The following is a 60,948-nucleotide window of genomic DNA, read 5'->3' on the forward strand; positions in this document are numbered from 1 at the left end:
AACTTTTGATTGAGTGAAGATACAGCTTTTATATTTCACAGATACATTCACTATGAAAGGTCTCTCTAATGTCCATGAACTATAATTTTGACCCCATGGCCTTGACTTCTATGTCTTTCAAGAAATTAAACATTGGTAATAACATTTGAAGGATAGAAGAAAGATACAGCATAAAGTTGTCTAAAATTTGGACCCACTTTTCATAACTTTTATCAAAACACAATTACTGTTTACTGAGAGAATGTTAGGAGTGATCTGCCCTTAGATTTAAATTTCAATAAATAGAAATTTACAGTATATTACTCAATTTATAATCAAGTCAAGTATTCTTGACATTTTAAAAGAACAAGATAAATTAATTGAAGATGTTATTTACATGTATCTTCTCCTTGGAAGTAAATAGCTATGATTTCTGTTCACTGTTACTGTATTGTGTTTGAACATTTTTCCTCGGGGTAAATGCCATGTACCATATATTGAAAATTAAATAGATAAACTTATTATTTACACCTTTATTCAATATAATTTTCTCAAAATCCAAAAAAAAAAACAAAAACATTTTGCACTTGTGTAGAGAGGATGTATGTATGCTCTGTTATTGTACATGTAATAGTTTTCATGTTCCATTTGGTTCCATTAGTCATTGTTTAATATAAACTAAAGTCTTGTATTATCTAAATCTAAATACTTATATTGTTTATTACAGAACCAAAGCCAGAGTTTTACATTTAGTCATGACATTCAGCAAATGAATGGGTATCTCAAGAAAATTGGAGAGAGTTTTCAGAAGATGAGGGATACCAGTGGGACTCCTACACTAAGTCAGCTAAATCATACTACATGTACAACAATATAACGACCAAAATGACTGCTGTTATTTTCCCAAAGAACATCAAAGAAATAGTGAAGAGTCTTATAGTATGTGAAGAAAATTCAAGTCTTGCCCAGTATTATACCTGAGGGAAGTTTTGACAACTTATCCTAAAGTGATCCATGGCCATGCATATCAAACTTCAGAAACATGACTCCACTCTGCACTACTTCCAATATGCTTCAAATCATTTTTTAAAAGCTTATAATAATGTACATTCTTAAATAAAATATGCATGTAATAAGTGTATAAAACTAATAAAAGTAATCTCATTGAATGTACAATTTCATCCTTTGTCACACATTATCAGTTGCAATTGTTGAATTTTATATAATTGACAGAAAAATTAAAGAAATCTATGTCAAAACTGACTATTATTATAGAGCTACAGCTTTAGGTCTATGATAAGAGTGAAAAACCACAAATTAAGTATTGTACACCTATGATTATTGTGTAATAATTCATCTTCATTTAAGTATGCCAGTGATCTACTTTTCCTGCTAGTGGCTCCTGAGTATTTCACAGAAAATATCTCAATTAATCACACTATGACCAATATTTGCACCCCCCCTCCCCCCCCCCCTCCCCCCCGCCCCATTAATTTTGCCGATATATAGAATACTCTAAAAACATAGCTACTGTATGCTTTTGTCCCCTCAGTAAATGACCATTTGACCTTTTTTTTTTTTGCTTTGAAGAATTTTTGGGTAATTTTCACTGAGAATGTATGGCTGTGCCCCCCCCCCCCTCCCAACCACTGAAATTGCTTCCTACAGGCCTGTAATCAATTTGAAAACATGAATGATAAGAACTCTAATTATTTATAGCCTCATTTTACTTTTCTTGTCCACATTCTACTGGTATTAAAATTATATGAGCTCAATAATCAAATTATTGAGACATGTTGACTGTGAATGGTTTGTGTTCATGTATATTTTTGAAATTCTTCATTGCATGTCATTCAATTACTAACATTTGAAAAAAAAACCGAGATCTTTAATACACATAATAATTGCAAAATGGTGTTTTAAAACACATAGAAAATTTACTTTATGAATGACATATTCCAAGAAATAAAAGTATTGATACAAAAAAAGTAAAAAAAAAAAATTAGCTCGAATTTCCTCTGCTCATCACATCTTTCGTATTTTCTTCAAAAAATAAATATCATCTAATTTTAAAATTGATTTTGAGTTATCACTTGGTTATTTTGTCCATTTTGACCATTTTTGATTAAACATTTTGTACTTCAGAGCATTCCGTGTCTGTAATCTGAAATCCTGACTAAATGTCATCCTTCAATATCCTGAAAATATGAATAAGCATACTATTCTTCAGTTTACTTTGAATCTTGACCTTAGCTTTACGTTTTGATAGAATCAATAAGTTAACTGTTCATCGACTCTTTTTGTTTTTAAGCTAAATTTGTAACAAATACGTTTATTGATACCTGAAGAAGATAGAATTTGAGTCATTGAACATGGTATTAACCCCCCCCCCCCCCCCCCGTCTTTTTCTCATAAAAAGGGGGGGGGGGGTCAAATTGAAATATCTGTGTTTCACTTTTATATCTTCACTACCTACATTTCATTTTAAAAATGGATAAGTAGCATGATTGATATACACTTCAGTGTTGTTAAAATTCAGCCACAAATGTGATTTTGTACCGATAAAAAACGTGAAATGAAAAATATATTCCAAGGAATGGTTGCCATGGTAACCCCTTCTATGTTGCTATCCTCTCCTAAAATGATACATTTTTATTCATTTCTATCATTAAATTCTATCTGAAGATTGTTTTACATAAAAATGTCCTCAAAAGAGAAAAACAAACTCTACAAAATATACCATCTTCAATGTATAACAGAGATTTCCCAATCTGTATTTGAGGAAATTCGGGATTAGGGTACATTTTCATTTTGATATTTCTTGAGTTAACTAAAATACACATGTTGGAAATCTAAATGAAATGACAAACCATAGTATAGATATTCTGAATAAACAAGAAGTTTTAAAAACCTATCTTGGAATTTAAAGATAAATATAATTGAAATAGAGGGTAAAATGGGTTTTTCTGCATTTTGAAAAAAGGACGAAATTTGATATTTTTAGCCTCCTATCAGCTTGAAACAATTCAGACTAAAGATTTAAATCCTAATTATTTTAATTATATAAGAATTCTTAAAATAAATTATATAATTGAAAGTGTTCATATTTTTCGTGTGTAAAGAAAATATAGGGGTTAAAAATGATATATTTCACGAAATAGAACCTGTCAAAATGACCATATTTCCATTAGTTCCGGTTGCCATGGCAACGGACATCCCGAAACATAAACTAAGGTGGTTTTCTCAGTTAGACACCTGAGTACACTCTATAAACAAAAAATTACGTATTTCGGTGACATTCGTTTTAACGGCTCCCTTGGATTCTTTGGTTTTTACAGAGAATGACTCTTAAATCATATGTTACATAATTAGGGGCCAGGAGGGGCCAGAATGCTAAATCTGAGACGCTATATATCTCAAAAGTGTGAAATATATTGATATGCAATACTGAACAAAAGATGTTCAAAGTAATGTTCTGAACAATATGCAACTTTTTATTTTTTGCTTAACGTCCCCATTAAGGAGTTAAAGGGCCGGCCCCTAAATGCTTCTTTTGCAAATATCTGGGAAACGAAAAAGAATTTCTGAATAGTTGTTGAACAAAAAATGTTCAAAATCATAAGAGCTTTAAAGTGATGTGAAGAAAAAAGGACTGGCCCCTCAAAATAGGGGCTGAGAGGGGCCGATAGTCTTTGATGAATAACTCTGTAATGCTCAATATTTTGTAATTCATTACTGAAGCAAACATGTTTATCTCAACAATTTACAACTATATATTATAATGTTCACATCATATGTTACATAATTAGGGGCCACAAGGGGCCAGAATGACAAATCTGTGGCACTCTATATCCCGAAATTGGGAAATATTTTGATAAGCAGTGTTGAATAAAAGATGTTCAAAATAAGGTTTTAAACAATATGTAACCTTTTCGTTTTTGCTAAACGCCCCATTAAGGAGTTGAAGGGCCAGCCCCTAAATATTTCTTTTGCATACATCTCGGAAGCGAAAAAGAATTTCAGAATACTTGTTGAACAAAAATGTTCAAAATCATGAGAGCTTTAAGGTGATATCAAGGAAAAGGGTCTGACCCCTTAAATGAGGGGCCGAGAGCGACCGAAAGTATACAATCAATAACTCTTTAATGATCAATTTCTTGTGATATATTACTGAAGCGAAATAGTTCATGAGGTTGATGTCATATATTGCGCAATAAGGGGTCTTTAGGGGGCCAGATTGCATAATCTTTAGCTCAATATATCGAAAAGGAAGAATATTTTGATAAACAGTATTGAACAAAAGACGTTCAAAATAATATTCTGAACAATATGCACTCTTTCAATTTTTGCTAGACGTCCCCATTTAGGACTTGAAGGGCTGGCCCTTAATATTTCTTTTGCATATATCCCGAAAACAAAAAAAGAATTTCTGAATAATTGTTGAACAAAAAGTGTTCAAAATCATGAGAGCTTTAAGATGATATCAAGAAAAAGCTGACCTCTCACATTAGGGGCCAAGAAGGGCCAAAAGTCTTTAATCTATAACCCTTTAATGATCAATATTTTGTTAAACATTATTAAAGCAAAATTGTTTGTCTTAACAATTTATTCATATCATTATATTTGAACAAAAATCTCAGTCAACTTCTTATCTCATCTTCTCAACAATCGGACAGAAGACCCACTCGTTGCTCGCAACGAGATCTCATCTTATTATTATTATTATTATTCTTTTTTTCTACTTTCTTCTCCGGTACTTTTTTGTCCGGGAGTGTTCTCATAGAACCACTCATCCGATTGACATGAAACCTTTTTAGGGTTAATAGGCATGTTGTGTAGGTGTTCGGAACAAAGGTCATTTTGCGCGCATATGCATGCACGTGCGCGCGCGTGCAATGAGTGAAATGACTGATATACTTGATGAAGCGGTAACTTTTATATTTCTTGATGAATTGCTTTGAAACTCAAAATATAAAGATATATTAGTAGTCTAGACAAGATAACATGGTCAAATTAGCATGAACTCACGCGCATGCACGTGCGCTCTTCTCTGATTGGCTGATACAAAAATCTCAATAATTTCCTTGTTTTTTGACAAAATACTTTGAAATTTAGAATATAAGTATATATTATAAGGTGCTACAACATGTTATATAGGAAATTTCTTGAAAACACGCGCATGCAGGTGTGCTGCAATCTGATTTATTGAAACTTTAAATGTCTATAACTCCCTTCAAGTTGGTTTTCAACAAAACAGGATGAAATTTACATGGATAGGCACATAGAGCTCCTACATTATGATACTATCAAAATTGAATGCAAGGCCATGCATGCGCGTATGCTGAATTTTGATTGGCTAATACTTAAAGGGTTACAGCTCTCTTATTTTTCAATGAAATTCTTTAATATTTAAAACGAATGTATGTATTGTGAGACACTATAAGATAATTAATATGAAAAATGTAGAAAACATGTGCAAGCACATGCGCTGAAATTTGATTGGCTAATACCCATATGGCTATATCGGAGTAGTTTTCCAATGAAATACCCTTAAAAATAAAGTGTCCATCTATATTACAAAAGTATTGTCTAATTTATTGAAGCTTGTAGGGAATGGGGCATCATAAGGGATTGGGGAGCCGCTTGGGGAACATCCGTAACGGTTCTCGTTACAATTAGCACTAGTTTAACTTGTTTTCAGTTGATTTTCAGGGGTTTATTGTCCAGTTGTAAACTGGTAGAATTCTGAATTGTTTACAAACTTGGTCGCAGGTCAAGCCCGATTGTAAAAGTTCGATAGATTAGGGATGTTTGGAGTTAATTGTGTTATTTCATGGACAATGATTAGTCTATTTCCATTTAGAAATGCATTTGGTGATAGTTTAAAATCAGAATAATGTTTTGTATGTTGTAATTAGATTTTTCTATGGACTTTGCTACTTACGGGAAATGTCATGAGAGATTCTCCAACATCTTCCGACATTTCCAATGTTTTCCAACTTGTACATCATGTTTTTAATTTTTTTTTAAAAAAGAAGAGATTCAAGGAATTTTTGCTCTTCTGCTATGATCATTTATTTAGAGATTCTGGGTTTTTGTGGTAAGAAGTAAGCATAGGTTTGGCCTTCTTGAATTCAGACTTAAAAATACAATGTATCTAATTTTATTGAAGAAGAGCCAGGGATACTTCCAGCTCATTTTAGGAACTTCTGGAATATTTGTGGAAGTTCTGGCCAATTTTAGTGACATTACATGTATTAACATTTGCTGTTTGTTAGAATTTTTAGTAAATTGGTGATAAATTTGAAAATTAAATAAATTAAATTATTTGAAAATCTTTTAATTTATACATTTAGCTGAGGATTTCTAAATTTTGCTATTGTTTTATAATGGAATTCAGATTTGGGAATTTTCAGGAATTTTACTAGTGATTAGGAAATTTAATTATTAGGAAATTATTGGTTTTTAATTTTCATCCAGTAGGTCTAAGAGAAATTTTGAGAATTATTAATTTAAACTTTGAAGTTTTACTTTTCCAACATAAGCATTGTGGGAGAAGTTGGTTATATATACAGACAGTGACTATATACAGACAGACTGATACAGAGTTTAGATTTGTTATTGCTTGTTTCATTTCATTTAATTATATTAAATTGTATTTTGTCTTATTTCAAGATTTACAAGGGTTTCTAAGTTGAAGATTTCCAGCTAAGCTGGGAATGTGGGATATTAGTAAAGATTAAGTTAGAAGATTCTGGGTACCTAGAGAGAATTTTATTGACTGAGAGATTTAATTCATTTATTAATAAATTTAGAGTAACTTAGAGAGTTTGAGTTAATAATAGGAGGTATAGGTTGTAGACAGTGGAGATTGATTGAGTTGAGCAGTCTAAAGGTTATTGATTATAAAGGGAAATAATTTAGAATTTAACACTGTGTCAATTAAAGGGAGGTGATTAAGTGTTAAATTGTCAAGTAAGTATTAAATTTGAAACCATTATGCCACACAAGCCCTTCTTGGCTCAGATGAGTCTGAGAGAGTATAGACCTATTACAACAGGATCACATTGCTTTCATTTCTTTCCTTACTCGGGAATTTGTGAAAACCTGCTAGTTTTTCACTAGCCCATAAATTTCTAAATCTGCAGAGACCATTTTTACTAACTTAATTATAATCCACAGGCATCAATCAGGATAGTGAGTTTTTGTGAAGAATATTACTCCAGTTCAAAACTATACTTCATGATCCTAAAAATATTGGGAAGTGGTGTTTAATTTGGATAATTTTAATGATGAAGACTCCCAGGAATAAACATATCGAAAGTCATGCCATCTAAATGAAGATCATATTTTATTATGAGCTGAAGTGGAAACCTTCATCAAAATTAATAGAGGAAAGATTTATAAGGCTTATATATTAAAGCTTACAATACCTAATAAAATGGTTTATATGGCATATATAGCACAGACTGCTTATAAGTTTAGATACTACAATGTAATTATAGTAAGGAAGTAAGTAATCATTTATTATAATAGTGACATTGTGCATTATAAACATTGTAAGTTATATATTGAAATCAAAATAAACATTGAACTAAACTGCACCCGGTCCATTGGACCTATATAAGCATGCAGATAAATCACTTTGTCCATTAAATTATGTAGAGATTTGTTTCTACGGATAAAAGCTGTTTATATAAATTTGGCTGATTTTATCTGGTAATTTTGATTTAACGAATTGAACAAATAATGAGTATTATTATTTTGATGTCAGACCAGTATATAATCTATACTGTTTGGTGATCTGGTTTGTGGTCCAAAGTGTTAAAAAGTGGTATAGATGGTAAATGTCTAAGATTTATAAAAAAATATGTACAGTGGTATTAAATCGAAGATATATATTTATCAAAATATCTCTGAATTTTTCATGTGTAACCTTGGGGTAAGATAAGGGGAGAATTTATCCCCATTTCTTTTTACTTTATATATTAACAATTTAGAAAACTATTTATTGCAGAATGATACCAAATTCTATGTATTATTTTCCAAATCACTCAAAAGGATCAAGATTATGACATACTGCTTTTAAATATACATGTCAAAATGAATAGGAAAATCTAGATTATATCAACTGAAACAATGTGATTTCATTGAATTATCATTATTAAATTGGAAAGATGTATACTCTAAATATAGTGTAAAATTTAGAACTATAAATGGAATCACACAAAAAGAGTAAAATAATGTGTGTGGAAGGGGGCTTAATTACAATATTGTTGAATGCAGTGTATAATGCAGATCTGTTGATTCAGATGAAGATCGGTTGGTAAGGACACTCAGTATACACTGTACCTATTGTTCTCCTGAGCAGGTGTGAAACTGTAAAACCTTGCAATTCACATAGAATATACAAGAAATATACAGATCTCCTTATGTTCTCCATAGGATAGGTGTGAAAATTAAAATCCCTTGCAATGTACAATGAGGAAAATATGTTGGGATGGGGTTGACAGTCATTTTAAATCAGCTTTTGGTCTAAATTTTTTCCCCCAGTTATTCATTTGTAACTATTGAAATAAAACTTTTGAAGAAAAAAAATCCAAAATAGTTCTGTATGAATTTCCCATTTTGACTCTGAATTTCTTTTCAATCCAAACATTCTGGGATATATGTGAACCCCATTTCCCCATTATGGCAACCTTAATTTAGGAAACAAGAGAACATATATTAAGATTTTTTTAAAATTTAATTAATATATAAATTTATCCAGTAAAAGTTTTATTTTTCATTCAATGAGTAGTAAATCTTCTCAGTCATTTTAAAAATAAAATTTTTTCAATCATTTGATAAAGCACATCCCCCCCCCCCCCAATGATGTTAAAATATTTACCTGTATTTATAAAAATTAAAGGTTTTAACAGCTGATGGAAATATTTCTATAAAATATCTGTAAAATATAGCTTTTATCAAGTGGAAATACTAGTATTTCTATCAATATTCAAATATATATCTAAGAAATCAGCTCGCATTCCTGTTTTCAATTGAGTGTATGTGTAAGTGTTAAATTTCCTGTAAATAGCTTTATTTATCAAAGGTCTCAATGACTATTATCGTTCACATTAATTTGATTAAAGAATGTCTGACATTAAACAAGGTTCTATCAATGTTAATCTATATTTACTAATTCATATTTGTTTATATTTTTACAAAAATTTTGTTTTTGCTTTAACAAAGATTCTATAAAAGATGTAATAACAAAATGACAAACTGTAAAAAATATTAAGATTCTTAGAATTTAACTGTCATCATGATGAAGATCAATCTCACAACTGATGGGCCGCTGATTTTCTTTTAACATATCATTTTGTTTGCGGACTGCATGTGCAGCTAGAGTATTCAAAATTGCAGTAAACTGATCATAATTGCAAGAAGTTTTAAATTGGCACCGTAACATGACAGATTATACATATAATCATAATGTCAATTTGTTTTGGATTAACAATTTCTTTCCGTTATTTTCTTTTCATAGAAGAATCATGACAATGTTGTCATAAATTCAGGTAATTTTATTGCTATATCATGTATATAGGTTTAACTGCAATCTGATTCATATCACAGAAAACAAGATTTCAAAGATGCTGACATATTTTCATCTGTCTATATATCGATCTGTTTATAAGAGATGCTCGTGAGCTGTTCATTACAAACGGGTACCCCTGGCCCACTTCCATCCACTCAATATACGTGTTGTGTCTTAATTAAATTTCTAATTTACGGTACATATTTTTTTTTTAAACCTTATTAACATGTTTTATGATAAATAGCTTGAAGTCAGTTTAAATGTATTTATTAAATTACTTTATTCTTTCTTTCACTTGGAATAAAAAAAATGACATCGATAGTATAATACATAATTATATTTATTGATCATACAGCATTTTTGATAAGGTTACTTTGATGACTACGTTTCTTAAAACTTGCATTTTTAAAAAGCACTTTATCACTTTTTAAGTTTTAATGACCTAGCCAGATCACATTTTCACATTTCTCTACAAATTATGCACCAACTGACAAAAAATTTCTTGTTTCTAGTTCTCTAATCTAGATCAGCCCAAAAAAGGGTTTGGACAAATTTGGTCATATCATTTACATTTATAAATTAAAGTCACCAGTGACTTCAGGTAGGGTGCAACACACCCTCTACTAAAGATGCATTTGTCAATCAAGTAGGATAATTCTATAAGCCAAATAATTTTCCAGTTATGAGCCTGACAGGTTTTTCTATATTTGGCCATATCATCTTATAAAATTAAAGTTTAATTAAATTTAATTAAAGTTTACAGTGACCTAATTTTAAAAATTAAAAAAAAATGTAAAAAGAAGAAAAATTGTCCAATCAACATGGAAATACTAGGTGCACATCTTCATGTAGTACGTGAATAAGGAGTGTATAAATTTTCAGACAAATCTATGTAGTACTTAGTCTGGACCAGATCATATCTGTTTACATACACTCTGACGGACATGCTGATATCAATTCTAATATAATTCCTAAACTTCATGTTCCTTAGCAGGGGGTATAATTATTACATGTACAGACTTTGATCATGTACATATATATACGGCTCAGATATGGCAAAAATTAATAAACAAAAGTTTTGCATGAGTGAATTATACTTCAAGAGCATGGTTGTACAAAATGAATTTTAAAGTTTAATTATCAAATTTCTGATTCTATAAAGTCTAAATAATAATATTTATTTCTTCATGAACCCCCCCCCCCCCCAAATAGTATTAGAAATTATGGAAGTTTTAAAACCATCACATTAATTTTGTTGTTTAAAATTAAGATATTTTTTAATACATGTACAATAATTAATTCCCAAACTTGTAAAAGATAATGGGGAGATTATCAAGACCAGCTTGAAATCTAAAACAAAGCAATTTTATGAAAATTTATATCCTACACCTAAACAAAGAACTAAATAAAATAGACAGAAATTCTGGGTTCAATTTCAAAGATTATATTCACAAACTTTAAGTTATCTAGAGGGCAATCTTAGCTGCAGAACTGTAGCATTATATATGCATGGTTTTACATTTTATTTTTTGATCATAATGCTACAGATCCCACAATGCAAATAATCATGAATAATATGGTGCAATTTATGGTGCAAGATTTTCTGCACATGGTTGGGGAGAATTTCTCTACTTTCCAGCATTTGTCAATCAACTACCTTTTACTCCCTAATTCTGGACAATTTTTTAACCAGACTGAATATATTTTATCCACCTCCTGACCCTTTACAATCGTCTCTACAGACCAATAAACTCGCTTGTTTTGAATAATCTAGCTGCCATATCCGACAAAAATTCAAAACAAATACTAAAGTTAATTGGTCTGTAGTGACATGCAACTATAAATGGTTAGAAGGTGGATAAAATATACAGTTTGCATTAAAAATATGTTGCACCGTAAATTGCACCATCTTTGCACCATCTATAGCGTTATGGTCAAAGACTAATACAAGTGTATAAACGGGAAACCATAACGCTACAGTTCTGCAGCTAGGGGAATCTAGTCTTTATAGAAAGTAAAATTATATATTAAAAGTGGCTTCTATAACTTAACTAAATGAAGGCCAATAAGACACCTGGTACTCAGATGGCTTAATTTAATTTTCTGGAGATCGAGTTTTTAAAGATTTTAATTTCTGAAACATCTCGGAATATTTGTTATCAGGCCCATTAGTATATACATGTAATGTATCCATATGTATGAAAATGATAGTGTGTCAATCACACAGAGGCCCTCGTGTGCGCAGTGGTTAGAGCGTCTGCTCTAAAGAGTCACGGAGTAAGGTGCTGCCATCCCTACGTCGTGAGTTCGAATCCACTGAGGAATTGGAGACCTGTCCTTAGGATGAGACCAAATAAACCGAGGTCCTGTGTCACAATAGGAATTGGCACAAAAGAGATCCCTCACTGCTCAATAGCCCTGAGTGCCGAGTATAGGTATAAATTTGCAGCCCTCCACTGGCAAGTGGTGGCTTTTCCATACAAGTGAAAAATTCTCAAGAAGGGTGTTAAAAAAAACAAAACAACAACAAACATACATACACAGAGGCATGATTGGAATAATCACTATTTTACCTATAGGATACAGACCTATAGACAATAAATTGGCATCTAATTATTTTTTTAATATTATACATAAAATAGCTTGTAGTACCGTTGCAAATATTTGGATAAACTTATCAGTCCTGATAAAACTGGTTTCATCTATAAGTTTTAGGTTAACAAAGGTAAAACACACGATTAACTTATGACATATTATGCAGTATACTGAAGAGAAAGTCTCAGATGCTTGGTCTTTTCCTATTGTTTGATTTTGAGGTACGGGTAACTTTCAATACTGCTTAATAGAATTTTATACCAAATTTAAGAATTAGTTTCCATGAAGTTTGGACCCAATATCCATAAATGGGTTAATTACATTATTTTATCATATAATTTCTTTGGCTATGGATAAAGGTGGCCATCTCTCATGATCACCCTTTAATATCCAAAGAAGAAAAAGACAAGGTCTTTCTTTATCACCTTATAATTTCCTATTCTGTGCAAAACTTTTAGCTGGATGTAAATACAAATATTAAAGAGAAGTTCAGCCTAATCTAAAACCTTGTACCCATTTCTTAGGGCTTGTATCCTGCCGGACCCATGTGTACCCCGAGTAACCTGTGTACCCCTTAGCATTAGCTCTGTCCCTGAAATTTTAAATCAAGAACTTTTGGCCTCTTGGTCCTTGAATCCATTTCTTTAAGTGTTGTAACATGTTGTACCCAAGTGTACCCTTTGTAACCCCTGTACCCTGTCCTTAAGCTCTCTTGTGTGATATTTTAACTTAGAAAAAACTAGACAACTAAACCCTTGTATCCCTTTATAATAGTGTTGTAACCATCTGTACCCAAGTGTACCCTTTGTAACCCCTGTACCCTGTGCTTCAGCTCTCTTATGTGATATTTTAACTTAGAAAATCTTGGCTTCTAAACCCTTGTATCCCTTTATAATAGTGTTGTAACCAGCTGTACCCAAGTGTACCCTCTGTAACCCCTGTACCCTGTGCTTCAGCTCTCTTGTTTGATTTTTTAACTTAGAAAAAAACTAGACTTCTAAACCCTTGTATCCCTTTATAATAGTGTTGTAACCATCTGTACCCAAGTGTACCCTTTGTAACCCCTGTACCCTGTGCTTCAGCTCTCTTGTTTGATTTTTTAACTTAGAAAAAAAACTAGACTTCTAAACCCTTGTATCCCTTTATAATAGTGTTGTAACCAGCTGTACCCAAGTGTACACTTTGTAACCCCTGTACCCTGTGCTTCAGCTCACTTGTTTGATTTTTTAACTTAGAAAAAAACTAGACTTCTAAACCCTTGTATCCCTTTATAATAGTGTTGTAACCATCTGTACCCAAGTGTACCCTCTGTAACCCCTGTACCCTGTGCTTCAGCTCTCTTGTTTGATTTTTTAACTTAGAAAAAAACTAGACTTCTAAACCCTTGTATCCCTTTATAATAGTGTTGTAACCATCTGTACCCAAGTGTACCCTCTGTAACCCCTGTACCCTGTGCTTCAGCTCTCTTGTTTGATTTTTTAACTTAGAAAAAAAACTAGACTTCTAAGCCCTTGTATCCCTTTATAATGGTGTTGTAACCAGCTGTACCCAAGTGTACCCTCTGTAACCCCTGTACCCTGTGCTTCAGCTCTCTTGTTTGATTTTTTAACTTAGAAAAAAACTAGACTTCTAAGCCCTTGTATCCCTTTATAATGGTGTTGTAACCATCTGTACCCAAGTGTACCCTCTGTAACCCCTGTACCCTGTGCTTCAGCTCTCTTGTGTGATATTTTAACTTAGAAAATCTTGGCTTCAGAACCCTTGTATCCCTTTATAATAGTGTTGTAACCATCTGTACCCAAGTGTACCCTCTGTAACCCCTGTACCCTGTGCTTCAGCTCTCTTGTTTGATTTTTTAACTTAGAAAAAAACTAGACTTCTAAACCCTTGTATCCCTTTATAATAGTGTTGTAACCATCTGTACCCAAGTGTACCCTCTGTAACCCCTGTACCCTGTGCTTCAGCTCTCTTGTTTGATTTTTTAACTTAGAAAAAAAACTAGACTTCTAAGCCCTTGTATCCCTTTATAATGGTGTTGTAGCCAGCTGTACCCAAGTGTACCCTCTGTAACCCCTGTACCCTGTGCTTCAGCTCTCTTGTTTGATTTTTTAACTTAGAAAAAAACTAGACTTCTAAGCCCTTGTATCCCTTTATAATGGTGTTGTAACCATCTGTACCCAAGTGTACCCTCTGTAACCCCTGTACCCTGTGCTTCAGCTCTCTTGTGTGATATTTTAACTTAGAAAATCTTGGCTTCAGAACCCTTGTATCCCTTTATAATAGTGTTGTAACCATCTGTACCCAAGTGTACCCTCTGTAACCCCTGTACCCTGTGCTTCAGCTCTCTTGTTTGATTTTTTAACTTAGAAAAAAACTAGACTTCTAAACCCTTGTATCCCTTTATAATGGTGTTGTAACCATCTGTACCCAAGTGTACCCTCTGTAACCCCTGTACCCTGTGCTTCAGCTCTCTTGTTTGATTTTTTAACTAGATTTCTAAACCCTTGTATCCCTTTATAATAGTGTTGTAACCATCTGTACCCAAGTGTACCCTCTGTAACCCCTGTACCCTGTGCTTCAGCTCTCTTGTTTGATTTTTTAACTTAGAAAAAAACTAGACTTCTAAGCCCTTGTATCCCTTTATAATGGTGTTGTAACCAGCTGTACCCAAGTGTACCCTTTGTAACCCCTGTACCCTGTGCTTCAGCTCTCTTGTTTGATTTTTCAACTTAGAAAATCTTGGCTTCAGAACCCCTGTATCCCTTTATAATAGTGTTGTAACCATCTGTACCCAAGTGTACCCTCTGTAACCCCTGTACCCTGTGCTTCGGCTCTCTTGTTTGATTTTTTAACTTAGAAAAAAACTAGACTTCTAAGCCCTTGTATCCCTTTATAATAGTGTTGTAACCAGCTGTACCCAAGTGTACCCTTTGTAACCCCTGTACCCTGTGCTTCAGCTCTCTTGTTTGATTTTTCAACTTAGAAAATCTTGGCTTCAGAACCCCTGTATCCCTTTATAATAGTGTTGTAACCATCTGTACCCAAGTGTACCCTCTGTAACCCCTGTACCCTGTGCTTCAGCTCTCTTGTTTGATTTTTTAACTTAGAAAAAAACTAGACTTCTAAACCCTTGTATCCCTTTATAATAGTGTTGTAACCAACTGTATCCAAGTGTACCCTTTGTAACCCGTGTACCCTCTGCTTCAGCTTTGTTTTTATAATTTAGTTTACAAAAGCACTACAGAATATCTACTTTCATTTTCAGTAGGAATATATAGCGTACCCTTTTTGTAACCTTTTGTCCATACATTTCATAAGGATGTACCCTAGGGTACAAAAGTATCACCTAAAAACGCAGTACCAATTTCTTGCCATATCTACTCTGCATAGGAGATTGCCGATGATCTTTGATCCTTTTTAAACTTTAACCTAACCATTTGCATTTTGGTTTATTTTACCCCAATCTATACTTAAACTTGTACTTACCGACTGTCATAGGTCCTGTCAACTTCATGAAATATAATCCAATTAAAACACAAAATGAATTAATTTCCACTGATATACATGTAACACTGCACCATGTCACATGGCATGTGCAATCTAAAAATGATAATGGTAAAACTAGTACTAGTACTGGTAGGGTGACGCAAGCCCAATGTGATGTAGAAATTTTCAAAAAGGTGTTCACATACATGTACAGTACAAGAACAAATTTTAAATTATCATAACAAACGATGTTTTAACATAACTTTGCCATCTAGGCCTATTTCCAAAAACAGGCAAATTGTGTGTGTGTGTATTTGGGGGGGGGGGGACACATATAAATTGATTGGGTATGGCTTTTCAAGGAGGTTTTTGCCTAATCAAATACTAAAAAAAGTTTGCACATTTTGATAAATTCATCAAAAACGCTTTGTACTAAAATAATATTATTTGTTGTCGAGAAGATAAATTTAATTTAAAAAGTTCCAATTATGGGCCAAAATTTTATATCCCCCCCCCCCTTTTTATTAAAACCTAATTTACAACATTAATTAAATTCTGATATTTCAGACTGGTAATGAATTAAGTATATGAAATGCGTATAAGAGGTTCATGGGTCACATGGTCACCTGTAGGGCTGTGTATTGAGCAAAATATTTCGATACGATACGATACGATATTTTATAAAGCGATATGCGATATATTGGATTGTTTATCAAGTCTATCAAAAATGTCTTGTAAATGACATTTTATGCATAAATTTGATAAAAACTGGGTGAGTCTAATATAACATGTTAAAATAGAGCTGTCTATGTATTTTGTAATTGTTATTTAAGATGTGCTCTCTCCTTAATGTTTATTTCATTATTGACCAGTTTTAATTCAAAACAGTTAAAAATAATCTTTGGTAACTGAAATTCCCAACTTTTTCACAAAATTATTAGAAAAACTGCCTGCCCGATACGTATTGGAAATTATTTTTTCGATACGATACATTCCTGAATATCGATACGTATTGAATATTCGATATATTGGTACAGCCCTAGTCACCTGATCATTTTATGCTCGATTTGACGAATACATGTACTGTGTAAATTATAGAATTATTTGGACTTTTTCCTTGGTAAGCCCAATATGAAGGAGTGTGCATTTAGAGGCAAACACCTTAGTGCGGGTATTACTGTCTCATGACAGCATCTAGTTTTTGATTTATAAACAAGTTATTAAAAGAGTAAATTTATAAAAATAAATAAATAAATAAACATTTGAAAATATTGGGAATTGTGACTTATTTCTTATTTGTTTTGTTTGTGTTTTCCTGGCCGAATAATAAAAAGCAATACAGATGTACATGTATAAAATGCTGTCAACACCTGAGGTTTCAATCGCCTTTGGGCATGATTAGCAGAAAGTCAATGCATGTTATTTTGTATGGGAATCGGCCTTGTTCTATAATTATAAGATTTATTTAAAGCTAGTTCTGATAGAAAATAAATAACTCAAGTTTAATTTTCTATAAAAATAAATAAATATGGAAACCAATATCAATCACAGTAAATTAAGAAATTGATTTATTTTGGTGAAAAATTAATATACCACATAACTGTGTTTAAATATCCATGTTATTAGTAGGTGTGAACGTCTTCTTTGTTCAATATTTATTATTTGTTTCTATACACCTAGCGTTATTTTTTAAAAGTTCAGAAATAACTGTCGCATGAGAATTGTAAATATTTGTTGACACTGCTCAGAAAGAAATGCATTATCAATTTCAACTGCCTTTTATAGTTACATTGTTTATTGGTAATCTCATTTCTGAGTAAGCTCCGCCCATTAAATTAATTAACCCCGCCCACTGGGACTGCTGGGACTGCTTTCTGGGACTGCTGGGACCGCTGTGGGGACTGCTCTGGGACCGCTGTGGGACTGCTCTGGGACTGCTTTAGCAGTCCCAGAGCAGTCCCAGAAAGCAGTCCCCGGGACTGCTCTGGGACTGCTTTGTGTCAGGTTGGGTCTGGTTGGTACTGTACATGCTGAATGACGTAATATGCATATAAAGTATCCAAGCTGCCAAAACTTTACCACATTATGAACCATTAATAATCCTAACTTGAAGAATTATCAAGACACTGGAATACAAATGTATTAATTTTGTATAGATCACAGCTGGACATAATAATAGCTATAGTTACACTTCGGACTAAAGCATGTTTACATTTTTAAATTTTGGGACATTTGCTTTCGTAAATTGGCAAAACTGTAGGAACATTTACATATTAGCGGACATTTCCGGTTTTTTTTCATTAGGAAGGTTATTTTAAGCAGAAACTAAAACAGTCAGTACATTCAATCTATTCTGGGGCCCTAACCCAACTCTTGATGAAGATAAAAGCAGAAACGTAACTACAGTAACTTCATTCAATCTATCTGGGGTCGTAAACCTTGATGGAGATAAAGGCAGAAACTACGGCCACTTCATTCAATCTACCTTGGGGTACTAACCTTAACCATCGATGGAGATAAAAGCAGAAACTACAGTAACGTAATGCTTTCCTGGGGTCTTAATCCTAACCCTTGACGGAGGTAAACGCAGAAAATACAGTTACTTCGTAGGGTTCTAACCCCTGATGTAGTTAAAAGCAGACACTAATTTAGTTACTATTTTTAATCTCTTATCAGTCTTATGGAGTCCTCCTGAAATAAAAGTTTGGATATTGTTTTACCGATAAAAATATTCAAGCTTGTTAACCTTGTTAACCGATGTAAATCATTTACGGTACCAATTTTGATGCACCAGATGCGCATTTCGACAAATTATGTCTCTTCAATGATGCTCATGCCGAAACGTTGGAAATCAGAAATATTTAAATCAAAAAAAAAAAAAAAAAAAAAAAAAAAACATTTAAAGAGCTTAAAAAGAGGGATGCAAAAGACTGGAGCCAAATACGTCAAAGGATTAGAGCTATGCATGAGGGAGATAATCCTTAATTTTGAAATAAATTCCTAAATTTTACCACAGCAATAAAATATATATCCGTACTTTCAAGCTAGTACCGAAATACAGTAAAACTTGTCTAATCCGGACACCTCCGGTTCCGAAAAAGTTTGCCGGATTAGACAACATTCCGGATTAGACATTTTAAACAAAAGAATTTACTGAAAAGGACTTAAAATTTACATCGTATTAGACAAGATTATGGATTGTACAACTCCGGATTAGACAAGTTTCACTGCACTTAGCTACTGGGCTGTAGAGACCCTCGGGGACAAACAGTCCTCCAGCAGAGGCCTCGACCCAGGGGTCATAATGTAAATCATATACGGTACCGATTCTGATTCACCAGATGCGCATTTCGACAAATTATGTCTCTTCAGTGATACTGATGCTGAAACTTTGAAATCCCAAATATTTAAATAAAAATAATCTGTCAGTTGGCAATCAAATCTTCGAGAAAAAAGGTCAGGAAATTCTTCACAAGACTTATTAGACTTACTGACTTCATTTCTAGGACCGTTTTAGTTGTTTCAGTTGAAAGCAATTACTAATACCTAGATGAATAGACCGAATAAAATTGTATAATAGGAGTGCTTGATTTCACTCACGGGAATCCATAACAAGGACGACTTATTTGGTTATCCAAATTGACTATAGCGCCTCCATAGTGATTCCAATACATTTCAATGTAATCCTGATTAAGGCCTTTCCCGTCACGCATTTTGTTTTATTGTTCTAATGTTACGCTCAGTAGTTTTAGTCTTAACAATAAAAAAAACATAACAGTCATCGCACACCGCAACTCTGCCCTCTCTCGTTTGAAATATCATCCTTCAGCAAGTTAGCTTTTGAATGATCATGCTTGAAATACTAAGTTTGTAATAGATTTGTCGACTGTCTTTTCATCTCCAAAAGAACCACGGAGAGATTCTCTAATTTACCCATTATCAGTTGTATTCACATACTATTTACATATTGACAGATTAGTGCAAAATCGGCCTCGGTAAGACTTTAGCAACAAGCAGTATCTACCTTGTTTGACAATATGTCCTCTTATTTTATTATCTTCGATTTATTTCAATTTATTCTAAATATTGTCCATGTATTGTTCGAAAAAAAAGCAAAAAGAAGTTATGCGTCTTTTAGCGTCATGAAATTGGCCGGAGACCATTCATTGCTATCGCTTTTATATCTATATAAAAATATGTTTTGCGGTATTGGTGAATAAAAGCCCAAATTTTAATTACAAATGTACATGTAATTTCCATAATATTACGTAAATGGTAATTCAGATATTGATCATAATACTTAAATATCTTTTTTTCTTAAATAATACTTATTTTCAATAAAGCAATAGATGAGAAATGAAATATACCATGATATGCAAGGCATTCCAAATAGGGGAGAGGGGAAACAAGTTTTAAAGGGAGCGTCCACTCTAGAATTGGAAAGCTGACTATAGAGTGCGATTTCAATGAGGTAAGTCTTAATATTTAGTCAGTTTTCCGGGGGGATTCTTCTCTGGAGTCAGCTTTCCAGGGGGATTTTAAAGGGGAGGGGATCCTACTTTACTAGACCGGTATTCAAATTTTACAAGTTAAAAAAATTTGGTAAAACAGAAAAACAGGTCCTGTGCATATTCTAATGATCATTTCAGGGTCGTAATTTACGAAAGCCGGATAGGCTCATTTTTGACAAGATAAAAAAAAATTAACTCGTTATAACGAGACAGTTATCTCTTTATAACGAGTTTACTTAGTATCTCGTTATCACGAGTTAGTTATCTCGTTATAACGAGTAAGTATCTCGTTATAACGAGATAATTATCTCGTTATAACGAGTAAGTTATTTCGTTATAACGAGTTAGTATCTCGTTATAACAAGTTAGTTATCTCGTTATAGTTATAACGAGATACTAACTCGTTATAACGAGACACTAACTCGTTATGATGAGATACTTACTCGTTATGACGAGTTAATTTTTTTTTTGTCTTGTCAAAAATGAGCCTATCCGGTGTAACGACGAAAAGTGACCCCCGTAGAATATTGACCGGGGGGTCAAATTTCTCCGTAGAAAAATGACCCTCCGGTCAATTTTCAACGGCAAGTAGGGTCATTTTTCGACCGTAGAAAACCCTTCCAGGCCGGTAATTCTACAACTCTACACACGTTGAAAAATGACCCCCATAGAAATCTGACCTCCTACTTTTTCACTATATTTTATAATTAAACCTTTAGAAATGAGGTGTGAAATGCGTTAATCCGATGATGGGGAGGGTCGGTGAAGGCCTAGAGTCTCCTGATTTTTTTCTTTCAAATGTATATTGGAGGAGGAGCAAAGTACCTTCCCCTCCTTAACGCCACTTCTCAAAACTAGCATGATATACTATGTATATGGTATGGTTATTTTTGCTTGCATCCCATATATATAATCCGTTTTGTTTTTTCTTGTTTTTTTTCTCTCACAGGTTTTGTTCCACAAATGACATGATATGTTTCTGACAACGATATACCTGTATGGAATGGATGTTATCGGAAACTAAAGGACAAGTTTGTGGCCCCATACTTCTAGCTTAAAATTTGTGCCCGCTTTCAACCTGCCCCCACCCCAGCTTTTACATGTATCAGTTTCTGGATACACCATTGCATTGAAACAAAAAACTTATTGTATTATTATTTTTAGACAAGGAAAAATTAGAGAAAGCACGGCATATGAATCGTCCAATAGCGTCCAATATGGAAATGCTATCATTAACTGTAGTTACTGCTTCATTTTTAATATCATATAATATCTTTTCCCCTCTTTTAGGTTCATTTATCCTTATTTATTGCATGAATATTAATACCCCCGCTTCGAAGGAAATGGGGGTATATACCTTGTACCCTGCGAATCTCTCTATTGTGTGTGCGGGTGAGTGTTTGTGTATGTCTGTCCGAAACATTTTTTTTGTTGCAGTTTTCTCTGCAACAAGTCTTCCCAGATGCTTGAAATTTTAATACACTCTTTGGTTCGGCATGCTATACAGTGATATTCATTTTGGTACAAATCTTGTCCGTCTGTCTGTGCGGGTGGGGTATCACTAGAAAGCACTGGCTCATAGATTTGTTGTTTCCCCTGTAATTTGTGTACCTACAATTATTGTCTGTAGAATTATATTATCTCTATTGTAGGGAAAAACGAATGTATCTAAATAACGTTAACTATGAAACACTATATATATATATATTGTTTGTATCAGGATCGCTATATGAAAAACACTGATAGTCTCTAACAAAAAAACCTATAGTTTACAAGGTTAACTTTAGTTTACTGCAGTATCAAAGTTTTTACTATAGTAAATCAAAGTACTTTTTTTAATATATGATTGTGGTATTTTATGTTCTTAAATTTATATGTGCACATTTTTTCTATATTTTAGGGAACTACGAGGGGGTAATCAAAGTTCGTGAACTATCTCGTTATTTACAAAATCACAGTTCAAATCAAAATGAAATTTGGCACACATTTAGTCATAAACATGTTCTATAACTAGCAGATATGTGCTATACGTTTGGACGTCACAATATAAATATGACTCAATATGTAGATGACGTGACAAAAAATGGTTTACTCAGTCGTACTTGATCAACGAACGGCTTAACATTTATCTTAGAAATTCCTTTTCAGTAGCATATAATAATTTGTACACAAATAATGAAGACAAAACGACATGGCAGAAGTTCAATCATTAATTGGATTGATTGTTTTAGTGAAGGAAGAGAGGTGGTAAAAATTATGTTTGTTCTGGTGCCCAGTGAAAGCAAGCTTGGGGAGAGATGTGTCCTTAGTTGAGCAATCTGTAACGAAAGATCGCCAAATTACATTAAGAAAAATAGTTGAATATCTTAACAATAATAAAATTATTGAATCCCTAAAATATCGTTTACCTTAGATTTTAAACATATCATATATCATAAAAAGAAGGCGCCCATACTTTATTCACAATGGATAAACGACGCACCCCAATACAAAAGAGTCGGGTCGTGATGGTCACTATGCTCATTCTGGGAAAAGATATCCTAATCCACCAATCCTATTTGTGACAAATGGGCTATTCTTGTTATAAAAAGTAACTTGCATGGTAAGAAATATAAAACTCGGAAAAAATCTTTTAATTTCTGTGAACAGAACGCTACGGAGCATGTCACATGAACGCCTGGATCACGTGATTCGCGCATGGGCAGATCCATTATAATAAGAAAACGTGAAATAAAATTTCGAAGTTAAAAAATAAGCCGATTATCCAATAAAAAGATACAACTGAAAGATAACTGAAATGCCACTGAAATTTATTTGCCATTCAGTCGACTGAATGATAACTAACAGACCACGGAAAAATCACTGGAAAGGAACTTTTCAGTGACCTTTCAGTGGCCATTCAGTGGGCATTCAGTTACCATTCCGTCGACTGAATGGTGTAATTTCATCCTGTGAGAACGATGGCAGATGTGCATTCAAATCGGAGAGGACCACTTTAAAAAATAATAAACATTAAAATGTGATTTTGTTTCTTTTATGGAAGTATTTCAATTAGTTGCGAACTTTTTGATTACCCCTCTTATTTCTTGTTCATTAACATATCATCCCAAAATTTTACATTACTGATATCAATTTAAGAAAGTTTCAGCTTTGAAATCTCCAAAAAGTTCCAAACAAAGTTTCATAGTTAATCAAATTATTTACTATAGTTAATAATAGTAAACTATAGTAAACTACGAGGGTTGATCGGTAAAATCGTGGACAAATTGTCTAGAGTAAAAAATAATCATCACTACGTTCTAAAATTTTCACTATTTTCTAGTACACTTTTCATCAATATACATAGCAAATTTCAATTAGATATGTGCTCAAAAAAACAAAAAAAAAAAAAATGAGACTTTATATTATGTGGTATCGCCTTACGGCGCACGGATGATAACGTCAAAGTGTATAAAGCAGCGTCACGTTTCTTCTTTGCTAAAAAAAAAAGAAGTTAGGTAAGCCTCACTTAAATTCGGAAATTTCATTGGTGCACATACTTAAGTTCCCCTTTATTCCTCCATAAACGGTAAAGGAACCAATCTCTCACACACATGGAATTTTCTGAAGATTTATAAATAAGTTATGGACAGTACTCTCACTATTATTCAACTAAATAGGCTGTCTTATATCGATGGTCTACAGTGACAGCGTCTCTTGCTATTGCCAGTAGTTGTTTGTTGGTATGTTTCGTTCTACCCGGGGACCCGATCAAAAAGCTTCTGCTTAGAAAACTCCCATTTCACTTGTATGTTAAAGATCTAGTGATATTTTTTTCTTCTTTAGTCATTTAAAGTTTCTTAGGGCGTAATTACTACATCTAAATCAAACGGAACCGCTCCCCGGTGTGCCGTGACGTCACCAAACATCGCCATTTTTCGCTTGTTGCGTTTACCACTTTCCCATTTCAAATGCTCAGGAAACTGCCAAAGTTTAAGGAAATGCCTTAAAAATTTACAAAAGACGACCTAATAGATAGTGGATTAAAAACAGGATAATTTTTACCCCAACCTCATCTATTTAGTACTTTTATTTTGAAATAACACTCATGTATTTTCAAATGAAACCCACGGTTTATTTATCGTGCGCCGTAGGATCGTACCCTGTGTACATTCAAGCATAATAAACACTTTGTTTTTGTCTATATTTTATCCAAAAAATTACGATGCACTTAAATATGATAAATAAACAATTGTTGAAAATTCAGCTTAGTGCGCCCATTATTTTTTGAGAAAAACGCTTTGTTAACGATTTTACCGGACAACACTCGTATAGTTTACTTTAGTAAATTTTTGTTAGGAGTGCCCTTCGATCGAGTGTGATAGAAATACTGGCAATATACTCCCCTTCCTTGATCATTATATAGATACATGTATAAACTACATCACCATGCACATATGCATTATGTAACTCCTTATAAGTAGGATTTTTAATGTAAGAAAAAAAGATTTTTGTTTACTTTTATCCTAAAAACGCTTATATTTTTAAAACCTCGTTACACACAGCAAGATCTCTTAATTTGTGCATAGGAAAGACATGGCCAGATTTTTTTTCTATAGGCTAGCAAATTTAAAGAGTGGGTTACATCCTCGTTACCCACCCCCTCAAAACTTACCACTATAGATACGCTGACACGAATCACGTACTTGAACAATATTTTTTGGCACAGTTCTATGTAGTCTTGCAAACGCAACTTCAATTGTGCTAATATTGCCAATCATACTTAGGGAAAAAATAATATGTAAATTAGGCAGGGAAGCTTTTTCATAATGCAACATTCGGTTTTTTCTATTGGTAAAAATTATTACATGTAACTAGAAAGGGGATATACGTACTACTGTGTATAAACTTGTGTCAATTCTTAGTATACCAAACACCTCTTTTATTAATTTTTTTTTTTTATGTAAAAAGCCTCATTTTGTTTATAGGCTTTGTTGACACTAGCAAACGACAAAAGACATTGGTAAAGATTTTGAGCTAACCATTTGTTGTGTCTCTGAGATCGAATATCAGAGGAATTTTTATTTAGTCCTGTCTGTTATTTTCACACAAATTTAATCTTCCTTATATTTTATTAGAAGTTTATTTTACCAGAAATCAAAGATATATATTAGATCTAAATTTCTTACCAATTGTCAATTTTTTCACGCAGATTTATTTGGGTAGGGTTCGAAAACATTAATCTTTCTTGTAACTTCAGAAAAAAAACCTTGAGACTTTATTTTCATTCTTTTTTTTTTTTTTACATTATTTACCCAGAGTAAAATTTAAAGAGGATCATTACAAGTATACACAGAAACAATGCATTTTTATTCATATGTAAATTTCTCTCTCTGACACCAGCTAAGTAAATAATCTTGTTTTTTTTTTTAATGACGACTCTGGAAACTTTTTTATATAAAATTTGATAAAACAAATCTAAGAACACGTGAATTTTTTCTCTTATAGTCATCGAACAGCATAATAGCCTATAGTTATTTGATTTCCTTTAATGGGATAAACATCTTGTATTATTGATGTACATGTAAGGTATAGTTTAACCTTTTGTTACTTAAACTTTAAAGCTTTTAGGTTGCGTGATTTTACCCCTATGTATTTGCCTAACAAGAATATTCCTACCAAAACCAGTTTTTGTATTAAAAAAAGACACGGGGTCATTATTCTATGGGGTCATTTTTCTACAACCCACACGGAGAAAGATGACCCCCAGGCCATAATTTCTACGAAAAAGGGGGTCATTTTTCTACGTAGAATATTGACCAGGGGGTCAAATTTCTACGTAGAAAAATGACCCCCGGTCAATATTCTACGGGGGTCACTTTTCGTCGTTACACCGGCTTTCGTGGTAATAGGCATGGGAAAGTATTGAAGATTTTTCTCCCTCAGTACATGTATATCGTGCATTTTATATGTATGCTTCTTATGATATCATAGATAACTGCTTCCTTAATAAATATATAACTCGAAAATTTTCATAACTTGTGATCGGATATCTACAAAGGACAAGGTGCGTTTGGCGCAAAATTCGGCCCCGTGTCAAAATTAAATAATATTCCTCAAAACTCTTTGAGAGAGTATATATTTTCATAAAATTATCAATATATGCACGTACAAAGCTTTATTTTTGTTTTATATAAACGTAAAGGTAGCATAGTTTACGATAACGTTGCGATATTTTGACGTTGCTTTATGCGACGTCATGAACAAGAATTCACTGTCATGTTTTAAAATAAATCCAGCTTACATGTATATTTTATTATGCAAGTTAAATAAATCTCATTTTCGTGTTTGTTTGTTTGTTTGTTTGTTTGTTTTTTTTTTTTTTTTTTTTGTTTGTTTGTTTGTTTTGTTTTGTTTTGTTTTTGTTTTTTTTAAACATATTTTATTGACAATATGTCAAAGGGATTGGACATAAGTCCTAAAAACTTAGATAGTCCTCTCCCAAAAATATAGTGCATTTTCATTTTCATAAACGTACATTTCAATGTATTAGTATACATGTGATAGGATATCGTGCTTTCTAAATTATTTTTCATAATTAAAGACAAATCTTTAAATCAGTTGGTACGGTTGGCTTCGAAAATTTTTGAATCATAAGGGAAAAAAAGGGGGTGTACATGTACAGTACATTCTTAGCGGATTTCTCACTTTCCGCGCCTCGCATTGGCACAAGCAAAGTTATTGGCTTTGTTTGTTAACTTGACGAACCGTAATTGCCAAGCTTCGTAAAAAGACTTAAAGACCGTTAGACTTTTTTTTTTGGATTTTGATTGCAGGTGTTCAAGAAAATGATTTTGTGTGTAATGATATGTCAGTATGACTCGCAAGATTTTGGTCTTCCTGCTTATCTGCATTATATTTTAAAAAAAAAACCACACACACACAGTTTACTTCTCCGCAAGTACTTGACATGCTTTTCTGTGGATTGATTTTCATAAGTTTACCTGTGTCTATATTATTATATTTTATTCATTCCAACATCGAAGTTATCAGCTGTTAATATCATTTTTTTTTTTTAAAAAAAATGCAGCTTGTTCCGACATGAATATATTTGGAACTACGGGTTATTGAACAGACAGCATGTTTTAACGATGTTTTATACGTGTTGACATATACATCTTCACAATGTCAAAGTTTTGTGATATCGTTTCTCTTCAAACCTTTTTAAATAGGAAGGATTTCACAAAACCTTGACATTGTGAAGATGTATAGGTTAATGCGTAGATGACCTACATGATACTTGGTCTTTTAACGATGTTTAAGAGACTTTCACATTAATTCATCCCCGTTGTAGACAAGGAGCAAAAGGTACTATCTGGTTCATAGAGGATTTCGCGGAAAAGAAAAAACAAAAACTAGTACTTCACGGTAAAGAAGGATTTTTCTCGGAAAAGCAATGTCGACTCGCGGAAAAATGTAACAGCGCAATTGAGGAATTTTCTGTAATTTTTCCCAGAAAAGGGAGTGAGGTATTCCATACCAACTCAAAAAAAAAAAAGATCGACCCAAAGGAGAAAACCTTATTTAAAAAAAGAAAAGAAAACTAACCCAAACCTGAAAAAACCTATTTTGAAAGGGGGGATGTCACTTTACCTTCCTACATATCTTACAAACTTTACAAAGTTTTCTTGACCCTTCCCCCTTCATATTTTTGGTATTATACTATATAAATTTTATACAAGTGGTGGGTGTTGGGGTGCGGATCCCTTACTACTTCCTCTAAGTAATCGATACCTTTGTGATGACAACCTATACGCTAACGTATGTTTTAAGAAAGCTTTAAACACCAATTAGGAAAAAACATTTTTTAAACTATGAGAAGATTTTATCATATAAATGTGTACATTATGAGCTAATTTAGTTCATTTCAAGGATAAAGTGCCTGCCTTAAATTATTTCCTCAGGAAAATTGTTCAAAGACAATCAGATTTCACTGTTGTTTACTCATATCGGTAATCAATATGTAAATACTGTATTCAATTACTTTGGTCTAATATAATGTTAAGAATACCTCAATTTAATATTGTGAACCTAAGTCAACCCTTGAAAGTAGATGGCCTTTCGTTTATAACAAATAGAAAGCAATATTAATATTATTTTGTAATTCGGGGGAAAGGAAGCAGACAATACAGTTGATACTTTTTTACATGTTTATGGGGGGATCTATTCAATGAGAACTTTGATTACATGAGATATATATAGTTCCTGTATCACATATTGTAGGCGTAGAAATTAAAGCAAAATAGTTCTACATTCAGCCAATTGATAATTAATTAAATGATTATTTTCAAGATGACAAAAATTAAAAAAGTAAATAAAAAAAAAAGCTGTCGTAGGAAAAGTATCATTATGTTCATCGTGGTGATGAAATTTCAAGTTAAACTTTACCATTTACACATGTAGGGGGTAGGTTTAGATTTTTTCGACATGAAACATTTTTTTCCAATTCGAATCAGCATTGAAACTGCGTGCCTGAACGTTACGTGTTGATAAATTGAGAGTATAAACAGGTTAAACAAACAACATGTACACAAGCAAAAAAAAAAAAAATCACAAAGGGGGGGGGGGGGGGGGCACCGTGCCGGTGCTGGATCCGCCTTTGAATACATGTACGTACTAGATAGTAGATTTTGATATCCAGAAAGTCATTATTTCAATAACCAGTAAGCATGGTGAGAGCGACATTTTCTACAAATTCCAGCACCGTCGAAACCATTTCACAATAAATACGATGCTTATACACCGTAAATGCATTTATTAAATAAATCATTTTCTATGTTCTATGACACCCTGTTTATATTTTATTTTAATTTTTCCCTCCAGTTGAAACAATTAACAAAAATAAAATCAGCTATATTTTCTACGATCACTACATTACATGTACGAGCCCCGTTCGAGAATATTTCACTTATGCACAGATATCAGTGGATATATATTTATCATTTCTTAGCAAAGATAAAAATCCGTTTTAGTACACAAGTTAGAATTTAAGTTTTGCATGTGCGCGCAGATAGGCAATACATTTTCGGACATTAATACAGGGGCCCGTTTTACAAAAGAACTTACGACTAAGACCAAAAACTTTAGTTGATTGTAAAATTTTGCAAAATTTTTGATTCTGATTACAATTGCTAGCGTAAAAGTATCTTTCTACATACTTGTTAAAAAGATTAAAACCATTTTCTATTTAATGTAAATTAGAAAGTTATTAGCAGAATTAAATTTTGGTCTAAGTCTTAAGTTCTTTTGTAAAACGGGCCCCAGCTGAAGCATAACAAGCAAACGATGTGATTCTTGACAATCAAAGGGAAACAGTTTTTTATCCTCTGCCATTCGTTCCTTCTATCCTTCTATATTATGTTTCTATATACAATTCATATAGGTCTGTCGATCTACAGTCGTTACAGTAATATTAAGAATATAAATTAAGAGGAGCAATTGGACACGACTCCCCCTCCCCCCATCCGATATCATCACTCAAGTAGTAATTTATACCCCCCCCCCCAAGTTTATTGTTTTCTTCTCTTTCTTTTTTTACATTATGTAAATATTACATCAAACCTTTATTTAATCGCTATTAAGTACATAAAATGCAATATATTACCCTTTTTTGACCATCTCCGACTCGAGAAATGATGTGACCAAAATACATTTATGTGACGTATATGGCTTTACGGGTATTTTTTATGGAAGTCTTCAAAAATGCTAACCGAAGTCATTGATAAAACATTTATGACAATCTAGATTATGTTCGGAACTGATCTACATTGCACATATTTTATACTGAGAGGCGCATTGTTAAATCTATTGTGATATTTTGCCAATTCAGGCCCGTAGGAAGCAATTTCATTTGGGGGGGGGGGGGGCACAGCCAAACATTTTTCAGTTGACAGTTGAGGGGATACGAAAGCCTAGAAGGGTCAAATAAGAAAACTTAAAAAAATATTAAAAAGTCGTAATAACGAGATAAAAAGTCGTTATTACGACTTAAGAAAGTCGTAATAACGAGATAAAAAGTCGTTATTACGAGGTACAAAGTCGTAATTACGACTTTAAAAAGTCGTAATAACGAGATAAAAAGTCGCTATTACGACTTAGGAAAGTCGTAATAACGAGATAAAAAGTCGTAATTACGACTTAAGAAAGTCGTAATAACGAGATAAAAAGTCGTTATTACGACTTAGGAAAGTCGTAATAACGAGATAAAAAGTCGTAATTACGACTTAAGAAAGTCGTAATAACGAGATAAAAAGTCGTTATTACTTAAGAAAGTCCTTATTACGAGATAAAAAGTCGTTATTACCAGATAAAAAGTCGTAATTACGACTTAAGAAAGTCGACTTTTTATCTTGTAATAACGACTTTCTTAAGTTGTAATAACGACTTTCTTAAGTCGTAATAACGACTTTATATCTCGTTATTACGTAGCTGCAGAACTGTAGCGTTATGGTTTTATATATTAGTCTTTGACCATAACGCTACAGATCCCGTTATGCAAATATAGTGCAATTTACGGCGCAAGATTTTCTGCGCTCGGTTGAGGATATATATCTCCACTTTCCAGCATTGATCATTCAGCTACCATTTATTCCCTAATTCTAGACATATTCTTTTACCAACCTGTATATTTTATCCACCTCTTAACCCTTTATAATCGTTTCTACAGACCGATGAACTCGATTGTTTTGAATTTTCTGCCATCCGACAGCCATGTTGACCTACTAACGAGATCTCGCTAAAAGGTCACGTGATATATGAAATATAGCACACACGTGTTGATAACGTAAACAAACCGCGGTTCCTCGATTTTCTATCGATTTCGTACAAAATAAAGATTGACAACATTTCTTTTTGACTTTCTCTTATTTTTTAAACACCATAGAATGATTTCACATAGAAAACACAAGCACTTTCATTTATTTTTCTGGCAAAATATACATTGAAAAGTTCATAACATTAGTAGACTGACACACATTACATTACATGACGTAGGGCGCGTAAAATTGACACAGAGACTGTGACAAGATGGATGCTCTCTGTATCAACTGTGAAAGGCCTTTTGAAAGGAGGGAAAGAGGGTATAAAAGAAAATTAGTAGGCAATCTCCCCATCCCCTTGATAAAACTGAATGATTTATTATCCAAGAAAATTGTGCTGCCTATCACCCCTTCTAAAAAAATACATCTGTGACAGCTGTGCTTCTCTGACTGTGAAAATTTACAAACATTCTCAATCAAAAGTGTCATGTGCACCAAACTCAATAGCATTCCTAAAGAGAAAGTTCAATTTCACGCCAATGAAAAGCCCGAAAAAGAAATGTCTTGAACTTTCTCCTAGGATTAAGCATTTTTGTCCAATTTCCTCCACCCCTATCAAAGCAAAGCCCAAACCTTTTCAGTCAACCAGTGAAACATTCACTTTACGAAAGCATGGTTTTAAAGACATTGTAATTGGCAAGATAAAAGAATCGCGTTACTACCATGTTTTTCAATTATTAATCAAGAAAAGCAAGTGTGCTCACAATGCCTTCATAAAAGTACTGAAGAAGAGTGTCACTAAAGAAGTGAAGAATGCAGTCATCCCTTCCTTCCGAGAACCAACAACCCTCTCCTCCTTATCAGCTTTCAAGTGGGAGACTGCTTTGCAGGAACTACAGACCCAAATGCCAGTACTTACAAGTGTGCTCCAGAGTGCAATGCCATTGAAAAACAAGAAATCAGCTTACATGTATGTTTCAATTTATGCTTAAAAATATCAAATAATGTAATTGAAATAGAATGATTGTAAATTTGATATGTGTATCTATAAGTGCATATTTATCGATAAAAAGATTTGTTAGCTTGCTTAGTATGTGGGTAAAAATCTTTTAACAAGGGCACTGCCCAGTGGAGCATCTCTTTGTGATGAACAAATTTTAAGCTTGTAATATTCAAACACAATTGATTCACCAACACACACACACTAGCAGTGTTATTTACCCTTCACAACTAATTGCACAAGGGAATAAATAAAAATAATGCCAAAAAGCAGGGCACAGACAAGCAGAGCATCGCCTCATGACAGACATTAATTTTAAGTTTATAACACTCAATCATATACACAAATATCCTGTAGTTGCACAATGAGATGACAATAATAATTGAGATGACAATAATCATGAATTAATAAAAAAAAATACAGTTAATACTTGTTTACTTGCACAGTATCCTACATATCCTTCTTGATTTTCAAAATATAATGTATTCCAGAGCAAAGAATGGCAAAGTAGGGTTCCTTGTTCCTAATGTGGGTTTCATTTCTGGAACAATTTTGCACCTTAGAAGTCCAAAGAACAGTTTTCTACAGACCTTAACATCTGTGGAAATGTATCGGTCTGGCTGCAACCAAAAGGTAAAATATACCAGTTTAAAGTTAAAATGAAAATGGATGAAAGTAACTTCATCATATCTTTGGACATATACTAGGTCTTACAACTCAGATGTTCATCAAAGTATGGCATCTACATTAAGGGTTAATGCTAATTAATAATTGTATTGTCTGTATGTCTGTATTTCAGCTGTTTAGATGGTTTCAAAAGTTGGGATGGTGTAAGGGAGTCAAAGGTACACGTGCGGCTGTTGACAAACTGTGCTCTGAATATGATGCCGAAATAATGAAGTGGAAGAATGAAATTCAGGTAATTAAGGAGATATATTTTGAATTATGCTATAAAACTCAAGCGTAAATAAAACATGACATAATAAGTACTTTTTGAGGCAAAAAAGTACATAGTGCTGTTACTGGTAAATATTTATCAAAGTAATTCTTTTATGTGTAAACCCTAGGAGGAATTAGGACGGCCTGTAGATGACCAAGAGGACAGAGCTGCTGTAAAATCTGATGAATCAGATAGATCAGAGGCAGATGACTCTAGTTCCTACATCTCTTCCAGCTCTGATGAACATGATGAGGTCAGCACTGAGGAGGATGAATTGGAAGCAATTCCTCTCCCATCAGATTTAGAGGACTCCAGCTTCCAAAATGATTCAGTTCATCATGAAGATCAAAGTAACTGAAATCATTAATTTATCATGATGTATAAGTATTCAAATTGAGTGAGCTTATTCATGTCATTATTGTTCTACAATATGATAGTTGTGTCATGTACTTTTAAGTAGATCCAGGATACAGTGTATGTTGCGACAATGTTCAAAAACTTAGTGTCAGTCGTCACTTCTTGCGACAAGACAATAAGATGATGTTGTGGGCCCTTTGCTTTGCTGTAAAAAACAGAATATCTTTCCGAGACCTTGATGAAGATGATGTTTGTTCAGTAAGAGATATAGGCATAGAGGTATATAGCATATTATATAGTCTTTTAACATGACTGGTTTTCGTTAATTATTGTAATTGATAACAGTTAGTATTTTCAATGTCAATTGCTGTTTCAGAATTACCTACCATCTGCCCTTGATTGGCAACATCTAAAGCAAAGGATGGAATATGTGGTCCAAACTATGGTGAAGCGCAACTTTCAACAATTCTGTGAAGTGGAACTCCCTCCACACAGCCATGAATACTCCGACATTGCAGCTAGAAAGTCACAGATTGCAAGTTTACTTTATGTCGTAATGTTAACATAAATTGATCTGTACATGAATGTACTTCTGTGATAATTAAATCATAGTGCATTTCAATATAAATCTTACAGGTAAACCTAGGTGTTATTCAGGAAAACCCCTCCTCTGCCAAAGGAACTCTTGAGATAATGAAGTACCTGCACAAGTATCTTCCAGTTTATCAGGATGCAAAGCCGTATCCTATCCTTTGCCATGGGGACCAACTCAGTGTGGAGAGGATGGTGGATGCCAAACTCTCTATGGCTTTCAGTGAGGATGAGACGGACCAACTGAAGGGCCTCATTCCTCGTCCCCAAGGCTTTCACAAGAGGTGCATTGTACTGCAGGACTCCATGAACTGTCTCTTTAGTGGAAGCACAGTAGGGGACAAAGGATCCTTGTTCCAGATAAAAAACAAGTTTGGGTTTCGAACTGTAAAGAAAAAAATATCGGACTGTATAAATTCATCTGTAGATTTCTTCAACTTTGTGACTGAGGCAAGTGTTTGTCTCATTGTGTGCAACATACTCAATATAGACAACATAGATGAGATATGTCAAACCATTCCTACAGATAAAGTAGCAGTTCAAAATCTGTTTATGAACATTTGTGAACAAGTCATCAACCTGGTTTGGCCTCATATTGACATGCAGTCCATCCAACAGGCAATAAGAGGAGATGACAATCAGCTCGACCAGGAGTCCACCTCAGATTCTGAAGATCCTAGGTTTCTGGATGACACAATCCTCTACTGGAATGATGACTATGACTCCTCCCTTGATGAGACTTTGCCTTACTATGAAGAAAATGAAGATGATGATTTTGGTAACGAATATGAATATTTTGATATCAATTTAAGAATATGTTAGTTTTCCATTTATATGACATTACATGTATATTTTACTTTTACTAGAAGAGGACCTTACAGGGGCAGAACAAGAGAGCCAAGATTCTGTGTTTAATTACAACCGGTGTATGGTTTGGCGGGGTCTCCTTCATATGGTGCAGACATCAGCTGAACGTGAAAATGATGATCACCAACTCATCGAAGACTGGAGACTTGACATGGTCCACTTCTGGAATAATAACCACAACAAGTACCTTATTTTGGGTCATCGGTTATTGGCAGGTAACTCCAAATGCAATCAATGAGATTTTGTACAAATTTTAAAAATATATATCATTTTAGTTATTACCATATACTTCAGGAGTAAGTGGGTGGCTTCCATCCAGAATCGGACACGAAATCATATGGAATAGTACAGCTAATCTTGTTGGTGAACCCGGCCACAACATTGCATTAGACCTGGTAAATGAGTTCCTGAACAATGAATTCAAAGGTGAACACAAACTATTTTTGTTTGAAATATTTTTTTTTTAATTTCATATTTAATACTCAATCCTTGTTAAATGGTATGTGAGATACAAGCATAATATTATAAGCATACATTATTATTAGTAGTATTCTTTTAAATAGAATGTTCAATTGCTGTGCTAAATTATGAAACAATCATTTTACAATAAACAATAAAAAAGCAATTATCAAAAATATTTCATTACTGTGTGTTATTATCAATAGAATGAATTTTACCTATTCAGCCAATCTGAAGAACTGCCATGGACAGTACAGTGAGACACAGGTATCAAGATGCAGCAAAATAGTTGGCAGTGTGGGGAAGGCAATAGAGAATATCTTTCAAGAGGTGATCCAAGACTACATCCCCAAAGCTTCATCCACAGACGGTTCCTCTATGTCTAAAATAAAAAAAGTTTGTGGAGGAGTACAGGTCTGAGGACCTCTTTAAAGATATTAATTGACATAGGCACCATCATGGCTTTGATCATTTTGAGCACAAAATTTGTATTACAAGCCCAGAAAAGCTAAATCACAGACTGAAAAAATATGTTAAAGCACTGGAAAATGAAGAATTGTTGTATGAATAGGAACATGTATATGAGTGTTTGAAAATAAGCTATTTATAACCACTTACTTTGTCATTCATTTGTCATTCCTACACGGACAATCTTGATGGCACAAATAACAGCACTTGCACAAAGAACACTTGCATTGTGTGCACTGTAGTGTGCAAACTGGTTGTAATGTGCCTTTATGGCCAATAAAATGAGATAAGATAGCATGCCGAAAACACTTGGATTCCTTCTTCTCTACTGATCTACACAACTCCTTCATATCATCACTTGTGTGCAAAAGTGATCCCGGTGTAATAAAATATAAGGCTTTTGCTTCCCTTCCATCTCGCCCTGCCCTACCCACCTCCTGCCAATAGTCCATAATAGAATAACAAGCACCCCAATGAATTACAATATCAATATCAGGAATGTTTATGCCCATGCCAAAAGCAATGGTACATATGGCAATCCTGATGACACTGTCTGGTTTAGAAATTTCCTGAAGAATATAGTTCAAGTCTTTGGAATTCATCCCAGCATGATAAAGTGCAATATAGCTGTTTTGCTGAGTTTTCTTTTTCTCATGGAAGGCATGCTCTTTCAAATGACCTAATATGTCTCTGTACAGGCAGCCACCTTTACTTAAACTTCTAAAAGAAATTCAACTTAAAACATACAGTTAATTCAAATGTAAATGGCCTACAGTACATGCATATGCATGTATCTTGAAAATCTTGATCTGAAAATGTGTGTATTATAATCAACAAATAATGCTTTGTATGAATTGTGTTACCTAACATATATCAATGTCTTTCTCGTTTTAATTCCCTTTTCCTTCACCTCCTCAAATAGCCAGTGAAGGTCTTTGAAAATGTCACTGGCTCTTTGACACTCAAGGTATATGTTTGGCCTGTAAAAAACTATTATGTGTTATATTTTCATATTTTATAGACATATATATATATATATATATATATATATATATATATATATATATATATATATATATATATATATATATATATATATATATATATATATAACTCTGATTTAAGGACTAGGGAGACCAGACCATTATATATGGCTTAAGGAGACAATATACAGATTTTTTAAATTTGTTTTTTTCTAAAAAGAAATACCAGATCAAAGATCTATAGAACACCAGTTAGTCGACTCTTGCTTTATTTTTTCATAATAAATGCCTCCTAAAAATATATGAAAAAAATGGTCTCCTTAATATTTTATGTTTCTCTCATATGACTTGAGGAGACCAGTGTATATTTTTTATAAATATAACTTGTGGTTTAAGTAGACCATTTTTCTTTCATAGTAATTTCACTTATTATGCATTAATTAACATATTGTTTCCAACCAGAATAGTTGCGGATGGTCATTAGTCAAGGTCAGCAGAAAGATATTTGTGCTAATGTGACTCAACATGATCAGTACAAAACTTTGAATTAAACTAAAGTCATTGCACAAGTGACTTAAATAGAGAGTAGTTGCCCCAGTGGCGCAGTGGTTAGAGTGTCTGCTCTAGAGTAGCGAAGTAAGGAGTTGATCCTTACGTCGCAGGTTCAAATCCCACTGTGGGATAAAGAGACCGGTCCTTCAGATGAGACCATATAAATCGAGGTCCTGTGTCGCAGTAGGTGCTGGCACGAAAAAAATCCCTCGATGCTCAATGGCCGTAAGTGCCGAGTATAGGACAAAATTTGCAGATCTCCACCGGCATGTGGTGGTGTCTCCATATGAGTGAAAAAATCTTGAGAGGAATGTTAAACAACATACAATCAATCAATATATAGAGAGTATAAGCCCAGAGTAGCTTGTTCTGATATCCACATTTAACTCTCAATGCTGTCGCCCACGTGGTGCAGTGGAAAGAGCCTATGCTCTAGAGTCGAGGAGTTAGTTGATCCTTTTGTCACAAGTTTGAATCCCACTGTGGGACGTAGAAACCGGTCCTTCATACAAACAGAGGTTCAGTGTCGCAGTAGATGCTGGCATGAAAAAGATCCCTCACTGCCCATTGGCTCTGAGTGCCGAGCATAGGTCATTTGCAGCTCTCCATCAGCAAGTGTTGGCATCTCCATATGAGTGAAAAATTCTCCAGAGGGACGTTAAACAACAAACAAACTCTCAATGCCCAAAACAGTTTAACCTAAAAGTGAATGCAGACATAGATTATTCTTTAGACCAAGTATAGTATACTCCATATTGTTTTGTTGAGGACACAAAGTTCACAGTGGACATCAAGTAGTTTTTCCTGCTAATTATACCCAGCTTCTTTCAAACCATATAGTCACTGAGTGCATTCGCTTTCCAACTAATTGATGAAGTTCTGACCTTATGCCTATACTTGTTTAAATTCTTTCTGATTTAAGAATACATTTGACCAGTTGAAACCAAGAGTACATGTACTACATAAAATTTCAAGGTTGTGATTAAGATTCAGTAAAAGTTATGCCCCATCCGGTATAGCAATATGTGGATGCCATGTTCAATGTACATATTTGCTATCATTAAACTTGCAGAGACCATGAATCAAAATAATTCAAATGCTTAAAAATCATTTTATTTTTACTGCTAGTCAAAATACAGTCACTCAAGCATATCCTTTGTTAATTTGAAAAAAAAATGATAGTTTAACATTTATTATTAATACCATACCAAAGCACAAGATAGTGCTCTTCTTACATAATCTCATGATTCATGCTGTGATTTGACATATTTAGATGTTTCTCATTTACAGTTCAATATACATGATATACCAGTACAATGTGACACTAACCTAGTATCAGTTAAATGGATCATTATTATTCTGTTTTTAAGAAGTTTGCAGGGTAAAAAGTGAAATAAAATAAATATGTTGATACATTTATTGATTGCACGTGCTAAAAACTTTTATAAAATATCAAACATTGTATCATAACAGCTTTTACAAATTAATTCAATACATTCAAAGGTACAAAAATCAAATTATTTTCATCCACAGTTTTATCATATTCAGTTGAACAACAGCTACATCTATTATATAAAATGTATGGTAGTTGGCACTGACGGTATATATATCCTGAGCAAAGAAAAAACATACCTAATCAAAGAATACAAAGCTCACTTCTATAAATGTTATCTACTAGTAAGGCAAAGTCTCACTCAACAAACACTTTGGTAATGTATATCACCTGGATCCAAAATCTATGCACGTTGGTCTGGGTTAATAACCCTGAAAATGTATGTTACATCCAGCATCAGAAGCAGGATACACCATCTATGTTTACTGATCACCAAAGAGTATATTGTTACTTTAAATGAACCTTCTCTAAAAAAACTGGTCATTAATCCAGAAAATCTAAGTCAAATCAAGGATTGGTACCCTGAAACATTTACATGTACATACATCATCTTTGCAGGTTTGTTCAACATAGAGTTTATAATTACATGAGAATAGGACTGCTCAAAACACTTAATCTTGTGGAGTCCCCCATGTGGCGCAAAGGATAGAGTTTGTAATCTAGAGTCACGAGTAAGGATTTAATCCTTAAGTCTCAGGTTCAAATCCACTGGGGATGTGGGGACCAGTCCTTCAGATTAGACCATATAAACCGAGGTCCCGCCAAGCAGTTGATTTGGGCACAAAAAATATCCCTTACTGCTCAAGGCCCTGAGTGCAAAGTATAGGTCAAATTTTGCAGCTCTCCACCAGCAAGTAGTGGCATCTCCATATGGATGAAAAATTCTTGAGAGGGATGTTAAACAACAAACGAACAAAAACAAAAAAAACACATGAGGAAAATGTAGATCAGGTCAAGCATCTGAAGTAAATCTGTTAATGTGCTTTAATCCATGCAAGTTTGTCCAGGTAGAGCTTAAGAATGAACCTTGCTCCTTAAATTTTAACTGGGATGACAATGCTAGGTATATAGTAAGAACTCATCTAGACTGTCCAGAAAAGCTAAAAAATATTTAGCAATTTCTTACTTGCATGATTTAAAAAAATCTGCAATCTAACATTATTTCAAAAAAAATTTCAACACATTTTCTAATTTTCAACAAATTCAATGCACTATGAGACGATTTAACATTCCTTAACCACATACACTGTACTTAAAGTGCAATATACATGCATTATACTGTATGTTAAATCTTTACAGTTTTCTTCAAGTACTCTAATAGTATATGAAATATGAAGATTACCAACAGTGATCAAGCTTTTAAGTCCATTGAAACAATACATAATTAGAGCAGAGCAAACACTGACCTCTAAAAACACCAGGTGCAATGGAGGAGAAAGCATTTCCTGCCATGTGCTCCTTGACATGATTGGGCAAATGGAAAAATCCGCAAACAGTTCAGTGTAAACAATTTTGATGAAAAACATTAGTCAACATTCAACTTAATGATCGATTGAATTTGCTATAACAATTAATTTACACGTAAGTGTACACACATGTATGCATACTAGATGAATTATTTCACAATATCCAAAATTGGACAATAATAGTTTCTAATCTAGCTAGACAACAGGAAATTTTCATTATTACTTAAATTACATGAAACTATTGAAGTCTGTGAGCTACAAATTATATCTAAAAATTATACACATTTTAACAAGTGTTTACAGTTTAGTGTATTTATTATATACAAATGATGACTTGGTAATTATGACATACGAGTAAAGTCCACAGATTGACTTCCAGATTTCAGCTCAAAGGCTTGAAGATTTTTAGTGGCTCTTTCATCATTTTTTTTTTTCACTGAATATTTTCATTTTTATTTTCAAGACACTGTTTTTGTTGAGGTCTTTTAGCAGTTTGATGCAATCCAAGAACTCCAAGGGCAATTTAAGAACTCATGAATTTCTTTCTTACCTGGAAAAAATAAAAATTTAAAAGTTTAAAATATATTCAACTTACATGAAGAAAACTAGTGATAATAGACCTTTCAGATGTTCCAAAGCAGCTACATGTATCTAATTAAAAAATATAAAGTTTGAAGTATTTAGAGTCACCTGTGTTCTGAACAAGGGATATGTGTATTTGACAGACAGATGAATGAATAGACTGATCACTATAGAGCACCTTAGTCTTTTTTCAATAATCTTTATATTAATGAAAATCAAATAGGAACTAGAGTGTTTCAAGGAATGTATATGTCACCTGCTAGGTATCGTCATTAAAGAGGTAAATAAATCTAAGAGTGGTCAGCTATTAATTTAATATTAGCATGGAGGTTCATGCATTTGCCTGCAAGGAAAAAAAGGATCCAAAAGTAAAAGACTGGGATAGAATCTGGCAATCAAAGAAAATATGGTTCCCCAGTCCTCAAATGAATAATTTAATTGAAATTATGAGGAATAACTATTTATGATTTTATTAATACACATGTAGGTGCTTCCAACAATCCTCGGAGGAAAGGAATTTCAGACTGTCTTTACTTTAATTGTCACTTTGTCAGTCAACACGATTCATTGTGGAATACTGATCCCAATGTATTTTCATAGTATTTAAATATAAGTTTGTGTGGTAACTGAATTTCATACAGTTTCAAAGTATAGTATCATGAGCTCAAAAACATACATAAATGCTAATTATCAAAACCCTGCCTCTCAAAATTTTGGAGATATAAGGTGTGACAGACGGACAGACAGACACCAGGTAAAGTGATCTCTAAGTGTCGTTCTGCTCTGCAGTTGACACAAAAATGAAAGTTAGTCAATTTTTGACCATGTATATCACTTCAGTGATGAAAGGAATGCTGAAGTGGTAAGTCTACTTGTTTTTCTAGGGGGCGCTGTTGCAACCCTGGAAAAGAAAACAGGACTGGGGCTTGCCCCTAGGGGGCACTTACTGACCGGAAGTAAACAAACAACAGAAATAGCAATACACTAGAAATATGTCCATAGGACATGTATGCCCGCCGAGTGTATAGTAATGCAACATGAAATTTTGTGTTAGTATATGAAGTTTGATGAGAATATCTTGAAAAGTTTCTTTAAAATTGAAATTGAACTCTAAAAAAAATGGATGTAGATGATAAATTCTCACCAAATTATGTATAGATGCATAGCCTTAGATATCAATATTTTAAATGGTTTTAAAACCATGCAAAATGCAAATTGAAGGAAAGTGAGGTCAAGGTCACAGGAAAGGTCAAAAGTTTTTGAAATAGTTGAATAGGTCTTACTAATTATATATGTATCAGCATATTAAGTTTGATAAAAAATATCTTGAATGATTTCTTTAAAGCTGAGCTAGTCACAAGCGTGGCGCCATGGTAAGAGCGTCTGCTCTAGAGTCGCGAAGTAAGGAGTTGATCCTTATGTCGCAGGTTTGAATCCCACTGTGGGACATGGAGACCAGTCCTTCGGATGAGACCTTATAAACCAAGGTCCCGTGTCACAGTAGGTGCTGGCATGAAAAAGACCCCTCACTGCTCAATGGCCATGAGTGCAGAGTATAGGACAGAATTTGCAGCTTTCCACTGGCAAGTGGAGGTGTCTCCATATGAGTGTAAAATTCTCGAGAGGGACTGCAGATTACCTGTAATGATTGACCAAAATCCCTACTAGGCTTTAAACTCTTCATTCTTGACCTGTATTTCGTCAAATAAGATTTTTCCAGTTAATTAAGGTAAAATTACTAATTGTTAAAACTGTAAATATTTTTTTTTTTTTTACCTGAGCCAGACTTTTACTTTTCTTAAAAGTGTCTGTATTTGACTGTTGGTTCCACCTATCTCAAGAAAATGATCTGTAAAAGTAAATGTTAGAAATCATAATCTGTTCTCTATCTACTATAATCATGAGAAAAGGTGTTGAAAATTAACAGATGGAGATAAAATCAGCAGTCATATTAAAGGCTTTTTTCAATAATCAATTTATTAGTGAAAATCATAAAAGTATTAGGCAAAAAGGAAAAATAAATGTTGTCATTAATTAACCTTGCATATCTCTACAATTTTCTGATAAGAAAATTATACCTGATAGATGCAATATAATCATCCTTTGCCTGCCCCTAAATTAAATTATGAAATTTTGATAGATTTTGATCTAGTAAGCAATTATTTAAAAAAAGGTTCTTTTAGAGGTGCCTAGGGTCGAAATTCATAGAAAAAAAAAACTACAAAAAGCGTGAAAACCTATTTCTATCATACTGGTTTATATTTATTACAAATGTCCTCATAGTCAGCATAGCCCAGAACGATAGACCGCAGACTCTCACCATGAACATTTTTAGTGTCCTGGTTCAAAACCATTTGTTGGCACTTTTATATTTTTTCAAACTTTTTACCTGTATAAACACTAAAGAACGAGTGCACTTATGGGCCCCGGTAAAATGTGAAAAAATGAAGGATTAAATTAAGCATAATTTTCCATCTCAGATCATTAATTGATATCTAAACCATAAGATTCAACAAATTTTATCGCTGAAATTCATGAATATACAAAGAGCAAAGCCATATAATGTGGTAGGGGTCAGCCGACATTCATGATTTTCTATAGTAAATCGAGGACGGTCATTCATTTCAAAGCTTTTGTTTATTGTCAGCCTAACATTGTACAAACTTGTGCGATTGACAAAAAATGCATTATACATTTATAAAACTTGTGTGAAAGTAGGAAATTTGTACATGATTAGGCTTGTACTTAAAATATTAAAAATGTATGAAAAGTTCAATGTTTTTCCTATAACAAGCAAGAGCTATTTACCTGTATGACCTATGTTGAACCCACCCGTGGAATAAATTATTTAAAATACTGGTAGTCACGTGAGTTCTACCCAGGTAAACATTCCTCAAAGATTCTCACTGTAAAACATAACCACGTTTTGTATCATTATATCGAAGTCAAGCCGCATAGAGAAGTTTCTATGTATTTGGTTTTAGGAACACAGGATGGTTAGGAGAGTTTAGTGTCGTTAAAATGTCATCATAAATAAAAGTGTCAAACATTTTTAACATTCATGCAAGACAATGGTACTGGTATTGAAAGCCACCTAAATACACTTTTTTTCATTTTAAAATTTAAAGGAACTAATGTTAATACTTATTGTATTATTTCAAATGCAAGCATGCAAATTTCTTAGTTTGATCACTAATGAATACAGGTATCTATATAACTTCATTCGATTTTTTTCTCGGGTAAAATAGCACAAAAACACGCCTGTCAATGATCCACCATCAGATTGTTCAAGTGTCTGATTTAAATGTCTCCTCCCCTTGATTTAAATAAATGAAACTCAAAATAGGTTCGGTACGACTTTTCCGGATTTGGGGTATCTATAGGTATTTAAAAAACTTCATTTGTTTCAAATCCATGCTAATTTAGGTGATGTTTTAATGTGATTTTAATTAGAAATGTCCACTTGTGTTTACTATTACCAAAAGAGAACAATTTGGTAATACATTCTAAAGTAATATGGCACTGAAAAAGGGCCCATTAAGCATTGCTTAAGTGCACTTGTCCTTTGATTTTTTAATACAAGCTTTTGCATTTTACTTAATATATTTTCTTCCTTAAATGCATGTTTGGTGTTGATATAAAAGACATCTATGGAAATGCAGATCATAAATTCTCTTTAACTAAACGCAATCAACCGGAACTAAACCTCATTGTAAGCACACTTTGTTCGAGGACATGAATCATTCACTTTGTGTTACTCGATACTGCAGGTGTCATGAAAAAAAATCATGCCGAGCAATAATTGCTGTGTTTGCCTTTCAAGAATATAATGACGTGTAATAGTACTGTTGTGCCAGTGGGAGATACTGTTCTATGCAGAGAAGATGCAGTTCATTCCTTGGGAAAAATGTGTGCATTGGCGATATGTTATGCTAAAAATGCATGAGGGTTTTCAGATAAGAAAAGAATGTGGTAAGGTCAGTTAAGGTTTTATGTCCCATTGCCATTACTCAGTCAGACATCAAGAATGACCCTCAAACAAAGGATGTATCATTCTGTAAATACTGAGGTAGGATCACATGAACACACAGTTGAGTAGAATGAAATATATCGAGATAACAATCAGTATTCAAGCTCAAAAGCCCATCAAAAAATACAAAATAGGAGCAGAGCAAATACGGACCTCAAAAACATCAGAGGTGGGATCAGGTGCCATGGAGGAGTGAGCATCCCCTGCAGACCAGTCACACCCGCTGTGTGCTCCTTGTCACGACTGGGAAACAATAGAAAAATCCATACACAATTCAGTGTGTAAATAATGGCCTAACAGTAAGTATGAAAAACGTCAGTCAGCATTTTACTTAATGATAAATTGTATTTGCTGACGAGGTCATTGTATCGACCATAGAACTTACAAAATGATGACTTTAAACAAGACTGCTGATATTCTTGTTTCAGCAATTTGTTTGTCAATAACTTACCTCCTTTTAAAAATTGTTCATACATAAAGGATGCTCTTGAGTATCGAATCAACTGAGAGATATAAACCCCATATGCAGGTGATGAAGGTATATTGCTGAGTAAGTAAGGGAAGTTGACGATTGAAAAGTTAAAGCCATCGCGTTTAACATAAAGCTTGGTTGTTAGATTACCATTAATGTAGAACTAAAGCAATACATGAGAAACAAGAAACTACACACATGTGACCTAAAGTCAGTGACCGGAACATATATCGGTAAGCTTTTTCTAAAGACTGAAACCAATATTGGTCCTATAGGTCATCTCATATTTTTCACTAGAAGTGTTCCTTTGATATACTATATTTTACTTAATTTCTATAGACTTACTATATCCTGAAAAAAAAAGGAAAACAGGAACTACCTGTTTAAATGACCCCGACCACCGAGGTTAATGTAAAGTTTGTCCCTGCCTACCTGAAAAACAGACTGCCTCGGGCAGTCAGTAATTTCCAACTCTGGTTATGAGATGCTAAATGTTTAATATTTACAATTAAATGCTTATATTTACATTTTTAAATTCATGATAGATTGAGAAAGTCGATAAAATCATTTCTATATTATGTCTGTATACTGTATAGGGGGAAAATAATTCGCGGTGTTAATATTCGCTATATTTACGGTGTGAATAAATCCGTGAATTCAAGAAACAGTGAATAAGTTTTCAATAACCTACATGTTATATTTGGAAATTTGAGCATAGACTACGATAGGTAAATATATGCAGTGCATTTCAGTAATTACGACTAGTACTTGTCATTCAATTATTTTAATTATCACGCTTGACATTAATTTAGATCACCCAGCAGATAATAACCTGTACTTGTAAAAAAAAAAAACTGTTTTAATAGCCAACGCTACATGTTTCATCAATCAAAACACTAGGGTCATGGGTTTTGAATACCCGTACGTAACTATGTTACGACGTGTATTTGTTACCTGCATTATCATGTTTTTATCAACATTTTGGTTTTAAAAAATCATTCAAATAACTATCGAACTTGCTGATTTATATATAAATCTACCATTGTTCGTGAAGTGAATACATAACGCTGATTAATGCCTTCTAGCTATGCTATGGATTAAACGGATATAGACATTGAAGGGAGGTACATGTAACCTTAGTTATATACCGATTCCGCGAATTCAACAAACCGCGATCGTTTCAGAGGAGAGAAAAACATGAAAATTACAACCCCTGAAATTAATCCCCTATACAGTACTTCAACCGAGAAATTAGTTGAAACTGGTTCCAGAAAAGAAGCTGAAAATGTTCAATAGTTTACAGACAATACTTGACACATGATGACTGAACAAGAACAGATAGCAATAAGGAATTTAAATTACTCAGATGAATTATAACCTGTTCAATCTTAGATCCATCTTTTTTCGAATACGAGGGTTGATCCAAAAGTTCATGGAATTTAATTATTTCTAAAATTTTATTGTGATTTGATGAAAGCAAACAATAGGCATATTTATAATATAGAGTCATTATGCAACAATACTGGAAAATTTCACCATGTTCCAATTACCAATAAGGTCACATGAGCTTTCTGAACACTGATAGTTGTAAAATGCGGGGGAGACTTCGGCGTAACGTCAAGTTAAGTATGTCATGTCATGTTATAGGAGCATCTCACCCTCATGTTCAATTCAACTAAGTAATTCTACAGAATATTCTGCCTTTTTCTCCTTTTTCTCTCTCAAGAAAAGCCTGGGTATCCACCAATCGACTTATCTTTATATTACACTCATATTTCAAAAATACTCCCCATCTTTCCATATGATGTTCCAATTTCAGTAGCAAAGTCAAGCACAGTACGTCAGCGGTCAACATCCATCAACCCTTAATTTGTCTACTAGAAAAACAGACCCTCCAAAAGCAGCCACACCTTTAATCAACCTCCATGGAAGTTCTATTGTTCTTAAATTTCTCACGCCACTGGAAAATCACTTGCTAAATGCATTTTTCTCCAGCCTGTATCAGTAGTATACCCCTTTAAGTCAGAGTGTTCCTAAGATTTTAACAAAACTTATAACTTGACTGAAATGCGACGTTCTCTAACAATTAAAAGATGAACAAGAAATCATCAACTAATAATCTAAATATCAAGTTAAATCAGTAAAACTCTCACAGACAGGTATATTAGTGGTCAAGCAATCGTAATAATGACAAAATTCTCATTTTATTTGCCACTTAGCGCAGGTTTTTTCTTATATCACGTATTAAGAATTAAAATGATAATGAACGAGTAAATGTCTCCCCTGCATTTTAAAACATCCTTTGCTATGGCAACTGCCATAGAGTTACTATCATAAATATTTAAAATATTTTTTTATTAAAAAAATTCAACAAGTGTCTATATTCTTATTTGTAATTTTCAACCACTTTCACTAATAAATAAATAAAATAAGAAGAAATTCCATGAACTTTCGGATCAATCCTCGTACATGTCAGTCATTAAATTTATATAATACACAGTATGCATAAGGGAGACCAAAGGTATTATTACTGCATTAAGGAGACCAACCACTATCCATATGTAAATCAGTATTCAACCACTTTCACTAATAAAAAAATAAAATATGAAGAAATTTCATGAGCATTTGGATCAACCCTCATACATGTCAGTCATTAAATTTACATAATATACAGTATGCATAAGGGAGACCAAATGTATTATTACTGCATTAAGGAGACCAACTACTCTCCACATGTAAATCAGTATTCAACCGCTTTCACTAATAAATAAAAAGAAATATGAAGAAATTAGTGATGAGACATCAGTTAATTTTCATAATCGATCATCGGTTGGAATCGGTTACTGCTTCTGATGCGATTTCACCGATTATAATCGGATTTCTTCATAGTTTTGTATACAAAAAGCAGACTATTACAATAATTTCATTTATTTCTTTAACATGAATATATAAAATACATAATATATTATTTTCTTTGTTGTTTTGCTTCTTTTACACTTTCTAGACCTAAAAATATTTACAGTGGACACCCAACATGGCTGCCTAGCGGCAGAAAACAAACTTCAAAAAGTTGTGGGGGGAATTGATCACTCTATATTTAAGGTTATAAAATGTTGACTAAGTTGCATATTTTATATCTCAAATAAAAGATACAATTAATATTTTTTGAATAAAAAGAATCAGCTGATTGATCACACCAAAGAGCAAACACAGATTTGGCAGAAAAAAAATTCACCCGGGGGTAAATTGAATGGGTCGGTCGGGTTATTACAGGAAACAAAAATAATTTTTTTTAGGCCCTATATATGCATCTTCGATTCTTAATCACCTCTGCTTCGTGCTAGTTGGCTAGTATCAGATGCAGATGCCATTTTCTTTCATTAAGAAGAAATAAATTTTAAACCAGAAATGGATAATTCCTGAATGTATTGTATTAGAAGTATGTTTCCGATGATCGATTATGAAAACTATAATCGATCATCGGAATCGGTAGCATTTTTTTGTCGACAATCGATGTTTTCTGATTATTGGTACAACACTAGAAGAAATTCCATGAACTTTTGGATCAACCCTCGTACATGTCAGTCATTAAATTTATATGATATACAGTATGCATAAGGGAGACAAAATGTATTATTACTGCATTAAGGAGACCAACTACTATCCACATGTAAATCAGTATTCAACCTCTTTCACTAATAAATAAATAAAATATGAAGAAATTCCATGAACTTTTGGATCAACCCTCGTACATGTCAGTCATAAAATTTATATAATATACAGTATGCAAAAGGGAGACCAAATGTATTATTACTGCATTAAGGAGACCAACTACTCTCCACATGTAAATCAGTATTCAAAACTTGAGATTTTAATACCCTAATAATTTACATGTTTAGTTACATGAACTAAATCTATTTACCTTTGTCATAACGCAAGAATTGTTTTACATTCAGCCAACTTTAACATTACACATGCATACAGTGTATGCCATGCATTAGGAAGACCAGATGCATTATTTCAACATTAAAGAAACCAACTACAATGGAACAATTAGACAGTATTCCAAAATGTTCATTCCAATACCATAGTAATTTCCCTTAATTTGTTTGTATTTAGATGACTTAAATCAATTTATCTCAGCCAGAATTGGAACAAAAAAACTAATCATAAAAGTGGCCAAACACATGAACAGACAGATGGACATGATGATTCCTATGCTTATATACACCCAAAGTTGCCAAAGTAGAGCAGATGCAGTGGTTGGAGCGTCTACTCTAGAGTCGCGGAGAAAGAAGCTGATCCTTACATCGTGAGTTTGAATCCCACTGTGAGACATGGAGACCCGTTCTTCAGATGAGACAGAGGTATTAACCGAGGTCCCATGTCGCAGTAGGTGCTGGTACGATAAAGATCCCTCACTGCTCAATGGCCGTAAGTGCTGAGTATAGGACAAAATTTTGCAGCTCTCCACCGACAAGTGATGGCGTCTCCATATGAGTGAAAAATTCTCAAGAGGGACGTTAAACAACAAACACTATACACCCAAAACTTTGTTTGCAGAAGATTTTGTGATACATGCTTTAATAGTATACATATTGTTCATAAGGGAATAAAAATGCTATAATATATCATTAAGGAAAGCAACTGAAATTAAATGTGCACTTCTAATTGAACTAAACAAAATTACCCTTTGTCAGAATGTAGATTTATAAACAGGAAGGCTGTTTTTCTTCATTTTTTCCATGTCAGATTCAGACTGTTCTTGAAAAAATTCTGGCATACACCCTGTAAAAGTGAACAGTGCAGATAATAAAGAGCTTCTAAATAAACTGCATAATATTTAAATGATCCACTTAAAAGGGATAACAAATGCATTTAACTCCATCAAGGAGACCAACTGATATCCATATATATAAATCAGTACATGTATTTTAATTGTGATATTTTAATATCCTAGTAATTTACATGTTTAGTTTCATGAAATAAATCTATTTACCTTTGTCCAATGACCAATGAGCACAAGCACTGATTTTTCCTCTTTTTTCTTAACGGAATCACCAGGGCCAGTCTGCGGTCCATATGATTCTGGCATATGTACACTCTGTAAAATGCATATTTGTACCATGTACAGGCATATGAACAATATTTCTATACTACATACATGCATCATTAAACTTAATAATCTTTTTTTTCCAAAATTCATTATTCATATTGTTTTGCTGTTAGCAAAATTCAACAAAAACTATACCGTATATATACTTGCCTATAAGGTGGTCCACCTATAAGTCAGTTGTATTTTTTGAGGTTATTTTGGAGGGATTTGCTATTGACCCGCTTATAAATCGGTACAACTTTTTGCCAGAATCAATTGACAATTTCAAATCAATGCTCTGATGTTTTAACCTGGTTTCAAAATACTAATCTTTTTATGACTCACCTATAAGCTGGACATAGAGTATATACAGTACCTGCATTATACATGCACTAGGAAGACCAAATGCATTATTGCAATATTAAAGAGACCATTGTGGTAAATGAAATCAATGTATGAATTGTATTCAAAACTGCGGGTGTACTAATTTGTCTGAAGTATATCATGATATAATGTGATACACAAAGACTTTAACAGGATATGTACATATATCCACATGCCTAAATGTAACAACAGGAATTATCGTTCTACAATAATTTATTGAAATTGCCAATATGAATAAACAAAAGCAAACTTTGTTTCAATTGTATGAACTTTAAGTTTTCTTTTTACACCACGGTCAGATAATCTAACTATCCCCCCTGGTTGGCTACCGGGTCCTTCGTTAGACTGCCTTATCGGACATGATATTTACTGAAGATTTGATTTTTGGTACTGACTTTTATACTCAAAATAATGTCTTTGTTTAATTTCTTGAGTTCAATATCACTTTGATGTGTTCAGTGTTTACTTTAATATGTAATGATGTGTATAAGCGTGTATTTTCGATAATTTAAACTTCTAGTACAGTAATCGTCCCAAAGCCGCTGTTTCATTATCGTGTCATAGTATCTCTGAGAGTGCATTTTATTAACACCTCCAAATCACCTGGCCTGCGTAATTAAATTTAACTACCAAAAACAACAGCTTGGGACTAATAAGGTGTGATTATCAGCAATGGTCCCATGAAGCCTGTGCTAGACCTAATGGAAACGTTCAACAGACCGTAAAATTAGCATAATGGGATTATTGTGTACTAAGGTGTGAATTCAGCGGAGCAAGAATTTGTTGGACTTCGAGATAACGCATGTGTTTATAGCACTTGGGACCATAAATCTACTTCGAGATAAGCGAGGTATTTGAGATTTCCGTGTTTGAGATACCGGGGTTTTTTAAAATCATAAATATAATAAAAATGGCCGGGACCGTTGATTCACTTCGAGATATCCGTGGTATTTGACATACCGGTGTTCGAGATACCGAAGTTTACCTGTATATCGATACATATCTAGATTAATGAATATATCGTATCAAAAACAAGAGGCCCATGGGCCACAACGCTCACCTGAGCACATTGGCTAGGAAAAAGCACAAATCACTTCAGTATTGAAAAGTTTAAAGGGGAGGGGGCTTGGATTTTGAACTACCTGAGGAAGCTTCCATATCAATATAACAAATGGCTTTACTGTTCTTGAGCAGAAGATTTTTAAAGATTTTTTTCCTATATATTCCCTTGTTAGAAATTTGATCCCCCATTGTGGACCCTCCCTACCCCCCCACTCCCCCATCATTTGAACAAACTTGAATCTACACTACCTGAGGATGCTTCCATATCAATATGACTAAGCATGGCTTCTCTGTTGATGAAAAGATTTTTTCCTATATATTCCTATGTAAAAATTTGATCCCACGTTGTGGCCCCACCCTACCCCTGGGGTTTATGATTTGAACAAACTTGAATCTACACTACCTGAAGATGCTTCCATATCAATATGACAAAACATGGCTTTGCTATTCCTGAGAAAAAGATTTTTCAAGTTTTTCCCCCTATATATTCCTATGGAAAACCATGATCCCCCATTGTGGCCCCACCCTACCCCCAGGGGTCATGATTTAAACACAAACTTGAATCTACACTACCTGAGGAAGCTTCCATATCAATATGACAAAACATGGCTTTGCTGTTCCTGAGAAGAAGATTTTTCAAGTTTTTTTCCCTATATATTCTTATGTAAAACTATGATCCCCCATTGTGGCCACACCCTACCCCCAGGGGTCATGATTTGAAAAAACTTGAATCTACACTACCTGAGGAAGCTTCCATATCAGTATGACAAAACATGACTTTGCTGTTCTTGAGAAGAAGATTTTTAAAGTTTTTTCCTATGTATTCCTATGTAAAACTTTGATCCTCAATTGTGGCACCACCCTTACCCTGGGGGTCATGATTTGAACAAAGTTAAATCTACACTATCTGAGAATGCTTCCATATCAATATGACTTAACAAGACTTTGCTGTTCTTGAGAAGAAGATTTTTCAATTTTTTTTCTGTATATTCCTATGTAAAACTTTGATCGCCCCTTGTGGCCCCACCCTACCCCGAGGGGTCATGATTTGATACAAACTTGAATCTTCACTACCTGAGGATGAATCCACATCAATATGACTAATTGTGACTTTGTTGTTCTTGAGAAGATTTTTCAAGATTTGTTTCTACATATTTCTATGTAAAATTTTGATCCCCCATTGTGGCCCCACCCTACCCTGGGGGTCATGATTTGTACAAAATTTAATCTACACTACCTGAGAATGATTCCATATCAATATGACTAATTGTGGCTTTGTTGTTCTTGAGAGAAAGGTTTTTAAAGATTTTTTTCTATAAATTCCTATGTAAAATTTTGATCCCCCATTGTGCCCCCCCCCCAGGGGTCATGATTTTGTACAAACTTGAATCTACACTACCTGAGGATGCTTCCATATAAATTATGACTAATTGTGGCTTTGTTGTTTTTAAGAAAAACAATTTCAAGATTTGTCCTACATATTTCTATGTAAAACTTTGATCCCCCATTGTGGCCCCACCCTACCCCTGGGGGTCATGATTTGAACAAACTTGAATCCGCACTACCTGAGGAAAATTCCATATCAATATGCCTAATTGTGGCTTTGTTGTTCTTGAGAAAAAGATTTTTAAAGATTTTTCTATATATTCCTATGTAAAACTATGATTCCGCCTTGTGGCCCCATCCTACCCCTGGGGGTCATGATTTGAACAAACTTGAATCTACACTACCTGAGGATGATTCCATATCAATATGACTAATCGTGGCTTTGTTGTTCTTGAGGAGAAGATTTTTAAAGATTTATTCCTATATATTCCTATGTAAAACTTTGATCCCCCATTGTGGCTCCACCCTACCCCAGGGGGTCATGATTTGAACAAACTTGAATCTTCACTATGTAATGAAGGTCTCACCTAAGTTTCAACTTTTACAGCCCAGTGGTTCTTGAGAAGAAGATTTTTAAAAGATACTACTAAATTTTCACTAATTCTTAATTATCTCCCCTTGAAAGAGGGTGTGGCCCTTCATTTGAACAAACTTGAATCCCCTTTACCCAAGGATGCTTTGTGGCAAGATTGGTTGAAATTGGCCCTGTGGTTCTTGAGAAGAAGATGAAAATGTGAAAAGTTTACAACAACAACGACAGACAACGGACAAATTTTGATCAGAAAAGCTCACTTGAGCCTTTGGCTCAGGTGAGCTAAAAATAACTTAATTCCAATACATTTTGGGCAGGCAGTTTTTTTTATGTAATTCTGTGAAAAACTTGGGAATTTCAATCACCAAAGATTATATTTACTGGTAATTGTTTTGAATTAAAACTGTTCAAAAATGATATAATCATTAAGGAGGTAGCACATCTTAAATGATTATTACAAAATCATAAAAATACATAGACAACTTTACTTAACATGTTGATTTTACAGTCAAGAAAAGTTTGAATTTGAAGTGTAATTTTTAAAGACGGTGAGACAAAAAATTAAAAATGAGTAAAAAACAATTATTATTTTTATAAAATTCATGCATAATGATTTATAAGACCTTTTTGACAGAATTGTTAAAGAATTCAATATATTGCTTATCGCATTAAAAAATGTCTTCTTTTTTTTTTTTGCTCAATACACAGCCCTAGCAAAAATGATTTACAACAAGGACTTCAATTGATTATTAACATTCATTCGATTGATCATAATTATTAACTGTTATTGCACTTTCATTTTCAAAATGTTGTTAGGTACATTGTTTGTTCACTCTTTTGCATTGATATTATAATTTATAAAAGAGTATTTTAGCAGAAAAAATTATCAATTTACCTTTCATGGAATAAAGACATGTTGACCCTTGAGCTGAGATTTTCTCTCTTTCCATAGATTTGTTACACTGGGGTCCACATGATTCTAGCGAGACCCTGTAAAAAAGGACTTAACTATGGAAAAGCATGAAGAATATATGCCTATTATACATATCTTAAATTCTAATGAAAACAATGTTTTTTAATTAAGATCCATATATTTCTAATGATTGACATAATACAAATTCAAAATAAAATATGCATGTCTATGTTATACACTGTACCTTAAGCAGACCAATTGCATTATTACATCCTTCAGGAGACCAACTTAAATCAATGTTTGAGAACTACTTGTGAGAACAATAAATTTGTCTACTTTACAGTACTAAATGTACATGGAATCTATAGGATGATGTTACTTTAATTGAACTGCCTTAGTTCAACACAGTAATCTAACAAAGAAATTGAGCCAAAACAACATTTTAAGACTTTTTGAACAGTGCATGTTCCTATCATTTCAAAACCATTACCAGTAAAAATGCTAATATAGGAAAATGATGACAATTAATTAATATTGTACTTTCAGGTATATTAGATGAATTAATCTGATTCGTCAAGAAACATTTGTTAAAAAGCACTATTATCCGCTGAATAATGAAGCCACGCCCAGTGTCACAACAGTCAACATTGCTTAACGACGGGTGATATTCCAAAAAATAGTGACTGCGCAGATTTATGTGCTCAAGGTTCACTATTATTTGTATTTGTATAAAGCATTCAGTATAATATAATAAATATTACATGTACTCGAGTGTAATATTGAAATTTTTCACCCCTCGAAAACCAAATACGTCAAAAAGGGGATGGGTTTCTTTTCCAACTTCTACATAGTTTTGCCCATGCAAAAACTGGTATAGACCTTGGAAATGTTTAAACGGGCTAAGAGAAATCAATTGCATCAAGAGTACTTAATTGTTTTTACCCAAGTTACATGCCAAAAAAGATTCAGAGAGACGTCACATAAAGTTAACGTTGATTTGAACTGAAGTTAGGGTGTCAAAAATCATTCACATCCAAAAGTGACATTGATCATGTGTGGTAGATAATAAACTCCTACGAGCTAAATATGCTGCCATAATCAAGTGAGGATCTTTGCCTAATCCTATATATAAATCCATTTACAATATTATATGCACTTAAGCAGCTGTTTATGACATTGTAAAATTATATAAACAAGACCGGTTTATATAATTTATATCAATTTATATAATTAATAATATAATTTATATAATTTTATCAAGATAAGTGTATGGGGTAGAGGGAGCAGACATTGAGAATCAATGTTGTCGGACCTCATGAAACTAAACTAACAGTCTTCCAAATAACCCGGGAGTCCAATGCCAGGGACCTGTTAAATTTGCAGCCGGGCATGTAAAAATTGCCAAATTACATGTCCGAAGAGGGCATATGTGAATCTTCTTTCATCGTACGATCTTTACTTGCCATTTATTCTGTCCTACCCCCATTATTCGCTTAAACGTTGCTATATGTAATGTCGATGGATTGCCTGTCTACATTCTCGATACGACCTGTCAAATGATTATCAATCTAATCATTGAAGTGTTTAGTTTAACCTATTTGTTTTCTCGAAGTTGCTTGCTAAATTACGAGATGTTCATCAATGCCACATACTGTGGCACTACAGTCATGATCCCATTTCTGAAATTCAGTTCAGCTAAACCGGCCAACAAATGACCAGCATGCAACTCAAAAGTTATTTATGAACAAAAACACTTTAGAAAATGGCAATCACAGGCCATGGTTGGTTTACGGCGCTGAAAAAATTAATATAAAACCTTTATACCTAATGGGTTTTTTTTGTTGCACAATACTGGTAAATGTAAGAATTTTGAGTAGGACATGTACAAATTTGAATGGGCTGGGTAAAAATGATAGGTCTACATGCCCGAAGGGCATGTGCTGAAAAAGAATTGTTGTGAAGACTGAACTAAAGCGACAGCGCCGGGTGATCATATAAAGTCCCCTTTATTACATAATAATTTGGCAAATTATCAACACATCAAGCTAAAATTTCCAACATATCTTAACGGTGAGAATTTTTATTTTTTAAGTTGAAACCTCGTGACATGTGAAAAAAATGAAATTTGTATCCCATCTAAAGTCTTAAAATGTATTAAGGTAATTTTCGATACAAATTTGCGGTTGGGGTTATAAATGAAGGATAAAACCAGAGACCTCGGAATGGAATACTCGAAAGTCTCTGGTTTTATTCTACCCCCAACTGGAAGTTGTATCCCATCTAAAGTCTAAAAATGTATCGAGGTAATTTTCGTGGAATAAATGAGTGCTTTACAATAAAGAGACTCGACCAGATACGTCTGAAACGATTTATTTGACAAGAAAAAAGTCTCATGAAGCGAACGATGTCATTTTAAAGTAGGTTAATGATTGATAATGATAGATACATGAACAAAATATGAGCTTGAAGCGGGGGTGCCTGAAATTGAGTTAGATACCTTGTGGTAAAAATAAGTAGGGGTGCACCGTATATGAAACAAGTGCCTGTGATTGATAGTCTGAAATTTCTCTTCACCTAAATATTAAAAGCTTGCAGTGATCGCTATAAATCTATACAACAGTCAAGTTACATACGGTAAACTAACATAAAAACAAGATTACAACAGTCATGATTACAGAAGGTATATTTTGAAGACTCTAGGTCAGTAGGTGAATGTAAACAGGTAAACACACGTGGGACAGTCACCGCAAATATGAACCACAAAACGACTTATAACATTAAAATGTAAATATTCATCTGCACACAGATTTTTGCATAATAATAATAATTTTTAAAAAGTGTAAATTTAAAATATAAAATAAACAAACCTCAAACCTTGTAACAAAACAAGGCTTGTTTCCCTACAATCTTATTCTGGTTCTCTGTCACTGAAAATGCAGGGAACCAGGCTGCGTTATTAACTCGTACACAGATTTGTTGATACGAATAAACCTATAAACATATATACGAAATAAAATATTATCATAAAAAATGAAGAATTTCAAATTGCTTGAAAAATTATCTTTATGTAGTTTATAATAAATGGTTGTAATTGTTTATTAATTTCTATCTATCCATTAAAATTTGATACGTATATCAGCTTAATATGTACAATGTATCCGTCTGAACAATTATTGTTATTACACTCCCTGTCACATCTTCATAGTTAAGCCTGTAAACATGGTAAGTAGGAATCAATTTCAGTTGAAGGGGACCAAAACCAAACATTTTTCAGTTTCATTTGGTGGGGAGGGGGGGGGGGGGTATAAACCTCAAATGATCATTTTATCTCTGTCACTGAACTGCTGAAAATAATGAAGGGAACTTGGCTGCGACAATGATTTGTTGACTGAATTAAAATACGAAATAAATTATCATACATACGAAATAAAATAATTTCATGAAAAAATGAAGAATTTCCAATTGCTTGAAAAAAAGAAGCTTTTCATGTATGTGATTTACAATAAATGGTTGTACTTTTATATTTTCTATATATCCATTAAAATTTCACAGTATCAGTATTTCACTATTTGTAAACATTAAAAATAATATTAAATAAATGTTACACTCACTGTGGCTTTGACTGAGTTACTGTCACATCTTCACAATTAAACGAGAATATTCCCTTCCGTAAATATTGCTATATATATCTGAACTGTTACCAATTAATCTTTCTTTGGTGAAAGAAAACCTCAGGGATGGAGAATAGGCCCGTACGTAATTTAGTTGGGGGGGGGGGTGAGCACAACCAAACAACATTTTTCAGTTTCAGGTTGGGGGAGGCTACAAACCAAAAATTTTTTAATAAGCAAAAGAAAAATACATTATCAGAGGTTATTATTGAGGGGGCCCAAAAGCAGAAGAAAAATAGATCATCAGAGGTTATTACTGAGGGGGCCCAAGCATAAAGGAGCAATGTTTTCTATAGTATACCTAAATTTCAGCAAAATTACAGGGGGCCTGCCCCCCCCCCCTTTCCTTCAGCCATGTATTGTATCAAATCTGCTTCACCCTGATTCAGATTTTTTTACAGCATATATTATATTCTATTAGCAGAGGACCATATTACATTAATAAACAATTATTAAATTACAGCTATTTTTTTTCCTACAGGGTCTGTTTCATTTATACTATATCATGATGATCATGTCCTGCATGATGTTTACAGAAAGTTTAATTTAAATTTTTAAGCTCGAAATAGCTGCGTCAACTTGCGAGACTATTTTTTCAACGTTTGGCCTAATCTTTAAATATTTAATTTGTTTGTGGACTTGCATAAAAGAATTAAAAAAATATAGGGGCCTATCATTTAACTTTATTTCGAATTTCCTTCAGGATTTTTATACCGAACTATAGTCTAACGATTATTTAAAATCATACTTTTTCTCTTGAAAGCTAAATTACTAGGAAAAAAAAACAAACGAATGTTTGTCTTGTGTATTCTTAGTTACAACTTATTACTGTATCATTTTAGTGACTTACCCAAATTTCTCAACATCCATGGTGTTCAGAGGTCATTTTCTGAAAACTGAAGGGGCATTCCGATGGCATTCGGAACAAATGACGGAAAGCACTTGCTAAGAATTCAAAACATGGTTCATAAATTTACAATATTTTTCCTTTTTAGGTTTTTAACATAAAACATGGAAAACTAAGTTAAAGAAACACTCATTTGAACAAATCAAAAGCGGAAAAAATATATATGCTAGATTTTTTGTTTAATTGCGTGTTTTTCATGGTCTCCAAAATGCAGAAAAATTATCCTTTGAAATTATACGTAGGTTATAAATTCTTTTCTTTTTTAGGGAAGATGATAGAAATTAGACAACTTTTGAATGTTAAATAACAGAGTTAAAGATTAATAATATTTAATGGCATACTGTTTATTTATCTATAAAAAGACATTTGCAATACTGATGAGGTCAAAATAATAGGGAGACCGAAAAAGGTCACCTTAATCCAGTGGTCTCCCTAAGCTAGAAAATATATCCTCCTTGGTCTCCTAAAGCCATATGTCATATATATATATATATATATATATATATATATATATATATATATATATATATATATATATATATATATATATATATATATATATATATATATATAGTCTTGTAAATACAATGTCTGAAATCTGTACAATGTACCTGTCAGGAGATGCACTAAACATCATCAAGTTTGGTAGGTGGATCCTGGTTGTAATTTGCCTCAGGATATGTTGTGTGCATGTGGCAGTTAACATTAAAAATGGTGTGCTGGGAAAATGGGACCTCAGCTCACCAAGTCTGGCAAATGTAGGTCTAAATGTTTCACCCCTGTAGATTAGAGTTGAAGTTTCATTTTAAAATATGTCCATTTATCATTTTTGAATACAGAAGTTTTACTTCATTCAGGAAAAAAATCATTTAGTTTAAGTGTTTCCCAAAACATGTATAAACTAAAAAAAATAAGACTCATGTTTTAATCACACATCAAATTATCTTTTGTTTGAACACGTGTGAAGTTTCTTTACCATGAATCCATAATGTGTGCCTCATCTATTGCTATGAGACAGACACTCTCTTTATAAATTTTAGAACTCAGCAGCATGTCTTTCCATGAATCTATATTCAGTAAAGTCTCAGGAGACATGTAAAGGATAGAGAATGCCCCTGTCCGGATTCCTGCATTTGATAAAAATCAGCATTCAAAGGTACTAATTAAAACATATGTGTACACATCATCAGGTACATATAGGTACATATTGTTTCCACATATTTTGACAAACATTTTTAACTGAAAAATTGAAATACTTATTGCAATATTTTGAAATTTTGGCCTTTAAGCACTCTTTCTTAGGAAATACATGAATGTATACTGATTAAAGTTCTAATATATACAATACCTTCCACTACTTCTGAGGACATTTCATCTTTTGCCTGTATAACTGCAGCACTGATTCCATGACTGTCATTATGTTTACATTGGTCAAGTATTAAACTCTTTAAAGGCGAGATCACAATACATGTATGGTGTACTGAGTTATCAAGTCTGTCGAGTATCAATGGAGGTAAAAGATAGCAAATGCTTTTACCAAACCCAGTTGGAAAAACACCGACTGTGTGATTGTGTTGAAGAATACTGTCTACAACCTGTATTTGTTCGTCATTCAATTCAAAATTGAATTTAAACGTCTCTTTAAGTTCGTTTTTAAAAATTTCACTGACATTTGCGCGTCCCGCCATTACATGTATGACACACTGCGAAAACTAACACCTGTCTGAAGCCTCTGATTATTTATAGCAATACGCCAGAAAAATAAATGAAAGTGCTTGTGTTTTCTATGTGAAATCATTCTATGGTGTTTAAAAAATAAGAGAAAGTCAAAAAGAAATGTTGTCAATCTTTATTTTGTACGAAATCGATAGAAAATCGAGGAACCGCGGTT

General features: G+C 33.4%; 1 protein-coding gene and 2 long non-coding RNA genes across 5 annotated transcripts in view; 1 reads left to right on the forward strand and 2 right to left on the reverse strand.

The window, feature by feature from the left end:
• LOC133174647 (uncharacterized) overlaps positions 1-967 on the forward strand; it is a 5,142-nt gene extending 4,175 nt beyond the window's left edge. The window contains exon 4 of the long non-coding RNA XR_009719155.1: positions 707-967. This is a non-coding gene — a long non-coding RNA (uncharacterized LOC133174647). The remainder of the gene's footprint in view (positions 1-706) is intronic.
• Positions 968-33,636: 32,669 nt separating this feature from the next.
• On the reverse strand, positions 33,637-60,152 carry LOC133174670 (ATP-dependent DNA helicase RecQ-like). The gene is made up of 9 exons (XM_061309760.1): positions 60,034-60,152; positions 59,669-59,836; positions 36,493-36,609; positions 35,780-36,349; positions 35,380-35,543; positions 34,715-34,864; positions 34,317-34,584; positions 33,953-34,220; positions 33,637-33,762 (listed from the first exon to the last, which is right to left on the reverse strand). Exons 1-4 carry the CDS (start codon positions 60,150-60,152, stop codon positions 35,788-35,790), a joined length of 966 nt encoding a protein of 321 aa, XP_061165744.1. The 3' UTR covers positions 33,637-33,762; positions 33,953-34,220; positions 34,317-34,584; positions 34,715-34,864; positions 35,380-35,543; positions 35,780-35,787.
• Positions 40,158-54,545, reverse strand: LOC133174671 (uncharacterized). Of its 3 annotated transcripts, none has more exons than XR_009719163.1 (5): positions 54,462-54,545; positions 50,107-50,211; positions 49,798-49,895; positions 42,382-42,454; positions 40,158-40,573 (listed from the first exon to the last, which is right to left on the reverse strand). It is a non-coding gene; the product is annotated as an uncharacterized LOC133174671 (long non-coding RNA). The 3 variants fall into 3 exon arrangements; XR_009719164.1 differs by lacking the exon at positions 40,158-40,573 and adding an exon at positions 42,198-42,244; XR_009719165.1 differs by lacking the exon at positions 42,382-42,454.
• Positions 60,153-60,948: the final 796 nt, after the last annotated feature.

This window comes from Saccostrea echinata, unplaced genomic scaffold (assembly GCF_033153115.1).
Source record: "Saccostrea echinata isolate AGI-Se365-2 ecotype Australia unplaced genomic scaffold, CSIRO_AGI_Sech_v1 ptg000058l, whole genome shotgun sequence".
Classification (NCBI taxonomy): Eukaryota; Metazoa; Mollusca; class Bivalvia; order Ostreida; family Ostreidae; genus Saccostrea; species Saccostrea echinata.

Excerpts from the sequence above, each read along its gene's own strand:
- LOC133174670 (XM_061309760.1), bottom strand. The coding sequence starts at position 60,152 with ATGTCTCCTGAGACTTTACTGAATATAGATTCATGGAAAGACATGCTG. Across the intron at positions 36,610-59,668 it reads TTTAGTGCATCTCCTGACAG|GCCAAACATATACCTTGAGT; the intron begins GTACATTGTACA and ends AGTTTTTTACAG. Across the intron at positions 36,350-36,492 it reads AAGACATTGATATATGTTAG|AAGTTTAAGTAAAGGTGGCT; the intron begins GTAACACAATTC and ends AATTTCTTTTAG.